This window comes from Scardinius erythrophthalmus (genome assembly GCF_964197995.2).
Source record: "Scardinius erythrophthalmus genome assembly, chromosome: 1".
In the NCBI taxonomy this organism is placed as follows: Eukaryota; Metazoa; Chordata; class Actinopteri; order Cypriniformes; family Leuciscidae; genus Scardinius; species Scardinius erythrophthalmus.
The window spans coordinates 13,534,687-13,606,775 of record NC_138221.1 but is presented as its reverse complement, the minus strand read 5'-3'; the positions used below and the strand labels follow the sequence as shown (position 1 = coordinate 13,606,775).

At 37.6% G+C, this 72,089-nt stretch overlaps 3 protein-coding genes and 1 long non-coding RNA gene across 4 annotated transcripts in view; 2 read left to right on the top strand and 2 right to left on the bottom strand.

Moving 5' to 3' along the window:
- LOC308695076 (uncharacterized protein) overlaps nt 1-8,815 on the bottom strand; it is a gene marked incomplete at its 3' end in the record, with an annotated part of 10,901 nt that extends 2,086 nt beyond the window's left edge. Inside the window, exons 1-3 of the mRNA XM_081373013.1 lie at nt 8,470-8,815; nt 5,166-6,173; nt 4,571-4,718 (exon numbers count right to left, since the gene is read on the bottom strand). Of these exons, the coding sequence (XP_081229139.1) occupies nt 4,571-4,718; nt 5,166-6,173; nt 8,470-8,527 (1,214 nt within the window). The 5' untranslated portion in view covers nt 8,528-8,815. The remainder of the gene's footprint in view (nt 1-4,570; nt 4,719-5,165; nt 6,174-8,469) is intronic.
- A 30,976-nt stretch (nt 8,816-39,791) lies between these two features.
- Nucleotides 39,792-46,355, top strand: LOC308695064 (uncharacterized protein; the record flags this gene model as incomplete). The annotated part of the gene is made up of 9 exons (XM_081373002.1): nt 39,792-39,798; nt 40,184-40,507; nt 40,605-40,949; nt 41,076-41,168; nt 42,843-42,917; nt 45,237-45,265; nt 45,357-45,431; nt 45,581-45,649; nt 45,767-46,355. 9 exons carry the CDS (start codon nt 39,792-39,794, stop codon nt 45,875-45,877), a joined length of 1,128 nt encoding a protein of 375 aa, XP_081229128.1. The 3' UTR covers nt 45,878-46,355.
- A 5,160-nt stretch (nt 46,356-51,515) lies between these two features.
- Nucleotides 51,516-53,194, bottom strand: LOC308694703. Its single transcript, XR_014030633.1, has 3 exons — nt 53,135-53,194; nt 52,435-52,957; nt 51,516-52,336 (listed from the first exon to the last, which is right to left on the bottom strand). It is a non-coding gene; the product is annotated as an uncharacterized lncRNA (long non-coding RNA).
- A 1,536-nt stretch (nt 53,195-54,730) lies between these two features.
- Nucleotides 54,731-66,117, top strand: LOC308694694 (uncharacterized protein). The gene is made up of 7 exons (XM_081372356.1): nt 54,731-55,083; nt 60,839-61,174; nt 61,264-61,614; nt 61,919-62,005; nt 65,321-65,368; nt 65,514-65,594; nt 65,706-66,117. Exons 1-7 carry the CDS (start codon nt 55,023-55,025, stop codon nt 65,759-65,761), a joined length of 1,020 nt encoding a protein of 339 aa, XP_081228482.1. The 5' UTR covers nt 54,731-55,022; the 3' UTR covers nt 65,762-66,117.
- Nucleotides 66,118-72,089: the final 5,972 nt, after the last annotated feature.

The following is a 72,089-nucleotide window of genomic DNA, read 5'->3' as shown; positions in this document are numbered from 1 at the left end:
CATTTTAGTCTCCCTGAGGAAAAATTTGATTCATTTATTGATATAGGAGAGGAAGAATTTTGCAAACTCTTTGCAAAGAGATGCTCCCAGAAGTCATAGATCCTCTTCTTAAAGCTACACTGTGTGATAATTTCCCCCATCTAGCAGTGAAATTGTATATGACTACCCAGTGAATATTAGTTTCTGTTCCTTTCAATTTCGAGGGTGTTTTAACTCCTACGGTGGCCGTATTATTCCAAGATTGACATGGCTTCCAGTTCGACTTCGTCCAATTGCGCCTTTAAAACTATTCATCACCTGTGATCCGTCGCAGCACAGATTTATGCTACAAGGTAAACAATACTTTTTCACCATTGACGTGAGGAAAAGTAACGCAAGTTATACTAGAGGTCGTTCTGGCGTTATGCACAACCATGCTATGGTTAGACAAGCAACTATAAAACTTCGAATTTACACAAATAGGCTGGATTACCTGCCGAGAAGAAAGCAGGCAACTTCGGCGTCCGTTTTAAAATCTTTGCTCCTCATGAGCTCTTTCCATCTGGGAAAAGTTACTCCAATATTGACTTTGGTCTTGCTGATTTGCCTGTCGCGTTGACGTTTTAATTCTCTCTTTCGCTTCCTTGGAGACTCTGTTACATGTCCTCGAAAATAGGCGTGATCCTCCATCAGCAATCTTTTAAATCTGCCGGCAGTCGCGAGTAATCTCCCCCTCGCATTCATCTCTGTGTCAAAAGCGTAAAGCGCGAAAGGCAAAGCTTGAATTTACAGGTATGTCCCTCTTTGGCTAATGTAGTTTCAAGATGGAGGGGCAACATGGCGACCGGCATTTGAACCCCTCACCCGTATGTACTTTCAATGGCAGATTATAAACTTACGAGAATACTTTATTACTTGAAAGAAGTAAATATACATTAATGAGCACATATATTTGTGAAAGAACTAAGTGTTTTTTGCTAAGAATCAACTAAAAAAAAAAAAAATCACACAGTGTAGATTTAATATCATTAATTCATCTTTGTCTCTAGGATACGTACCAAAAACCTTTAAGCTGGCTATGATTAAACCGCTAGTTAAAAAAACGCAACTTGATCATACAGAATAAGTCAATTACAGGCCGATCTCGAATCTGCCTTTTCTGTCAATTGAAAAAGCAGTATCCTCACAACCGTGTTCCTTTCTTGAAAGAAATGATATCTGCTGGGATTTTCAGTCAGGATTTAGACCGTACCATAGTACTGAGACAGCTCTCGTTAGAGTCACAAATGATTTACTCCTATCATCCGATCGTGGTTGTATCTCGCTATTAGTGTTACTCGATCTTACTGATGCATTTGACACTATTGACCACAACATTCTTTTAAATAGACTAGAAAATTATGTTGGCATTAGTGGAATTGCACTAGCATGGTTTAAATCATATTTATCTGACTGTTATCAGTTTGTAGCAGTAAATGAAGAGATGTCTTATCGATCATAAGTTCAGTATGGCGTACCACAAGGCTCAGTACTAGGACCGTTGCTGTTCACTCTGTACATGCTACCATTAGGATATATCATTAGGAAACATGTAATTAGCTTCCACTGTTATGCTGATGATACTCAGCTGTATATTTCTTCACACCCATACGAAACTTGCATATTCACAAAATTAACGGAATGCATAGATGATATAAAAAAAAAAACTGTATGACTAGCAATTTCCTACTTCTAAATTCTGAAAAAACAGAGATTCTAATTATTGGACAAAAAACTCCCACATATAATAACCTAGAATACTGTCTAACACTTGATGGCTGCTCTGTTAAGTCTTCGTCGTCGGTTAGGAACCTGGGTGTGCTCTTTGATACCAATCTTTCATTTGAAAGTCACGCGTCTACTATCTGTAAAACCGCATTTTTCCATCTTAAAAATATATCTAAATTACGCCATATGCTCTCACCAAAACTTTGGAACAGTCTTCCTACCATTGTCTGGGAAGCAGACACACTCTGTCAGTTCAGAGCTAGATTAAAGACACATCTCTTTGACCTAGCATACACATAATACATTATAGACTTCTATAATTCAATGTTAGGCTGCATAGATTAGGTCAGCCGGAACCGGGAACACTTCCCATAAATCCTGATGTACTCGTTACATCATAAGAAGAATGGCATCTATGCTAATTTTAGTGTCTTTGTTTTTCCCAAGGTTTTCCCGCAGCCTGCCAGATCCAGGCCATATCAAGATCTGATGAAGGACCTTCGTCTGGACCCGATGTCGAACCAGTGCTGAAGTGCCAACTAGTCTCTCCCTATGGAGGATCCCTTTACCACTCTACAGATAAAGCGTTGTCGGAAAAATTGTTTCGCGTACCTACCCCAAAGTGATAAAATAAAATAAAATTCTGAATCAAAATTTATAAGGAAAGACCAGTACTTTGTTTAGGCTTGGTTTGTAGGGAATTACAACCCTGCGCACATATATTCAAACGCACATAACTATAGAACCAATTCTTAATGCTCATGTGAACGCCATCAACGTTTATCACAGGTTCCCGTTTAAAGTCTGTGTAGAGAGAATGGTGTCGTCTTAGCGGCCCCTAAATTAATAACAAATGATCGTTGCGACAGAAGCGAATCAATCAAAATTAACTTTAGCTGGAAAATAACTTTATTAAAGAACCGTTATAAAGCCAAAACAATCTCTGTTACCTTAAATTATATGTTTATCTCTGTAAAGCTGCTTTGAAACAATCTAAATTGTTAAAAGCACTGAAGATGACTTGACAGCATGATTATTGCACAGGTGTGCCTTAGGCTGTCCACAATAAAAGGCCACTCTAAAATGTGCAGTTTTTTCACACAGCATAATGCCACAGATGTTGCAAGTTTTGAGGGAGCGTGCAATTGGCATGCTGACTGCAGGAATGTCCACCAGAGCTGTTGCCCGTGAATTGAATGTTCAGTACTCTACCATAAGCTGTCTCAGAGAATTTGGCAGTACATCCAACCGGCCTCACAACCGCAAATTATAATGAATGGCCTAATTTGCGTTTTTGTTTATAATTTAATATACAGTTTTATAGCTACTTATTTTTCATTTTTGTCCCATTTGAAATACCATTAAATTGAAAGGATTTTCTGTGGAATGAGGAGGGCAACTAAAATAGCCAGGTTTATAGTGTTAATAATGTTTGTAAATGTTTAATTTTTATTTACCGTAAAAAAAAAAACTATCATCCTTCACATTCGCAAAATTGTGTGTGGTTGAAGGACGCTGGGTGCACTGACTGGCAAAGATTGTACGGCAAAATTAAGATTGAGCAGTGTAACTTAAGTTTGGTAGCCTGTATTTTAGTTTGCTGATGAATGGCTGAAATGTCAAATTAGCAATGCTAGAATCGATGTATGTGTGTGTGTGTGCGTGTGTGTGTGTGTGTGTGTGTGTGTGTGTGAATCCTAATGTTTTGTTGATGTTGCTATTTGTGCATGCAAAGCCAAACAAAAAAATATTGTGGTATTTTAATGGGTCACGGATACTCATCTAATGTAATTTAATTTTAATTTGACAATTTAATCGTGTGGTTATTGAGTGTTTGTCGGTCAGACAGTAATCTACAGTAAATTCTCCCATAACAATTCCTCACCAGACTGCATTTACAATAACACAATCTCAGACCTGATGTGAGATTTAAACATAGCCACTGCTCACGTCCATATTGATCAATAAATGGCGATTTTTTGCATGGAAACCGTGCGCCCAATTTTCTGTAGTACGCTCGTTTTGTAAATGAGGGCCACTGTGTGAAAACATCTACCAAACGTGTCAATTTATAGCAGTAAATAAAAATTCTATGGACTAAGTGCACATGAAAAATAAAGCCTAAACCTTAAAGTAACACTATGGAACTTTTCCTCTGCGGTCACCCTACAGGTTGGAAGCGGAATTGTCTCACAAACTACAGAAACCCGACCCGATCTGGCAATCTTACATAGCGTGGTTATAGCAGATTAAGGACCGCAAAGCAGAGGCATAAGTGCCTTTCATTGTTATGACTTGATGAACCACTGAAACGATTTTGGAAACATTATTTTAAAGGTCCAGTGTGTAACTTTTTTAGTAGTTCATTATCAAAATCTGTGTTGACCATTCACAAACGTGTCCTCCTTCATGAATATTTACCACCACCATGAATTCCAAGTATTCCTATAGGCTTGAAATTTTACATTTATAAATGCATAAACGGTGGAAGATGCTCCATATTCAGGCGCCATCTTGAAATACGTTAGCCGGTAAGGGACATACAGGATATACTGCCTACTGCTCCGCCTTTCGCGTTTTCGCCTTTTGTGAAGGCTACCGTACCTGTAATACGTACTTTGAACTGCGTGGCGTGAGAGAAAGTTGATTGCGATATATTATCTCAACGCCAAATGGGAGAATTTCTTACACAGTACACCTTTAAGGTAAAAAATCTTCCATAGTGTTGCTTGAATGTTGAAGCTGCTGCAGGAAAAGCACACAAGCCAAACAGACTTCAAGATTCCAGGTTTTGTTTCTCAGCACATAAAGATGAACTACTCACCGTGATTTCAGACTGTGTTGATGTGGTTTCTCCACTGCATGGATCTTCATGTGTCGCTTCAAGTGAGTTTTAAAAGAGAAACTCTTTCCACACTGATCACACGTGTGCGGCTTCTCTCTGCTGTGGATCCTTTCATGTTTTTTCAGATCTGCTGACAGAATGAATCTCTTGTCACAGTGTGAACACTTGTAAGGTTTTTCTCCAGTGTGGACCCTCTCATGTGTTTTCAGATTTGCTGACTGACTGAATCTCTTGTCACAGTGTGAACACATGAAAGGTTTTTCTCCAGTGTGGATCATCTCATGTGTTTTCTGATTTGAAGACAGACTGAATCTCTTGTCACAGTGTGAACACTTGTAAGTTTTTTCTCCAGTGTGGATCCTCTCATGTGATTTCAGAGCTGATGCCACACTGAATCTCTTGTCACAGCGTGAACACTTGTAAGGTTTTTCTCCAGTGTGGATCCTCTCATGTATTTTCAGATATTCTGATTGACTGAATCTCTTGTCACAGTGTGAACACTTGAAATGTTTTTCTCCAGTGTGGATCCTCTCATGTGCTTTCAGAGATGAAGACTGATTGAATCTCTTGTCACAGTGTGAACACTTGTAAGGTTTTTCTCCAGTGTGGATCCTCTCATGTGTTTTCAGAGTTGCTGATAGACTGAATCTCTTGTCACAGTGTGAACACATGAAAGGTTTTTCTCCAGTGTGAATTCTCTGGTGCTGTTTTAACTTGTTTGCTGTAATAAAAGTCTTCTCACACTCAAAGCACATGTACTCTCTCACACCAGTATGTATTTTCTGATGTGCATTTAAAGATTGCCGCTGTGAAAAACTCTTTCCACACACAGAACATGAATGCGGCTTCTCCTTCGTATGAACTGCCAGGTGTGACTTCAGGTCTGATGCACTAATAAATGTTTTGCCGCATTGATCACATGAGAACGGCTTCTCTCCAGTGTGGATCTTCATGTGTTTGTTTAGGTTTGCTGATTTACTGAAACTCTTTCCACACTGATCACATGAGAATGGCTTCTCTCCTGTGTGTATTTTTGTGTGTCCTTTAAGGTATGCTGATTGGCTGAAACTCTTTCCACACTGATCACATGTGAACGGCTTTTCTCCGGTGTGGATCCTCATGTGAAGGTCAAAACTAAATTTGCGCGTGAAACTCTTTCCACACTGATCACATGTGTATGGTTTCTCTCCGGTGTGGATCCTCATGTGAACATTAAGGTGATGTGATTGACTGAAACTACTCCCACATTGATGGCATCCATGTGGCTTCTCTCCTGTATGAACTCTCTTAAGAGATTGTTTGCTTGATAAACTCTTTCCACACTGAGTGCAGGGGAAAGATTTGGTGTCTTTTCTTTTCTTTAAAAATGTCTTTTTAGTCTTTGAGCGACTCAAAGGTTTTCCTCCAGGTTTGACATGATGTTCCTCCTTCACTTCACTCAGTTCTTCACTCTCCTCCTTTACTTCACTCAGTTCTTCACTCTCCTCCTTCACTTCACTCAGTTCTTCACTCTCCTCCTCCACTTCACTCAGTTCTTCACTCTCCTCCTCCACTTCACTCTCCTCGCTCTTTTCCATCAGGTCTAAAATCAAAGAGAAAAAATTATTTCATTTTTAGTACATCAAAACAATTCCAAGAGATATGAAGTGAAAGGACATAACAGTGAACCATAATGTAGCAAAGTAAACAACTTCTATAAATATGACAATCATCTTTATGCCTTTTTATAAATTATACGTCCCTGAAAATGTACATGAATGAGGTACATTGATCTTCAATTATTCTTTTTAAAATATTATACACAAATACCAATTTCAGCAGTGAGAAATATTAAATATATTTGATTAACAACAATTATCTAATGTAATATTAATACATTAAAAATATACAAAAGTGTCATTTTGACACCAACATTTAGATTGATATTTAATTTATTCAACTAAAAACGTAATTATTATGGCCCGGTTACAATAAACTTTTCCTTCCACTGATGTCCATTCATACGCATATGAATGTGGGACACCGGAAACACAAGATCAAGTGAATTTCACTGAGAAAATAAAAGACACCGCAGAGTGTGACCTCATTTCACGACCGTTGCAGTGTTTGCAACATGCTCAAAGTGTAGACTGACCGCAGCTTTAACTGGTTTTAAACAAACAGTTTGTATTAGCATTATCTGTGTCCAACATGTTTCACTCAACTCTGTTAACTTCTGGACTGATTTTTCTCTAAACAATTTATTAATTGTGACACCCAGGAAGTGACATAATCCAGGCCAGTGTTGCCAGATTGGGCCGTTTTTGACAAAAATTTGGCTGGTTCGTGTTCAGTTCAGCAGTTTTCAAACATCTAAATGTTATAGTCTAATTGTTTAATAAACAAAACTCTAGTGTGCATGTATTCCATAAAATCAGTCAACATGACACTGTACTGGCCCTTATTGAATTCACATTCAATTATCCAGCAAGTTAAACTCTTAAACTCAAGTTAAAAAAAAGTAATGTTTTACTGTATGATTGGCGTGAAACTGAAAATACAAATACATAAATTAATAAGTTATATTCCCTTTTTGCAAGGTTAAAGGGGACCTATTATGGTGTTTGGACATAAATATGTGTTGGCAGTGTGTGTACACAACCACCCTACAGTGATACAAATCCTTTTTTATTAATCCCCATAAATCATGAGCACTGTCTCCCAACAACCTGTTTTCAGAATGCAGCTTTAGTGACGTCATGAGAGTTTACAGACACTGCAGTTTCAACATAGACCCGCCCTGATCGAGTTCACAGCGAGTTGTACACATCCACCATTGCTGCACTGACGAGAATGTCTCCCAAGCGTTGTAGGTGTTGTGTGGCTGTATGTATTAATCCACACATCTCTCTCTCTATTTACTCCCGAAATCTGAGCCAGCTGCTGATGACGAGGTGGATTAATTTTATTTTTAAAGAAAATGCTCCCTCAACTCGTTTATGTATTTACGCACTTCTTATACTGTGTTTACTCAACTCTTACCGGGATTTTCTGGAGTAAGACTTTCTTTTGTGTGATGTACAATAAACTTTATTAAATCTTCAATATATAGTGTATTTGGCCATCATTCGGACAGTACACTACTGCAGTCTTGTATTAATAGTGGATACAAGCAGATGACAAATACGTTATAACCGTAATTAATCTACACTATACCTGTTCCATCTTCATACAGCACTCTGGAATTATTGTCCAACTAGGGGTCGAAATGAACACCGTTACTGTGAGTTTCTGTTTTGATATTATCATCTTTCCGTGAGATGAGATTGTTCTGACACTAAGCGCGAGCTCACGAAGCTCCGCCATCTGTGCCGTGCAGCAGCAGCTCATTTGCATTTAAAGGGATACACACTAAAACAGTGCGTTTTTCTGAGCCCCAAAAAGTGACAATTTAAACATGCTGTAAAAAATTATCTGTTGGGTATTTTGAGCTAAAACTTCATATACACACTCTTGTGAAAAGGGGCATAATAGGAGACCTTTAAGCTACACTTACAACCCTGTCAGCCATTCTAGAAATGTAATTTTCTTGATACAGTTTACTGTTTATTGCTTAAAATATAATAAAAAAAGTGTAAACTATATTGAGAAATGTCCAACATTTATGTAACATGGTTGCAAAAACTTGTGAACCAAATATAAACCAGAGCTAAAATTATACTTGGTTTGATGTTGACAATCAATATTAAAGTTTCTCAAATCTCCCTTTACTGACCATTTGTTGAAATGTTCCCTGTACCCATTTCAAAGTTTAGGCTAACTGTTTATCTAAATGTGCTTGAATGTTTCTAACATGAATGTTCTTCAGCATCATGAATGAATGAAGAATAAACACCAACCTCTTTGTTCTTCAGGATCTTCAGTGTGTTTCATTCTGCAGGGTTCTGGATCACTCATGTTCTCACTGTCCTCTTTAATAAACTCAGTCTTTGCAGATTTCAGCTCTTCCTGATGCTCTGATGCTCGTCTTCACTTGCAGCTGATGGGAATTTACAGCATTTATTGGAGAATTGCTGTGGGAGGAGCTTCACTGATGATGTGACTGATATGGGAGGAGTTTCACTGATGATGAATTACAGTGGGAGGAGCTTCACTGATTATGTGACTGCAGGGGGAGGAGCTTCACTGATGATGTGACTGATATGGGAGGAGTTTCACTGATGAATTACAGTTGTGTGAGCTGATCTAGCAAAATCAAATATACCGTATATCAGTTACTGAGTTTCTTTTTATGCTCATGGAAAACAGAATATAAATAGTGTAAAATCGTCCATGTATAAACAATGGTAAGAAAAACAGTTATAAGCATAAACAGAAGAAAATCTACAGATTTGTCTCCAACAACTACCCTCAGTCTGCTGACACCAATGAAATGAGCTTTAAGCTTCAATTTACAGGAGATCTGAAGACATCAGCATAATAAATGAGGTGAAAACAGGAACTATTGTCATGAAATAAAGAGTGTTTTCAGCAGATCTGTTAATATTGATGAGCCTCAGACTATCAACACTCATTCAACAAGCCATTCAGGATCATCAGCAGATCATCTCACTTTATTCTGAGTGTTTGCTGTTAGAAACAAATTATTTGAGTCAGGATACATGATAAAAGCCTGTTTAACTGCTATATTGAAAAAACACAGTTGACACTCAGGTAAATACAGTGAGGAAAATAAGTATTTGAACACCCTGCTATTTTGCAAGTTTTCCCACTTAGAAATCATGGAGGGGTCTGAAATTGTCATCGTAGGTGCATGTCCACTGTGAGAGACATAATCTAAAAAAAAAAAATCCAGAAATCACAATGTATGCTTTTTTAACTATTTATTTGTATGATACAGCTGCAAATAAGTATTTGAACACCTGAGAAAATCAATGTTAATATTTGGTACAGTAGCCTTTGTTTGCAATTACAGAGGTCAAACGTTTCCTGTAGTTTTTCACCAGGTTTGCACACACTGCAGGAGGGATTTTGGCCCACTCCTCCACACAGATCTTCTCTAGATCAGTCAGGTTTCTGGGCTGTCGCTGAGAAACACGGAGTTTGAGCTCCCTCCAAATATTCTCTATTGGGTTTAGGTCTGGAGACTGGCTAGGCCACGCCAGAACCTTGATATGCTTCTTACAGAGCCACTCCTTGGTTATCCTGGCTGTGTGCTTTGGGTCATTGTCATGTTGGAAGACCCAGCCTCGACCCATCTTCAATGCTCTAACTGAGGGAAGGAGGTTGTTCCCCAAAATCTCGCAATACATGGCCCCGGTCATCCTCTCCTTAATACAGTGCAGTCGCCCTGTCCCATGTGCAGAAAAACACCCCCAAAGCATGATGCTACCACCCCCATGCTTCACAGTAGGGATGGTGTTCTTGGGATGGTACTCATCATTCTTCTTCCTCCAAACACGTTTAGTGGAATTATGACCAAAAAGTTCTATTTTGGTCTCATCTGACCACATGACTTTCTCCCATGACTCCTCTGGATCATCCAAATGGTCATTGGCAAACTTAAGACGGGCCTTGACATGTGCTGGTTTAAGCAGGGGAACCTTCCGTGCCATGCATGATTTCAAACCATGACGTCTTAGTGTATTACCAACAGTAACCTTGGAAACGGTGGTCCCAGCTCTTTTCAGGTCATTGACCAGCTCCTCCCGTGTAGTTCTGGGCTGATTTCTCACCTTTCTTAGGATCATTGAGACCCCACGAGGTGAGATCTTGCATGGAGCCCCAGTCCGAGGGAGATTGACAGTCATGTTTAGCTTCTTCCATTTTCTAATGATTGCTCCAACAGTGGACCTTTTTTCACCAAGCTGCTTGGCAATTTCCCCGTAGCCCTTTCCAGCCTTGTGGAGGTGTACAATTTTGTCTCTAGTGTCTTTGGACAGCTCTTTGGTCTTGGCCATGTTAGTAGTTGGATTCTTACTGATTGTATGGGGTGGACAGGTGTCTTTATGCAGCTAACGATCTCAAACAGGTGCATCTAATTTAGGATAATAAATGGAGTGGAGGTGGACATTTTAAAGGCAGACTAACAGGTCTTTGAGGGTCAGAATTCTAGCTGATAGACAGGTGTTCAAATACTTATTTGCAGCTGTATCATACAAATAAATAGTTAAAAAATCATATATTGTGATTTCTGGATTTTTTTTTTTAGATTATGTCTCTCACAGTGGACATGCACCTACGATGACAATTTCAGACCCCTCCATGATTTCCAAGTGGGAGAACTTGCAAAATAGCAGGGTGTTCAAATACTTATTTTCCTCACTGTAACTACCCTACTAAACCATAAAATGTCCATATGAATCAAAATATAGTTAAACATTCTAATCTACATTCATTGCAATAATGAAATTAGATAATTAACATGTTACAGTTTTCTATGTGCAGAAACTGACAATGATCAATTATCATAAAAACTTTATTAAACTAGATGTACCGCATGGCGGTACAAAATATGACCGCCGCTCAGGCCTGCACTGGCTTTCCACAAAAATAAATGACGTGGAGCAATTTGGCTGTATTGCATGTTTATGTATATACCTAAAAAAAGTAGTAGTATGTGCATGTCTGTCTGTGTGTGTGTGTATGTGTGTGTGTTTGTGTATGTGTGTGTCTCTGTGTGTGTGTGTGTGTGTGTGTCTGTGCGTGTATGTATGCGTGCGTACATGTGTGTGCGCGTGTGTGTTTGTGTGTGTGTGTCTGTGCATGTGGATTTGTATGTGTACGTATGGGTGTGTGTCTGTGCGTGTGGATGTCAGTGTGTGTGCATGCTTGCGTTTGTTTGTATTCCTGCATGTGTGTGTGTGTGTGTGTGTGTGTGTGTGTGTGTGTGTGTGTGTGTGTGTGTGTGTGTGTGTGTGTGTGTGACAGTTAGGGTTGCCAACTTCAGAAAAGGAAAATGCGGGACAATCGTGGTTATTTATAGGAAAATGAGGGACACTCAAAATATTTGTACTGTATCACACAGTGTACGTCATTTCAGTGTCTGCAGTTAAGTTTGTGTTTAAAAGGTTATCAGACATAAACACATTTGTATTGCTTAACCTATTTATGTATTTAATTCTAAAAATAATTTTAATGTCATACTTGAAACAAGTCACATTACAAACAAACCATAGTTCAAAATAACAGCATTTATCTAAAATAGAAAGCTTTTTTAACATTATACACTAGGCTTACAGTTCAAAAGTTTGGGGTTAGTAAGATTATTTTTTGGGAAAAAAAAATTAAGAAAGTAATTGCCTACTGTATATTCAGCAAGGATGCATTACATTAATCAAAAGTGACAGTTAAGATAATGTTACAAACGCTTTCTATGTACTTTCTAAAAGCTTTAAAACATTAATAATAATCAGAAATGTTTTTTGAGCATATTATTCCCTCAGGTAGATTACATGTTTTCTTGCGTGGCTGGATGCTAGACTCATGAACAATAATCACGTTGTTTGCATTCGCCAAAATTGATTAGCCAAAATCAAAACGTGGACAGTGAAAGGAAATTACCGTTAGCGCGAGACGAGTCCGGCTTGAAGCGGAAGCGACCAGAAGGCAGAGGATGTTCGCAAATCAAACAATGATTTGTCTCAAAACAGTGATTAAAAAAAGCTGTTATTGGATGATGACAGGTGTCGGTGATCATTCTCAAGTGTCGTGGTCAGCACTGCTGCTGTTGCTGTTGTATCAGTCAGTGGTTTATCAGCTTGTCAAAAAACGGGACACGGGAGGTCACGCACGGGAAAAATAAATTAGGCCCAAAATACGGGACGTCCCGCCTAATTCGGGACAGTTGGCAACCATAGTGACAGTATCATCCTAAACCAGCAACCCTTCGCTCAACACTACCATCTACAGGCCGATGAGTGTACAGTCACTAAATGTGCACATAAATGAATTTATTTTATACCCCCCCCATGGATGAAATTCTACGAAACTTAGCATACCCCCAGAGGATGTCAAGTTAATCATACACATGAAATATGGTGCAGTTATGAACATCTCAACTGAAGATAGAGGCAATTAAAGCAGAATAATATTGCATTTGGGGGGGGGGGCTCCCGGGGACCAAGCGGAATTTTTCCGTAAAAGTCTAGTGGGGCTACATGCCCACCAAATTTCATGTTCCCCGGTGTTTCGGTGTCCCTGGTATCGTTGACGAAAAATTCACGGGGGGCCCAGCGCGCGGGGGGGAGTGGCCCCCGGGGACCAAACAAAATTTTTCTGTAAAAGTCTAGTGGGGCTACATGCCAACCAAATTTCATGTTCCCCGGTGTTTCGGTGTCCCTGGTATCGTTGACGAAAAATTCACGGGGGGCCCAGCGCGCGGGGGGGAGTGGCCCCCGGGGACCAAACGAAATTTTTCTGTAAAAGTCTAGTGGGGCTACATGCCCACCAAATTTCATGTTCCCCGGTGTTTCGGTGTCCCTGGTATCGTTGGCGAAAAATTCACGGGGGGCCCAGCGCGGGGGGGGGGGGGGTGGCCCCCGGGGACCAAACGGAATTTTTCCGTAAAAGTCTAGTAGACCAACATACCATAAAAAAATTCTTCATCCTCGGTGCCATGGTTCAGGTAGTTATTTAGGAAAAACTGCATTTTTGGGGGTTTGGGGGGGCCCAGCGCGGGGGGGGGAGTGGCCCCCGGGGACCAAACGAAATTTTTTGCATAAAAGTCTAGTGGGGCTACATGCCCACCAAATATCATGTTTCCCGGTGTTTCGGTGTCCCTGGTATCGTTGACGAAAAAATTCAGTAGATGACGAAAAAAAAAAAAAAAAAAAACTTTGACAATCCCTATATGACCGCTTTCGCTAGCTACGCTAGCGGCGGTCATAAATAAAGAGCATCACAAAACAATAATGTTTACTATGTCAAACTGTATATATAAAAATAATTTTATTTTTACATGTATGGGTTTAAATTGTCTCACGTGGCTACCTATAAGCTCAATGTAAAGTATTTAGTGGTATCTTCAGCCTATTTTAACAAATGCAAAGTAAAGAAATACCAACCTGGTCCGAAACAGCAGACTTGTAGGCTATTAATAATGGATACATACAAGCAGATGACAAATACGTTATAACCGTAATTAAACTACTAAACTATACCTGTTCCATCTCTATACAGCACTCTGACTCTGTAGGCATTATTGTCTGACTCTGGGATGAAATGAACACTGTTACTGAGAGTTTCTAGCCTGGTTAAAACCAGACCATTCTCAGTAGTAACTGAGTTATAGTCTGGCAAAGCTTCTTTAATAACTCATTTCCAAAGGGGCGTCACCAACGGACGTCGCTCAAATGCCTCTGGGCGCAATTGGATAGACCTAAAACTCCTAAACCCAATCAGAGCGATCGTCATGTGTAAAGCCATATGCTGCGTTCCAATTCGTCTATGTTACACTACGCCATAAAAGTATGTACTCTTTTTGTGAAGAAAATGTATTTACTTTTGAATGTGTAGCAAAAAAGTAGGCAACTTTGGGACATACTACTTCGTCACCTTTATCGGACGGATCTGTCGTGTGCATCCTGTCACTTAAACTGCCCTGTCAATCATCTAGTCACAGTTAAAATCCTCTATTAAATCTAATTTAATTTCCTACCGTTTCGGAGAGAAATGTAGTAGCACGTTCATCTGCCAGTGGGTCTTTCATGGAGACTGTCCTCATGTGTTTGCAATTTGAATATAATAATGCATTTAAAAGTTGGTGCGCTTCACCAACGGACGTGGACGTCGCTCAAATGCCTCTGGGCGCAATTGGATAGGCTAGACCTAAAACCAATCAGAGCGATCGTCATGTGTAAAGCCCGACTCAACGTTTCTGATTGGTGCCGCGATTTCTCGGCATGGGGAAATGGACTTGAATGAGCTCTTTGCCAGACTACTTGCAGAGCAAATCTAAATTTGCCGGAAGTTGTCTGGGTTTTCCCAGGCTAGAGAGTTTCTGATATTATCATCATTCCGTGAGATGAAATTGTCCTGAGAGACTGAGCGTGAGCTCATGAAGCTCCGCCCCCTGTGTCGTGCAGCAGCAGCTTATTTGCATTTAAAGGGCACACACTGAAACAGCTCGTTTTTCTGAGCCCCCAAAAAATGACCATTTAAACATGCTGTTAAAAAATGATCTGTTGGGTATTTTGAGCTAAAACTTCACATACACACTCTGGGGACATCAGAGACTTATTTTACATCTTTTGAAAATGGCATAATAGGTCCCCTTTAATGCACTGGAAGGGGTGATGTTATTTTGGGCTCCTGATAATCTTTTTTAATCTTAATTTTAATTGTTGCTTCTATGTCTATTTTTTTCACTCTAATTTATGTATATAATATTATTTTACCTATCTGTGTGGTTATTTTTGTCATTTCATCCCGTTTAAGTTATATTTTTGCATCTGGGCCTAAATGTGGAAATGAGAGCACATGTGATGAAATGTACTGTGAGGAAAGCAAGTATTTGAACACCCTGCCTATTTTGCAAGTTCTCCCACTTGGAAATCATGGAGGGGTCTGAAATTGTCATCGTAGGTGCATGTCCACTGTGAGAGACATAATCTAAAAATAAAATACAGAAATCACAATATATGATTTTTTAACTATTTATTTGTATGATACAGCTGCAAATAAGTATTTGAACACCTGTCTATCAGCTAGAATTCTGACCCTCAAAGACCTGTTAGTCTGCCTTTAAAATGTCCACCTCCACTCCATTTATTATCCTAAATTAGATGCACCTGTTTGAGGTCGTTAGCTGCATAAAGACACCTGTCCACCCCATACAATCAGTAAGAATCCAACTACTAACATGGCCAAGACCAAAGAGCTGTCCAAAGACACTGGAGACAAAATTGTACACCTCCACAAGGCTGGAAAGGGCTACGGGGAAATTGCCAAGCAGCTTGGTGAAAAAAGGTCCACTGTTGGAGCAATCATTAGAAAATGGAAGAAGCTAAACATGACTGTCAATCTCCCTCGGACTGGGGCTACATGCAAGATCTCACCTCGTGGGGTCTCAATGATCCTAAGAAAGCCCAGAACTACACAGGAGGAGCTGGTCAATGACCTGAAAAGAGCTGGGACCACCGTTTCCAAGGTTACTGTTGGTAATACACTAAGACGTCATGGTTTGAAATCATGCATGGCACGGAAGGTTCCCCTGCTTAAACCAGCACATGTCAAGGCCCGTCTTAAAGGAGAACTCCGGTCAATTTTAACATTGAGCTCATTTTTTTGTAAATTTGGAGTGCTGTCAATACAGAGAACAACGACAAAAATCGGTGTTGCCTATACCGTGTTATCCTCTTTTTAAAATTTGCACCCTGTTGACTTCAATGGGGCAAGTTTTAAACCTGCTTTTAGCCTCTCAACATCCTTGATGTGTCATTACAAGTGCCCAGCTAATGTGAGTGATTCCTTCGGAGTGATCATAGGTGAATCTGACTGCAGTAGATGTGAAAGATATTAATAAAAATGATGTTATTTCAGCCAGCGCACATACCTGTATTTACATCCTGTTTTCAGTCCAAGTCCATAGTAATCTATTGTCGAGTTCACACGCATAGGTTTAGTTACCTATGACCACGCGCGTGAACTCGACAATCGATTACTATGGACTTGGACCGAAAACAGGAAGAAAATACAGGTATGTGCGCTGGCTGAATTAACATCATTTTTATTAATATCTTTCACATCTACTGCAGTCAGATTCACCCATGATCACTCTGAAGGAATCACTCACATTAGCTGGGCACTTGTAATGACACATCAAGGATGTTAAGAGGCTAAAAGCAGGTTTAAAACTTGCCCCATTGAAGTCAACAGGGTGCAAATTTTAAAAAGAGGATAACACGGTGTAGGCAACACCGATTTTTGTCGTTGTTCTCTGTATTGACAGCACTCCAAATGTACAAAAAAATGAGCTCAATGTTAAAATTGACCGGAGTTCTCCTTTAAGTTTGCCAATGACCATTTGGATGATCCAGAGGAGTCATGGGAGAAAGTCATGTGGTCAGATGAGACCAAAATAGAACTTTTTGGTCATAATTCCACTAAACGTGTTTGGAGGAAGAAGAATGATGAGTACCATCCCAAGAACACCATCCCTACTGTGAAGCATGGGGGTGGTAACATCATGCTTTGGGGGTGTTTTTCTGCACATGGGACAGGGCAATTGCACTGTATTAAGGAGAGGATGACCGGGGCCATGTATTGCGAGATTTTGGGGAACAACCTCCTTCCCTCAGTTAGAGCATTGAAGATTGGTCGAGGCTGGGTCTTCCAACATGACAATGACCCGAAGCACACAGCCAGGATAACCAAGGAGTGGCTCTGTAAGAAGCATATCAAGGTTCTGCGTGGCCTAGCCAGTCTCCAGACCTAAACCCAATAGAGAATCTTTGGAGGGAGCTCAAACTCTGTGTTTCTCAGCGACAGCCCAGCAATCTGACTGATCTAGAGAAGATCTGTGTGGAGGAGTGGGCCAAAATCCCTCCTGCAGAGTGTGCAAACCTGGTGAAAAACTACAGGAAATGTTTGACCTCTGTAATTGCAAACAAAGGCTACTGTACCAAATATTAACATTGATTTTCTCAGGTGTTCAAATACTTATTTGCAGCTGTATCATAATAATAAATAGTTAAAAAAATCATACATTGTGATTTCTAGATTTTTTTTTTTTTTAGATTATGTCTCTCACAGTGGACATGCACCTACGATGACAATTTCAGACCCCTCCATGATTTCCAAGTGGGAGAACTTGCAAAATAGCAGGGTGTTCAAATACTTATTTTCCTCACTGTATATATATATATATATATATATATATATATATATATATATATATATATATATATATATATATATATATATATATATATATGGGTGGTTGACATATTTGGCTAAAAAAAAGTTTTTACAAAAAATCTCATGTATGTCATGGAAATCATTGTGTTATATTCTACCAACTCTTATATTTCCAAATATATAAATGTGGTCTTGTAGATTTTGTCCTGAAATTTACATTTATTCACTAGTTTACTGTCTAAAGCCCTATTCGGACGGGACTAGTTTTCCAAACGACGTTTGAGTTACAATTCTTATCAACCTACGTCTGTGATTTCATATGTACGGATTCGGACGGGACTAACATCTCCGTGTTTATTACTGAGGTAGGAGTGTCTGTTTTACATGTGGGCATTGCAGAAGATCACGTGTTCAGAATGCGTGGATTGCGTATGGTCATTTGAAATTAAGTACTTTTAAAATTAAGCACTTTGAAATATAAAGTAAAACGTCCTAACGTATTTAGTGTTTTGTAAACCTTTTATAAAAATTGTAGTATAAAAAAAAAAACTAAACATAGATTTATCATCATGATTTTATAGAACTGGGTTCTTATAATAAACCCACCGGAATAAAAAGTTTTAACTTATATAATTTACACGTTATGTAATTAAGTGCAGAAATGAAAGTAATCTTACCTTACCTTAACTGATATTACAGTAGCCAGTCTTAACAGTTTACATGATTTGGCTCTTCTTGTTGATTTCATTTTTTATTTTATTTTTTCTTCGCAGTGTAGGCTACCAAACACATTTACATCCATTATCGGTGCGCAAAAAGCAGAAACTTGAATACCGGCGCGATAGCGAGAGATTGTATGGCAGTTCACGTTGACCAAAACACATAAGAAAAAGCGTTTTGGAAAAAAAATGTCCGGTAATCACAGACATTCGCATTCGGACGGGATTAGATTTCTCTGAGGACCGCCGAGTTTGACGAAAAACAGTAGGTAATTTGCTCTGGAATTTTTACAGAGGTCGTGTGAGAAAAAGACAGACATGGCAGATTCGGACAGGATTAAAATCTCAAAGTACGTCTGTGAAACAGATATTTCTCTAACGTCCCCCTGTGAAACTAGTCCCGTCCGAATAGGGCTTTAGTGACTAAAAATGTAATTTGGTGTGACATGAATGTTATGGTGTATTAAATTAAAAAGGGGTATAATGTGATAATGTAAGTCAATTTATCCTGATTCTTTATCATTACTATATAAAAGTATAGCATTTCTTATGTGCAAATATGTTACATTTTGCATTATTTTACTTTATCATCACTCATAGAAAGACGTTTACTTGTAATCTTTCAATATACTTCAAATTAATTTGGGAATACCTTGTTATAAAAGTACCAAAATGCTTGTAACCTTTGCTGGCACTATTCCCCATCTGTCACATTGATGATTTTATAAATAATAACCAAAAAGTCTTAATTTCTTTCAAAATTCTGAATGTCACACCTAATGACATGGTGTCACGCCATATGATTTCACACCACACAACAATCTGTATGCAAAAATCTGTATTAGCTGCATTTAACAAACAACCAAACTTAGTTTGACAAGTGAATCATTGTTTCAGTTACAGCAAAAATCCACAAAATTGTTCAAAACACTGCAGTTCTGAGATCTACTCAAAGTAGCAAAGAATCATATAACACATTCATTAATCCACTTACTGTATTCATTTGATGTTGCACTTTTTATTTTAATCTGCTGAATATTAACTACATGTATATATATAGACATCATCATATTATAATAATATGTTGTATATTTATAAATATAACAACTGTCTGAGATGCCTTAAGAGATTCCGGCCTGGGGAAGTTAGCTTCAGTGCCACTCACCATACACACATACACATACGCTGAGATCTTAACCTTTCAGTTGTTACTGATTCGGCTATTTTAACATATAGCATGACTGAGAAATATGACAGAGAGTGAAAAGTGTGCCATCCAGCCCCGCTCTCCCCTAACTGATGATGATGTTAGTCAAACAAATATTATCTTAGACTGTTATTCAATCACATTGAAACTTAAAACTAAAACAAATTATATAACCTTTAAGAGTACAAACATACCTTTAAAGAAGAGTAGTAACAGGCGAAATGAGCAAAACACACCGTAAGTCCTGCTCTCTCACTCCTGCATGGACAAACACACGCGCGAATGAAGATAGGCGTAAAAAAAAAAAAAAAGATAAGCGTATCACGATTAAAAGCGGCAGTTTCAACGAGAGATCGCTAATTACACGGATACATGTTATGAAGTATTTACCAACAAAGTTTTAACACGATTTACATTGTGATAATGTTACCAAGACACAGTAAATAGCACATGTGTATGAGTGAGTGAAAGATGCTGTGCTTCCCGTCTGCTTTCACAGAGACTATAAGCGCGAATGCTTAAAGGGGAAGAGAAGCACTTCCTAACGGCAGTTTCACACCGCAAGCTTGAGCTCCGCGTCAGCTTCGCGAGAGTAGGGGAGACCGGGGACAGTTGCAACACTTTTTGCATTTCTCTCAGTTACTCAGAGACTATTTGGACTAGACCAACCAAATTTATATATATTAAACTTGCATATGTCTGCTAATTACCCATAGCCTACCATTTAAAGATGATTATGACATATTGTCACCAGGTGACCACATGTTGTGGGGTGGAACTAAAATTACAGAGTTTTGTTTCCCATAAGGAGGAGGCATTAAAAGACGGACCAAAACAAAGCCGGCATTTTACACGTGATGTCCTTATCGCTGACGATGGACAGGTGTGCAAGAGGGAAGTGTGGGGTTTAGTGATTGGCTAACAAGACTCGTCAATGTGTTTTTAAGCTTGTGACTTACAGTCTTTGAGTTGAGAGAGTGTGGGGTGAGACGGATTTGCGGCGAGTTCTGGATTTCCGACCGGGTGCTGGCTGGGGACGCAACGGTGGAGTTTGTAATAAAGAGAGGATAACGAGCACGAGTGACGTAGAAGCAGGACTGCCTGGGATTGTGGATTACCGAATCTGACGAGGCAAGAGAGAGATCGGCTGAGCTACGAAGCTAAGTGAACATTCCTACACAAACATATTGCTGTCTTGCTAGTGCTGTAGCCAAGGATTCACTTGCCCCATTTCACTGCTCTATTGACTTCCATACTGGATGTGCATACTGCTGTTTTGCTAGTGCTGTAGCCAACGATTTACCTGCCTCATTGCACTGTCCTATCGACTTTCATACTGGATGTGCATATTGCTGTCTTGCTAGTGCTGTAGCCAACGATTCACCTGCCCCATTTCACTGCTCTATTGACTTCCATACTGGATGTGCATACTGCTGTCTTGCTAGTGCTGTAGCCAACGATTCACCTGCCCCATTTCACTGCTCTATTGAATTCCATACTGGATGTGCATACTGCTGTCTTGCTAGTGCTGTAGCCAACGATTTACCTGCCTCATTGCACTGTCCTATCGACTTTCATACTGGATGTGCATATTGCTGTCTTGCTAGTGCTGTAGCCAACGATTCACCTGCCCCATTTCACTGCTCTATTGACTTCCATACTGGATGTGCATACTGCTGTCTTGCTAGTGCTGTAGCCAACGATTCACCTGCCCCATTTCACTGCTCTATTGACTTCCATACTGGATGTGCATACTGCTGTCTTGCTAGTGCTGTAGCCAACGATTTATCTGCCCCATTGCACTGTTCTATTGACTTCCATACTGGATGTGCATACTGCTGTCTTGCTAGTGCTGTAGCCAACGATTTACCTGCCCCATCGCACTGTTCTATCGACTTCCATACTGGATGTGCATACTGCTGTCTTGCTAGTGCTGTAGCCAACGACTCACCTGCCCCATTGCACTGTTATATCGACTTCCATACTGGATGTGTATACTGCTGTCTTGCTAGTGTTGTAGCCAACGACTTACCTGCCTCATTGCACTGTTCTATCGACTTCCATACTGGATGTGTATACTGCTGTCTTGCTGGTGCTGTAGCCAACGATCCACCTGCCCCATTGCACTGTTCTATTGACTTCCATACTGGATGTGCATCTTGCTGTCTTGCTGGTGCCGTCGCCAACGACTTAACAGCCTCACTGTACTACTCTATCGACCCCCATACTGGATGTGCATACTGTCGTCGTGCTAGTGTCGTAGTCAACGACTTAATTGCCTTACTGTGCTATTCTACTGACTTCCAGATTGGGCGTGCATTGCTGTTGTGACCCACCAGCCTTAATGTAATATTCTACCCTGTGTCTCGCTATCATCAGTCTGCATTGCCGCTTAAGGATCCCAGCTCTTTGCTCCAGCCAGGCAACTGTAAATCTATCATCCAGTTTGTCTCCTCCCTGACATGTAAATAATGGAATAGTCCATCTCAGTGTCGCCGGCGCCGCCTGCCTGTCATTGTTCCGAGTCGACAGCCTGCTGATTATTGGTGTGAAGATTGTGGTGAGACCTCACTTGAACCTTGGGGTGTTGTGGTATTTTCTTTTGTTTCAAAGAGTATTCTACGTTTGCTGTGGATTTCCCCCAGGCTTCGTTGACGGGGCCGTGGCAGACTAAGCGGTCAGCTGAGGGTCAGAGAGCAAGCCGGTGACACCACACTGCTGGTTACCTGCTGTGGGAGGAACCAATTCAGCTGAGTGGCAGCACCCTCCAAGTGGGGGAGCGTGGAGGAACTTCGGACTTAAGCCGGGCTTGGAGACACAACGTGGAGAAAAGCAGTTGTTCTGCTTCCAGAGATATATCGTAGTAGAAGACAGTTGCCTTGCTTCCAGAGACATTTTAACTATTGAGACTTCAATAAATTCTTTGTTTTAAACTCACTTGACAAGCCTCTGAACTTTATTGGTGGGTGTGGTTTGCTCCTCGGGGTGGTAGGTTAAAAGAAGGGAATAACGCCCTCATCTCCTGGTCACAATATCGTTCACAGTATTTATTTCAATGGAAGAAGTCAGATGTTGCAACTGACCCCGACCCAGGGACGGTTGCAACACAACCCAGGGACGGTTGCAACATGTTAAAAATGCCTTAAATTTCATTAATTAACTTATGCTTTTTGTCTCAATGAGCATAGAATTCTGAAAATATTAACTGTTTTAGGCCTACTATAATATTATAGTATTTATTTCAATAATATTATTGTAGCCAATAATTTATTTATTTAGTCATATTTATCAAATAGTTATTGAGTTTTGTTTGTTTATGTGTAGAACATAGGCCCACATAGATTCAGTGTGCAGGTGTTACATGCTATTCAATCCCTCCATATTTCAGTGTCAGACAGAAAGAATTGAGCAATTTGCAATGTAACAAACTTTTATTAAACATGCAATTTATAACTTGTTGCAGCAGCCGTCCCCAACCCTATCAGCCATGACAGATCATCATATTCCTGCTAGACACACTGACTCTGACACATGCTAACCATGGCACTTAGAAGTCAACAAACCAATAATTCAAACTAAGTAAGTTTTGATTACTTCATACAACATATCTGGACAGTATGACAAAAATATATCTCATGAAAAGATTTACTTTCATACCTCCAAAACAAGTTTTTTTGTTCAGTAAATGCAGCAGCAGATGTTGAATATGTCTACTGTCTTCTTGGTGGGGGGAGGGTCTAAATGTGCATGTTCAGTGTGAGTGTCATTATAGCTTGTTTCTGATTAGAGAAAAATGACATGTTGCAACCATCCCCTGTTGCAACTGTCCCCGGTCTCCCTATTCACAGTGGAAGCGTTTACAGCCTCACAGCAGTGATAAGCGAGCATGTCTTTACAAAGGCACCTATAGCAATTTGTTTTTGAAGTTGGTCATTTATAAACTTTATAGTCTTGAAAGTGTGTTGAGATGGGGAGGTGTACAACATTCAACAAAAAAGCTCCGATCTTGTCATTTCACCCTTATGGAACAAAAATATATGGGAATATATTGCAATTACATAATATATTTCCATATATGGGAAACGAGTGCTTATTTTTCAATTTCGCCTACTGCAATATGATCATTTTACTGACTACGTTTCCTGCGGCGTCACTATGACGACCAGGTACTATTGTGGAGCTGAGTTGAGCTGGTACTGGGTTGAGCCGAGTCGAGTTGAGCTGGTCCTGGTAATGGAAAAGCGCCATACCATCACTGAGCAGCTCCTTTAGTGGCAGACTGATACACCCACGCTGTGTAAAGGAGAGATTTAGAAGATCTTTTCTTCCTGCGGCCGTGAGACTTTATAATCAGCACTGTTAAGCATTAAACATAAACCACAACTCAGAGACTGAGTGGAAATCAATGCACAATGTCACTTTGCGTCGTTAATAGTGGAATTTGTTTTAAGTCTTAAGGAAAAGCACGCCATCTATGCATATATTCACTTGCACTGTTTTTATATTTGGTCACTTGTTTTATAGGTGTAAAAACATAGTCATTTTACATTTTTTTAATTTTAGCATTGTATAATTTTTTGAATTTTGATATTGTTAGTATTATGTTAATGTCACTTATTATTTTACTGTATTCCATGCTATCTACTTTCTGCTGTAAATGCTGAAATTTCTCACCTGTGATCTAATCTAATCTAATAACATTAACAGAGTACAAGCATGTAAAAATATATTTAAAAAAATGTATAAATCTTGAAAACACCTTAAATGTAAAGTGTCTATTTTTCAATTTTTCACAATTGCTAAGACAATAGACTCCATTCCCTGAGCAAAATTCTCAATAGCCTAAACCAATATGTTGAATAAATCACTCTTTCTGCAAGACCTTAAACAAGTTCAGGCAGTTTGACGCTTTTTGCAAATATCCTGCACTCTTTTTGCAAACCTCTAAACACATTCTCACTCGCTAAAACACATTTGACACTGTGGTGCATTTGTGTCGTAAACTGTAATGTTTCAAATAGCTTTTGTGAAAACAAAATGACAACATATGGGAGAAATAATGTCCCATCGTCATTCAACGTAGAGATATATTTATGTAAAAATGAAACAACATAGTTATTCTGACCTGCACTTTTATATAATTTATTAAAAACTTTTTGCTGACAAATGTGTAAAACCTAGTGGTTTGAAGGATAGTGGCAAAGAATAAAGATTTAAATTTACAATGAATGAGTATTTTGGGTCTGCACTATGATCCTTAAATACAGTCTTTGAATATGTCATCAAATGATTTTTCTTCTAAATATGCCTGAAAAGGTTTTGAGCAAATATTGTCTTTGATATACTAATTGAGGCATTTAAGCATTTATATCAATCTGTCTGTCTATTGTAAATCGACTGATGCTAATTCATAATTATAACATTATTTTGTTTCTTCATTAAAATAACGGCAGATATCCAGAAAAGTAGAAAAGAACTGCAAGAAAAACATATGAAAACATAAAGACAGAAATAAACGTATATAGTAGGCAACAAATCCCCTCAGTCTGCTGACACCAATGAAATGAGCTTTAAGTGTCAATTTACAGGAGATCTGAAGACATCAGCATAATAAATGAAGTGAAAACAGGAACTATTGTCATGAAATAAAGAGTGTTTTCAGCAGATCTGTTAATATTGATGAGCCTCAGACTATCAACACTCATTCAACAAGCCATTCAGAATCATCAGCAGATCATCTCACTGTTAGAAACACATTATTTGAGTCAGGATACATGATAAAAGCCTGTTAAACTGCTCTATTGAAAGACAAAACTGTCATTTCTCACAATATAACCGGATAAAACCTCAATAATACAAAATTAAAACTTTTGTTTTAAGTTAAAAGTTTAAGTTAAAAGTTAATTAAGTACTGAATTGATACATGGTTTGGTTTTATGATAACTCATTGTCATAAAGTAATCAGATCTTTAACATGTAACAGTTTTTATGTGCAGAAACTGACAATGATCAGTGGCAATTATGTTTCCAGTGGCAAACTGCACTCATATGTATCTGTGTTAACATTTATGTATAGATTCATGTATCAACATGGGCAATATGTATAATTAATTAAATATATTTAAATCAGCTTTTAGTATTTAGTCTGATTATCCAAAGTAAAGTAAAGTAAAAACAGTGTGATGCAATTTATGTGAATGTAAAACGATCTTGAACAAAGATTATTAGGGATGACTATGATTATTATCTTGAGTGAACTAGACATGAACACTCTTCACATTACAGCCCTTAAATCCGTGTTTGTAGACAAATGTGGGCACAGAAGTCTCAGGTGTGATCCAAACATTAAAAAAAAAAAAAAAAAGTTATATCACTATCTTCGATAAAATAAAAACAATATCAATTTATGGTGTTTTTAATTTATTTTGGGGGTATTTTTTAATTTATTAACCTCTAAACGTACCATATTTTCTATGTAAATTATGCTTATTTTTATGTTATATTTAATATTTCTTTAACTTCAGTAAAAAAAAAAAAAAATCATTCCAGTAAATTCAGATAACTAAAACCTAAAAATGTGGTGACTTTGGTGAAATCTGGTGACTTATGTTGGTATAAAATTAACAAAAAAAAGCAATAATATCAATAGCCACTAGATGGCTGTAGCACTCAATGGCAGCATATAGGCTGAACTCTATAAACCACTGTTATAACTAATTTAACCTCGTAAATGTTTGACTTTATCAGAAGTTAAAACTGTAATTTAAAAAATAAATAAATCTGTGTTAGGTGAGACTATACAAATATGCCAAAATATGCTTAGACAAATTAAGGAAAAGACAAAGTAGTAGACCATTTATTTATTTCAAACAAAAAACATCAAATTTCAATAACTCAAAAAACGAATTGGTACCAAATAAGAATAAACAGGTAAGAACAAACAATAATCATAGTTATTATGTGTATGCACTTATGCGCATGTGTGTGTTTGTGTGTGCGCGTGCACTGGTGGTTGATTGGAACATTAAAAAAAAAAAAGGTCAGTCATTGGCTGCGTCCGAAACCGCATACTTCCCTACTATTTAGTATGGGAAAAAGAGTAGGCGAGCGAAAAAGTATGTACGAATCCAAAAGAGTAGGTGAGAATTACCTGGATGACGTACTAATTATCGCGAGATTCGGACTTAAGTGCGTCCGAATATGCCTACTTTCCTACTATATAGTAGGCGAAAACAGTACGTGAAGGAAGCAGTAGGCTACGTCCGAAACATCAGTATTCATAAAAGAGTAGGCGAGAAGTTCCCGGATGGCTTACTGCTTCAGGCCAGATTTTTGAGTGCTCAGCCGATGGATACTCTTCTATCCCAGGAGGCCACGCGAGAGGATACGTCATTATAAAACATCGCAGAGATCGGCGACGCGGGTGCTTTCAAATGTGAGTAAACACGGTTTCTTGTGTTAAAATTGCAAGTGTTGAACTACTGTAGAGTAAACTGTTGAATTGTTGAAGGTGTAAAGACGTTACACAGTATAGTATAGTTGTGATTTTGCTGTAAAAACACGTTTTATTATGTATAACGTTAGCTAACAGGGGAGCTCCAGTAAGGACACATAAGCTACGTCTCTAAAGTGGATTTACATAAACCATATAGGGGAGAGCGGGGCACAAAGTAACGCTTTTTGACTTTCTCAGTTTGTGTAAATCTACTTATGGTTCAGAGTATTTATTTTTTCCCACATTAATTTCCCACATGTCTAGTACAATTATGTGTTTTTGTTTTATTAATACAGTATATACTTTTTTCTTGATATACCCCGAAAGAATGGAAGTGCAATGTGACAACATGCCCAATAGGTGGGGTACATTGTAACATGTCGTGGGGCACATTGTAACATGACATATGATATGGCAGCTTAAAATGTTATCTGATCTAATAAAAAAAATATACAAAACAAACTCAAATATTTTCTAAATAAAATACAATTAAAAAACTTTTTCATATAAAATAATGGCAATTTTTAATAATTAAATATAAACTCATTTTTGAGTTTTGACTACGAACACATGAAAACACAGCTATACAACATAGTTCAAAATAAATAAATAATTAGTAATTTCTGAACATTGACTCTCAGTCTTTATTCACCTTTTTCTCACGTTTTCTCAATAAAATTAATAAAAGTATAGAATATAATAGCATATTTCTAATAGGGGCACATTGTAACGCATTGTGACAACATGCCCCCGCCTGCACAACTGGGATTTAAACCCGGCTAGTGTCTTCTGCTAGTTAGCGAAGCATTAAATAACTATCTCAACTGTTAAATAACATCTTGGAGATTAAAATAATATCAGATTTGTCTTATTTTAAATAAACACAAAAAATAGAGATGAAAAATGAACTTAAGTAAGAAATTTACTTTTGCTATGGTTTAATAAATGTCTATGGATATCTTCCAAAAAAAAAAAAAAATTTTGGCGGATTTTTTTTTTCTATATAGTGTTGATATGGCAACTAGTAAATAAACAAAGTTCCGTCATCCAAGCATGTGCGGAAGTATTTAAAACAAGCGTGTTACAACTAACCCCGCGTTAGGTTGTGCCCCGCGCTCCCCTACATCTTAAAGATGCTTATTTTAAATATCTATTTACATCTGACAGGAAAATCTTCAGTAAGTATTGCAGAAGAGCACATCACAACATGAAATAGACATCTGAGCGATGGATGTGTGCTATTATGTAGAATAAATCTATAAAGTAATAAACATAAGTTATCTATTTTATTTGTCCATTACTGTTGATAAATTGAGGAACATTTATGTTGGATAAAAAGTTAAAACAACCTCAACATGAAAATGTTGTTGAGTACATAAATGGTAATGTGAATCTTGTCTGGATGTTACAGGGTCAGATGAACAGATGTGTGTTTATCCGGTGGAGAGTGGATCGTGAAGGCTTTGAGTGACACTACAGAAATGAATAACAACAACTATTTCAATATTAAGTTGTAGTTTATTTTAAGTAGTGTAATTTCAAACAGAGCTATTACAGCACTTTTCTGATTCTTGATTTCTGTGCATTTGCTGCTGAGCTTTTGTGGTGAAGCAGGACCTGCAAGGAAAAAAAGCATTTTTGTCTTCTAATTAATACTGAAATCAAATGACATTGGCCCTCATTTATCAATCTTGCGTAGAAACGGGCGTATATATTGGCGTAAGATTATGCTTACACTCCTCTCATCGCCTGATTTATGAAGCTGTGCGTACCTTTGAAATCCAGGTGTACGCAATACCTGCCCTTGATAAATGCCGCGGCTGAAATCGATCGTCATTAGAATAACACGCCCCTATATATTCAAGTTTCCGCTCCCCCCACGCCCACATTTTACGCCATGGACACACGGAAGACGGCAAATTAAAGAGAAACTTCTTTGAGAAAGAGAAAGCGAAACCAGGGAAGTGGAAAGAAACAAAATTGATTTCTAGATTTTTATTATTAATGACGCTTTTTGTTATTTAGAAGAAGAATGTCGTTATTATTATTTGTATTATTATTATTATTATTATTATTATTTAAAAGAAGAAGAATGGCATTTTTATTATTTTGTCAGTCTGAATTATTTTTTTGGTCATTGGAAGCCTTTCATTACTAAACCCAGTCCGTGCACACCTGCCGGGCCTAACCCTGGCCTAACCATCGTTTCAAAGAATAGTACAACGGCGAGCGCGTCGAGTATAAACGCCTCGTCCGTTTGGGGAGGTGCGCGCGCAGTCTGCGGAGACTCGCGCTGCGGAGCCAGGCGAAAGTATAAACAAGGCTTGAAACGTCAGGTAAAGCGCACAGGCTCGCAACTTAAGGAATACATATGCCTACAATTCAAATGCTTTGGTAAAGTCACACAAATTAAACATTGAAGTCCATGTTGCACAAAAATAAACACAAAGTTTATAATTACTATGTTGTTGTTTTTTTTACAGTGGGTCATATTATATTATATCTTTTAGTTTGTCAGTGCCTTTTGTGGTGTTAGGAATTGTTTTTTTGCGCATTCCCGCACTAACTCAAAACGTGCGTACACCACCTCCCGAGCTGGCGTAGGATTTGAGCGTGCCGTACGCCAACGTCCATATTGATAAATCTCAAAGTCAACGTGGTTTTGGGTGTACGCCAGGTGTACGCTGGAAATTTGGTGTACGCACTTTTGATAAATGAGGGCCATTGTGCGGTTAAAATGACTGCTTTTGTGTTATGTTTGTGCATTTTTGTAGGATCTGAAATGTCAGCAGGCTGGTGTGAACACTGAGGATGAAGAGCCCAGAGCTGAATCCTGGAGATGGTGCCATGGACGAGACCCTCCATCACTCCATCTGCCCTTATGAGACCCTCCACCTGTCCTTACGAGACCCTCCATCACTCCACCTGCCCTTATTGCCTCAGATTGTGAAGCACAACACATCACGCAGCAACCTCCGGCATGAAGGCACGGCTCACCTCTGGCGGTCAGCTGATTCATCAGAATAAAGCCGCAGAATGGGAACCATTGTGTTGAGATGGCAGAAGGATGTGGGGTTCAGCACCTGTAGCCTACATACATGATTGTAGTTTGAATAAAGCTTTGTTTCATGTGTTGACTTGCATTTGTTTATTGTGTGATGGTGACTTTCATTCATTCTTTTACTAATTTATAAATATTTCTCATTGTTGTCAGTAAATAAAATATAATTATTTAATTAATGCTTTATTTAATTGTTTGAATGAAAATGTTGATATGTTCACTATATACACATCTAGAGTGTATTCAATCATGCATAGCTATGTCATATGACATACATTACATTTTGTTTTATTGAATTATATCATTTTCAGTGAAAAGTAATATAATTAAGTATTGGTCAGCAATTATCGTTGTTATTATTGTATGTTTTGGGGTGGGATAGCAATGCAATTGACCCTTCGCTAAGCCCCGCCCTCATTAGTTACTGTTGCTACGCCTGTCAAGCTTTTGCCCCTGGCACGTCTATTACAGTATGTATGCACTGGTTTCAGACATTCCTAAGGAGATAATTAGTCATTTTTGGCGAACAGGTGAAAATATGAGAGAGCAAGACTGCAGTATGCATTCGAGGGCTATATCCACGACATAATATGCAAACGATTAGAGAATAAGTTCATCAAAATTGAAGCTAAAGTCTATAACGTCCCAGCACAAGCAGCAGCACCTCATACGCTGACCATTCAAATGTGAAACACACACATTGAGGAACAGCTCTGTGCATGCACAGCAGGGTAAGTGAAATGTGAAAATATTCTAATATTTATAAATCAAACAGCTTATCCATATGTATTGTGGAATAAACACAAGACATTAGCCTGACCACTTTGCAATGATAACATTCTCCCGCTTATATTTGTAGTGCGCCAGGCTACCGTTACTGCTCACACGTCGTGGGTCACATAGTGATTACTGTTATGAACTGATTAAGTTTGCATACCAACCTTTTCCTTGGAGATCTCCGGCAAGCCCCCTGATGTTCCCTCCTTTTACTAACTAACGTTACCTTTTACTTTTACTAACTAACGTTACCTTTTACTTTTACTAGAACTAACAACGGGAGAGTCGCGATCGGATTGGGGTAATGTTACTAGTTTGGCCGTCGATTAACAAAATGCTGAAATATATTTTTAAGTAACATTAAGTTATGTCAGTGAGCCTCCGTCTTGCCTTTAATCACAGCTGCTTGATCCACGAGCTGGACAATAACTTTATTCTAGAGCTGCTATAAAGCCAAAACACTTTACTTTTAATTAAGTTGGCTTGAGAAAGCCAACTTACTGAAATCCTATTTAAACTTATTATTATTATTCTTTTTATGAGCGGAAAAATTTACAACTCTAACTCCTCCTAGAGCTTTAACTCTACATACTCCAAACTCGGCACAGACACTCAGAATGTTCTGACTCGGTGTGCTATATCTTTTCAGACTGATTTGAATTTTAGTTTTCTTAAAAATTAATATTAAAAATCATAAAAATCCCATAGACTTACATTGCAGAGTGCTCAAATTGAGCCAAGACTACGGTGGCCCATTAGTGCACAACCCAAAAACTCAAATCTAAACTCCCTGAAGCCCTAGACTCAATTAAACAACCATTCTAAATCTATCTATCTATCTATCTATCTATCTATCTATCTATCTATCTATCTATCTATCTATCTATCTATCTATCTATCTATCTATCTATCTATCTATCTATCTATCTATCTATCTATCTATCTATCTATCTATCTATCTATCTATCTATCTATCTATCTATCTTCAAACCTTTTCTATCTATCTATCTCTTTCTTTATTTCTTACTAATCTATCTATCTTTCTAACTAACTTATCTATCTTTCTTTCTTTTTAACTAATCTATCCATCTTTCTAACTAATGTATCTATCTTTCTTTCTTTCTTTCTTTTTATCTAATCTATCTATCTTTCTAACTTATCTTTCTTTCTAACTAATCTATCTATCTTTCTAACTTACCTTTTTTCTTTTTCTTTCTTTTTAACTAATCTATCTGTCTTTCTAACTAATTTATCTATCTTTCTTTTTAATTAATCTATCTATCTTTCTAACTAACTTATCTATATTTTTTCTTTTTAACTAATCTATCTTTCTAACTTATCTTTCTTTCTTTCTTTTTAACTAATCTATCTATCTTTCTAACTTATCTTTCTTTCTTTCTAAGTAATCTATCTATCTTTCTAACTTATCTTTCTTTCTTTCTTTTTAACTAATCTAACTCTTTCTAACTTATCTATCTTTCTTTCTTTCTGACTAATCTATCTATCTATCTATCTATCTATCTATCTATCTATCTATCTATCTATCTATCTATCTATCTATCTATCTATCTATCTATCTATCTATCTATCTATCTAATTTTCTAACTAACTAACTAATCTATCTTTCTAACTAACTTTATCTATCTTTCTTTCTTTCTTTCTAACTAATCTATCTTTCTAACTAACTTATATTTCTTTCTTTCTTACTAATCTATCTTTCTAACTAAATAACTAATCTATCTTTCTAACTAACTTTATCTATCTATCTTTCTTTCTTACTAATCTATCTATCTTTCTAACTAACTTATCTATCTTTCTTTCTTTTTAACTAATCTATCTTTCTAACTAACTTATCTATCTTTCTTTCTTTTTAACTAATCTATCTTTCTAACTAACTTATCTATCTTTCTTTCTTTTTAACTAATCTATCTATCTTTTTAACTTATCTTTCTTTCTTTATTTTTAACTAATCTGTCTAACTAACTTATCTATCTTTCTTTATTTCTTACTAATCTATCTTTCTTACTAATCTATCTATCTTTCTATCTAACTTATCTATCTATCTATCTATCTATCTATCTATCTATCTATCTATCTATCTATCTATCTATCTATCTATCTATCTATCTATCTATCTATCTATCTATCTATCTATCTATCTATCTATCTATCTTCAAACTATTTCTATCAATCTATCTATCTTCACACTGTTTCTATCTATCTATCTATCTATCTATCTATCTATCTATCTATCTATCTATCTATCTATCTATCTATCTATCTATCTATCTATCTATCTATCTATCTATCTATCTATCTATCTATCTATCTTCAAACCTCTTCTTTCTATCAATCTATCTATCTATCTATCTATCTATCTTCAAACCTTTTCTATCTATCTAATCGTTCTTTCTTTTCTTTCATTCTTTCTTTCTACATTTTCTTTCTTTCATTCTTTCTTTCTACATTTTCTTTCTTTCTTTCTACCTAATCTTTTTCTTTCTTTCTTTCTTTCTTTCTTTCTTTCTTTCTTTCTTTTTAACTAATCTTTTTCTTTCTTTCTTTCTTTCTTTCTTTCTTTCTTTTTAACTAATCCTTCTTTCTTTATTTCTTTCTTTCTTTCTAATCTTTTTCTTTCTTTCTTTCTTTCTTTCTAATCTTTTTCTTTCTTTCTTTCTTTCTTTCTTTCTTTCTTTCTTTCTTTCTTTCTTTCTTTCTTTCTTTCTTTCTTTCTTTCTTTCTACCTAATCTCTTTCTTTCTTTCTTTCTTTCTTTCTTTCTTACTAATCTTTTTCTTTCTTTCTTTCTTTCTTTCTTTCTTTCTTTCTTTCTTTCTTTCTTTCTTTCTTTCTTTCTTTTTAACTAATCCTTCTTTCTTTCTTTCTTTCTCTTCTTTCTTTCTTTCTTTCTTTCTTTCTTTCTTTCTTTCTTTCTTTCTTTCTTTCTTTCTTTCTTTCTTTCTACCTAATCTTTCTTTCTTTCTTTCTTTCTTTCTTTCTTTCTTTCTTTCTTTCTTTCTTTCTTTCTTTCTTTCTTTCTTTCTAACTAATCCATCTTTCTTTATTTCTTTCTTTCTTTTTAACTAATCCATCTTTCTTTCTTTCTTTTTAACCAATCCTTTCTTTCTTTCTTTTTTTCTTTTGAACTAATCCATCTTTCTTTCTTTCTTTCTTTTTAACTAATCTTTCTTTCTTTCTAACTAATCAGTCTTTCTTTCATTCTAACTAATCAGTCTCTTTCTTTCTTTCTTTCTTTCATTCTTTTTAACTAATCCATCTTTCTTTCTTTCTTTCTTTCTTTTTAACTAATCCATCTTTCTTTCTTTTTAACTAATCCTAATCCATCTTTTTATTTCTTTCTTTTTAACTAATCCATCTTTCTTTCTTTTTAACTAATCCATCTTTCTTTCTTTCTTTCTTTCTTTCTTTCTTTCTTTCTTTCTTTCTTTCTTTCTTTCTTTCTTTCTTTCTTTCTTTTTAACTAATCCATCTTTCTTTCTTGCTTTCTTTCTAACTAATCTGTCTAATCTATCTTTCTAACTAATCTATCTTTCTTTTTCTAACTAATCCATCTTTCTTTCTTTCTTTTTAACTAATCTTTCTTTCTTTCTTTCTTTCTTTCTTTCTTTCTTTCTTTCTTTTTAACTAATCCATCTTTCTTTCTTTTTAACTAATCCATCTTTCTTTCTTTCTTTTTAACTAATCCTTCTTTCTTTCTTTCTTTCTAACTAATCCATCTTTCTTGCTTTCTTTCTTTCTTTTTAACTAATCCATCTTTCTTTCTTTCTTTCTTTCTTTCTTTCTTTCTTTTTAACTAATCCATCTTTCTTTCTTTTTAACTAATCCATCTTTCTTTCTTTCTTTTTAACTAATCCTAATCCATCTTTTTCTTTCTTTCTTTTTAACTAATCCATCTTTCTTTCTTTTTAACTAATCCATCTTTCTTTCTTTCTTTCTTTCTTTCTTTCTTTCTTTCTTTCTTTCTTTCTAACTAATCTGTCTAATCTATCTTTCTTTCTAACTAATCTATCTTTCTTTCTTTTTAACTAATCCTTCTTTCTTTCTTTCTTTCTTTTTAACTAATCCATCTTTCTTTCTTTCTTTCTTTCTTTCTTTCTTTCTTTTTAACTAATCCATCTTTCTTTCTTTTTCTTTTTAACTAATCCATCTTTCTTTCTCTTTCTTTTTAACTAATCCATATTTCTTTCTTTCTTTCTTTCTAACTAATCTGTCTAATCTATCTTTCTTTCTAACTAATCTATCTTTCTTTTTCTAACTAATCCATCTTTTTTTCTTTCTTTTTCTTTTTTTCTTTTTAACTAATCTTTCTTTCTTTCAATCTATCAATCTTTTTCATTTCTCTCTTACTAATCTATCTTTCTTTCTAACTAATCAGTCTTTCTTTCTTTCATTCTAACTAATCAGTCTTTCTTTCTTTCATTCTAACTAATCAGTCTCTTTCTTTCTTTTTAACTAATCCTTCTTTCTTTCTTTCTTTCTTTCTTTCTTTCTTTCTTTCTTTCTTTCTTTCTTTCTTTCTAACTAATCCATCTTTCTTTCTTTTTAACTAATCCATCTTTCTTTCTTTTTAACTAATCCATCTTTTTTTTCTTTCTTTCTTTTTAACTAATCCATCTTTTTCTTTCTTTCTTTCTTTTTAACTAATCCATCTTTCTTTCTTTTTAACTAATCCATCTTTCTTTCTTTCTTTCTTTCTTTTTAACTAATCCATCTTTCTTTCTTTCTTTTTAACTAATCTTTCTTTCTTTCTTTCTTTCTTTCTTTCTAACTAATCAGTCTTTCTTTCTTTCTAACTAATCTTTATTTCTTTCTAACTAATCTTTCTTTTTCTTTCTAACTAATCTTTTTTTCTTTCTTTCTAACTATTCTTTCTTTCAAACTAATATATAAATCAAAATTTAAACTACTTTAAACTACTTAAAACTTCTAACTACTTTAAACTTCTTCAAACTCTCTGGTCCGGCTTTCTTAAGCCAACTTAAAGTTTGTCTCAACAAACTTTTTTTTCTAGTTTCCTATTATCAGTGTAAAGCTGCTTTGGAACAATCTACATTGTTAAAAACGCTATATAAATGAAGATGATGTCCGGCTTTTCTCCCCTTGGGTTTTAGGTTTCGGGAAGGGAACAAAATCCACCCCCCCGTCCAAACTTTTAGGATACTGGGTATCAGATTTGCAAAATCCATACGCACAACACGGCATATTTCCCTCTCGCTCGAAAGCTTGCCAGACCTCCCGCGCCTAGTTACGGTTGCTAAGCCACGATTGGCCTGTGGCCGTTTTCGGGCGTGGCTTAGCGAAGGGTCAATTCATTCTGGGGTAATATTAATTTTTAATATTAATGATACTTAAATTTTTTGAGTATAAAATCAACAGTTTTCTCCAAAGGCAAATCTTCGCACAGCTGCCCTTTGTGCAGACATTACAAACGCTGAGGAAACCCGTTCTAGGTAGGGCTGTTGAGTTACTGATGTTATGAGGTGTATATATATATATATATATATATCATGGGTTTGCATACATAATATGAGATTTTATACACAAGAAAAAAGAACCTAGTAAAAGGTTGAATATCTTAATATATTTTTTCTTAAATAATTAATTATAATACATTTAAAAATGCATAAAAAAAAAAAAAAAAAAAAAATATATATATATATATATATATATATATATATATATATATATATATATATATATATATATATATTTATAGGCCTAGGCCTGAAACGAGAGTTAAATTCAACAAGAAAAAGAGGAAAACATAAAGCAGTTAGCCACTTTTGCTTGTGGATAAAAATGTTTGGATATAAAATAAAGAAATTAACAACATTCAAGAGATGACCATTTTGGGATTTCGTAATAAAAATAAATAATATCGTAAGGATAAAACGGTGGGTCACATTAGTAGGGTTAAATATAAGAACTTTAATCAAATGTATATAAATGTATTCACAAAATAAATGGGCAGCAGTTTCTTCAAAATGAGCAAGTTTAATCAATATCAAGATATTTACAGATAGATGAATTAAACGTGTCGTTCAAATCTTTTAAGTTGTTGCGCGTGTGATAACGCGTCGTAGGTCACATGATAACGTCAACATGGCAGATGTCCGGTTCTCATTCATACTCAACGAGATTTGGCTATAAAGTACCTACTCTTTTAGCGCTCGTTAAGTAAGTACTCATTGAAATTAAGTACCTACTCATTGAGTATGCGGTTTCGGACGCAGCCATTGGCTCATCAAATTCTTTGTTTTTGCATCTGTGAGTTAGCCTGGCAAGCCAGACTTACATCAAGATGTTAGGTCTGGCAACACACCATAGACACGGCTCAATCCGAGGGGCGGGATAAACGGCTGTCTTTCAAATTCACTCTGCACGCAATACGACATCGCTTCAACCAACCAGAGCGTTTTCCCAACAGCGGAGCTAACGTTAGTTGATAGATTCAACTTTTGCCATATCTGGCCGGCAAAACGACGAACACATCTTCCTTTTTTTAAGAATGACTTAAGTGCCGTTCTTTGCTCTTTTCTCAAAGAAAAACTTAACTCCAAGTCCTCCAGAGTCGCGGACAAAGCCGATTCGAAAGATGTTCTCCAGCAGCCGTCATTCTTTGTTTTCAAGTGGCAGGAGCAGAATCCGTCGCAACTCTGTCGTCATTATGTTAAGCCCGCCCCCACCTACTCTATACGCGATGTGATTGGCCTGACCCAATTTAGGTTTTTGCAGCTCGAAAGTCAATGGAGAGTTGCTAGACTGCCCTGGCTGCAAAATACATTTTGCTGCTGCTAGGGTGCGTTTAGATTTCTAGGCTATCTGTGAGTGACTTTTTATTTGAAAAAAAAAAAAAAAAAAAAACGGCTCATTGAATGCTTTGTTTGTGTGTTGAGTGTTTGCCACATTAAGAATGTTGTACAGGACCACCCCTTCATTCGTGTGTATGTATGATATGCTTTGTTTTGGATCTATTGATTTTTATTTGACAAAAAAAAAAGCTCTGAATTACAATTTTTCCCATTCATTCCTGTGGGTGCCCATTTATGTCCATAAAGGCGAGATTAAGGAGGGTTTTTTTTTCACCCACTTAACATTGTAGAATCAAGTACATTTTTTTTGTGTTTGATATTTGTATATTGAAATTTATGTTCTTCTTATTGCAACTTTTGCAATTTATTTGCCCGGGTGAAACTGTCTCTAGTTTAAAGAGTCAAATGTTAGTAGTTAACTTTGAAAATCAAACATGGAGATGAAAAAACAAGGATTGTTGCTGCTTGCATCGCTACACATACTTTGGTTGTCTTTACAAGAATTTTTAAGTTAAAACTAACACAACTAAAGAGGCATATCTGAGCTAATGTGACATAGGGACATTATTCCACACAGAGGACACTATATAGAGTCTGGGACAGTGTGACTGTCGGTTAATGGAGCCAGTGTCCTCTCCTGTGTCCCTGAAAGAGTCTGAAGCTGGAGAAGAGATCACAGCCACTGTTGTGTGTGTGTGTGTGTGTGTGTGTGTGTGTGTGTGTGTGTGTGTGTGTGTGTGTGTGTGTGTGTGTGTGTGTGTGTAGAGACAGCAGAGGAGACAACGGTCTGATAGCCAATGCCATCTGTAGACTTGTAGACACCAGACCTGTGATTTACAGTGAAAGATGGGAGGGGGGAAGCTCACTGTGTCCTTGACAACACATCCAAATACTCCAACCTCATTACTGTCCGTCTTTTATACAGAAACACCAATAATGACTCAAGCCCCAGCGGCCCATAATTCTGTTTAATATGTAATATATTCATAAGCATTTCATAAAATATGTCTGATGGGTTTGATAAGACGAGTGTCATAATTCATAATAATCTGTGTTTGGTTCACTCTTGATCATTATATGACGATCAGAATAAAAGCATCTGTTGGTTGTGTATCATCAGCTCCTGTGATTCTGGATTTTAGCATCGGCACACTGCTCATATGTGTAACGCTGAAATTCACTGAAGATGAAGATAATTTAATAAAGGTTTATTAAACAACTAACAAAAAGAGGCAACAGCACGAAACAGTGTGCTATGCACAAACAATACCCAACACTGAACAGAAGACAAGCAGGAACTAAATACACAGATGATAACGAGACAATGACAGACAGCTGCGATGATAATAGTGTCCACGGTGATTGATGACGTGAGGGTGATAGGGGATGGCTGATAGTGTGTAGGTGGGAAACATGAGGGATGCTGGGAAGTGTAGTGCCGTTGAGGTGTGTGACAATATGTGTTTGACCATTATTTTATTTGTGATATATATATTTAGCTGCTTTCTCAGATCAGCTTAGGCTGGATCTTCTTGCTGACACTCATTTTAAGCATAGCGTCGCTGTCCGATGAAAACCGCGTATATCCATTTTGGCGATTTTGAGATTTTTCGACGGATAGAATGTCCAGGTTCATTTCCGTATACAGTATGCTTCACATATCTAAACGACCAATGAAAAGTTGTGAAATCATGTCATCTGATTTTCACGTATATCCATTTGGTGTCAAAGCTGTCAATCACCTATTAGGCTATATACTACAGTATAGGCAACTTCAGCACATTGAAATTAGCAAGCCACATTATTTGAATGTGAAATGTGTCAAGAAGCTCAGTCTAAGTAATGAACTGGTGTTTGTGTGTTAATAAAGGAGTCTGGATCTGATATATTTTCTCATGACTGGAGAAAGTAAAGCAGAACATTATAATCCATGTGTAGAAACTCTTCCAGAAGACATGATATCTGCTTTAGAGACGCTCATGTGCAAATACTCTCTGTTACACCAAACTGGAGTGGACGCTTATAATTACTTTAAAATACTGGAAAGCCCACCTCTTCCTTTCGTGGCTGCGTACTATTTTATGTAGGGGTGGCGTAATCGCTAAGAATAGAGCCGCTTGCTACATAAGCAATAATGAAATAACACTTCTCAGGGTTTCATCACTCAGTCTGTCAGATCAGAGGAAGTTACCAACCAGAGGAGGAGCTGATGATGTTTAAAGGAAGAGCTGTAACTATATATAATGAAAAGAAAGACTGACAGAAACACAAAATGGCTGGTAAGTGTGATCTGTGTCTGCTGGGACTGATCATTCTCTCTTCACTTCTCATAGGTAAAGAAATCTGTATTTTCTCTAAAGACATTTAGTGGAATTAGTCTGGAAAGAGTTCATTTGAACATGCTCAGTTTATTCTTGCACACATTCACGTTGTGATCTCAGAGTTGTGTATTGATACACACAGATCATACTGTATTATTCCTGATACTGGACATAGTGTCACTCAAACATCTGATGATGAAGAATTATCTTCATATTAAGAGTGTGTCAGTGATTTGAACAGCTCTCTGATGAAGACTAATAGTTTATTCTGGAGAGTGTGTTGTTTGCTTTAAGTGAGGAAAAAGACTGTATTTGAATCTTCTGCTTTTTACTTGTGTTTCAGGTTTCAGTGGAGAGAGCAAGATTCATGAGTTCATCAGTTCTGGTGAAAATGTGCGTCTGCCCTGTAATAATGCTCTTTCTGACTGCAAATCAACTACATGGACCTACGATAACAGATTCAGACATTCAGCAGCAGTTGAACTGATTACTTTAGGGAAAATGAATAAAGACACAGAGAGACATGAGAGACTGAGTCTGGAGTCTGACTGCTCTCTGAACATCAAGAACGTCACAGAAGAAGATTATGGATTATACACCTGCAGACAATATGTGAATGACAGACAACAAGGACCTGATTTGTCTGTATTTCTGCATGTACTTCATGGTAAGTTTAAGATTATGTGTTAAATTTAAAAAGGGCAGATTCTCCCTTTAAACTCAGATGATGATTAAAGAGTCTGTGATTTGTGTCTTGTGTTCAGTTTCAGTGTCTCCATCATCATCATCATCATCATCTTCATCCTCACAGACTGAGATCAGTCCAGGCTGCTCTGTGACTCTCTCCTGTCAGTTGTATTCATATATTGGATTCTCCTGTGATAATTGGGTTCGTTCTGAGGGAGTTGAGCTGTTGTGGGTGAATCAGACTGGTGTTGATCTGAAGACAGACTCCAGATATCAGATATTATCATCATCAGATCAATATCGCTGTATCATCACTCTGACTACAACACTCCTGAATGAAGATAACAACAGAGAGTGGAGATGTCTTCTTACTCAGAGAAATCAAGTCAAGACCTCATTCACATTCACTGTGAAGTATTCAGGTGAGAAAACTGTCTCATGAAGCAGTCAGAAGTTATCCTTCTGTATCCACAGTTAGTCCTGTGTGTTAACTAGTTAAAATATAATGGTAATATTGTACAGTATGAATAAACATTAATCGTTCACAGCTGAAGCTGATTCAACGACAGCAGTGATTCCAGTTCACAGCACAAACTCTCAGGATCCCTCAACTATAAACTCATCAGAAACTTCTACAAAAGGTACATGATGATGCTGATGCTTTTAAGCCATTGATGATGTTATTCACAGAACAGCTTTGTCTAACATAATTATATAGAAAATATGAATGTTACCATATAGACACTCTACCACAATATATATAATGAAATATCTAAGAATTTATGAAATATGTCAGTCTTTTTCCTTTTGTTTCTTGAAAGTAGAGCACTCCTAGCTCTCCTAGCTTTCTTGTAGCTCAAATTGTAGAGTGCTGGTGCTTGCAACGCCAAGGTCATGGGTTTGATTCCCAGGGAAAGCAAGAAGTAATAGGAATGTAAAAATGTGTACTATGAAATGTAATTTAGATCGCTTTAGATACAAGCGCCTGCCAAATGCATACATGTAAATGTAGAGCAATAAACAAATCAATCATAGCGCACAAATCTACAGTCAGAACAGGGCCAGCCCGAGGCATAAGCGAACTAAGCGGCTGCTTCGGGCCCCCTCGCCACTAGGGGGCCCCCAAGCGATTTTTTTTTTTTTTTCATATTAATTAAATTAAACAAGTGACATATGAATGAATGGATTAATAATTCAAGACAAGAAAATTATGATTTCATGATCAATATACCTGCCTACAACTGCTGCTGTGTCTGCCAGTGTTTGAGTCATGCGCATAACCTCGCGTGCATAGACAATTCGTGTGCAAAGTCACGGTAATGTTAAGCCATGTCACAAAAATTTGATTTGATCAATGATTTATCCATTAAATTTAATGATATTCAGAACAGAACAAGAATAAAAAATAACCATAAACAAGTCAAAACGAAATAATTTAAAGCGAAAGTGAAAGCGGCGTTGGGCTCACGTATCTCTCTCATTACAATCAAAATATTTCAACATTCGCGATGGATTTGGATGTAAACTATTCTTTACTATAGGCTTCATTGTACTTCACCCACGTTCCAATATCGAGGGGAAAAAATCATTCTCTTCACATGCGCAAAAACGTGCTTGGAAACATCACAGTGAAGCGGTGCTTAGGCTATGCAGCGCTGAATGGTACGAATTGTAGGCTACTACTGACTATTTAAACAGAGCAGTGTAGGCTACTTTTTATGTTACGTTGACTTTTTTATTATTATATTTTATTACGGCTATAACGAACAGGCTGCGATGTCAAGATTGCAATGCTGGAATATGTTGTGTGTGTGTGTGAGGCGCGGGCGTGAACGAACAGTGGAAACATAAAATCATACTCCGTCATGTTCATACAAGACATCATTCAAACTGCAAAGTGTTGCAAAACGTTGGAGGACATTTTGCAAATATTTTTTTTAATATGTTTTGTGACAATTTGTTTTCAGAAGTTTCAAAGAGTTAGTAAAAGAGTAAAGAAAAACATTTTTAAGTATCTATTTTTATTAAGTATTTATTTTGTATTAATACATAATCTCATTGTATTAATTTATAATGTAACATTATAGAGTGACATTGTGTCAATAATCGTCAAGCACAGGTGACTCCACGTGGTGGGAGGGGGCCCCCAAATCAAATTCTGCTTAGGGCCCCCAAAAGGCTCGGGCCGGCATGGAGTCAGAATCATTTGAAATCACATTCCTGTCGTCATCGGTGCCGATGTCTTTTGTCTTTGTCTATAATTGTCCCCAATCTGCCCTGTCCGTCTCTGACTCTGTGCTCGATCTCTTCTTCAGTCATAGTGATTTCTGTCGCTGCAGTCGCTGTTCTCCTTCTTGCTCTTCTCTGGCTGATCTGCAGAAAAAGAGCTGGTGAGTTTCAGATTTACTCCTTTACAACAATTAAAAACAGTTCAGATGAGCAAACAAACATCATGTTCAGATTGTAAGTATCATAGAAACGTGGATTATATGAAATTCTCAAACAAAAGTTTATTCCTGCTGAGAATTCCTGTAATGTCAATCTCAAGTGAAACAACAATCGTTCCCTTTCGAAACCTTTGCTAGACGCTAGCCTGGCTAACGTCAGACCTCTTTCTCTTTGAGACGTGGTCTGGGAACCACATGTTCATTTTCTCGTATATGAGGCGTGGTTTACGAATGCCCAGAGCCGTTTATTGGGTGCTACAAATGTCTATCAAATGTGCCTGTACGTAGCTCATAGCCAATCGTTTCAATTATACCAGATGACGTATGTAGAGCGACAGATATTCAACGAAGAAGACGACGATGGGTCAGAGATTTATGTGTACACCAGAGTCCTGCACGGGTCCGATTTTGTAAATCCGCACCCGCACTGCTTAAAACCGCACCCAACCCGTTTTCCAACAGCAGCACTAATTAAAATTTGCACCCGACCTGCTTAAAATAGAACCGACACCCGACCCGCACCCAAAATAAAATCAGTTTAGACTATCACATTATAGACACACTTACAAAAATGTTTATTGCCAGGTCATACAGAATTTATTACACGACAATTAACACAAGGACATCTTCAGCCAAAGCTGTAAAAAGGCCGGTACATGAAGAACATGGCTAACTTTACCACAAAACTGAGTAACCTTAACATTTTACCAATCGAACAGACGCGGCTACAACACTATATCTGCCACGCAATTTCGTCTAGCCTACATCTGACAATTTTGGGTTCAAACACACCCTGCACACTACACATACTTAACAGTATTAAATTAGAAAAATACCGTTCAACAGAACGGCATTGTTACCACAGTTATCTGCGTGCTACCTCGGCGATGAAGTTCCACATCTGCGGCTATCCAACAGGAAAATGCATGCAGCAAAGCCTTTCACAATATTTTCTTCAGATAACTCCAAATTTCTCCCACACACTGGACTTGATTTTTGATGACGTGTTGTTGACAACTTTACCATCTCCACTAGCTATTCTTTTCTCCAACTCCTCAGCATCCATCTCGACGACTGCAAGCAGATCGCGCGCGCGGTTATGATGAATTTTTTCAAGTGAAAGTAGCCTGGGTAACGTTATAGGTCCTGGGAGGGCGTGGCGCGTCGGGCACAAATAAACTGATGTGGATTTTAAATTATTTTATCAACTTGAAATACAGGCATATTTTTGTAGATGTGTTCCTAAAAATATGCATGTATTTGTACGTCTGTCATGTTGGATCCATAGATAAACAAACTGCTTCGGGGTGTCGCATAGACGTCGTCATCGTTTTGCTGCTCCCTCCCCGTTCTGTGATTGGTTCCCTATTTGAGGCGAAAATCTGGTCCATGGTATCCAGGCTGCCTAGCAGCGTGAATAAAATCGTGCTGCGCTCAAGGCAGCATGGGGAAACCCAGGCTAGCTAGACGCTATGGAGGAAACTCCTTTTCTCCGAATTTTTAAGTCTTTAATTCAAAAACGCAGTGCCACTGCACAGCCATAACATATAACAAAATATATATTTTTAGGAATATTTAGGAAGATGGTATAGTCTGAAAATGTAGAGTCTATTGGCTGGTCAGTGGGAACTGCATGAATCTATGGTGAAGCAGTGTGTCATTTTAATGCGAGAGCACAGAGCCTGCCAAAAGGGGTGGGGCATCTGCCTATAAAAGCAGCTCATATTCGCCAAAGGAATCAGATTTATACTCCTTCAGCGACCTTAACCGTCTCCCCTGCGGCTATCCGGCGAGCATATTAAAAGAACAAATTTAGAAATTTCCTGCGACGTTGTTGCAAATGTCGCGTGGTGGTTGTGGCACATGCAGAGCCCTTCTGCACCCCACTGATGAACACAGTGAGTGCGTTGCCAGTCTGGGGAAATCCCACGCTCACCGAGATGACGTGTCTCTAGAGAGTGGCTCCGACCCTCGCGCTCTCCTGTTTCCAGGAAACTCAGAGAAAAAAAAAGGCAGGGTCAGAGGACTGGACGATCGGACAGAAGCGAGCTCACACCGGCCCAGAGGCCCCTTCAGCCGGAGAAAAGGAGTATCCCCCTTAGCTTCTAGCAAAGATGCAATAGTCGTTCCTGTTATCTCAGCGAACTGAGGTTACGTAAAGAACTGAGACGTTTTTATCACTCATTATCACTTATTGTTAAGATTCTGTGTTTTGCACTTGTGTTTTATCATACTCATATATCATGAGGCACTTGTTTTCAGATAATAAAAGAGGGACTGGCGACTCTGCGGTGAGTTCAGTAATGCAGTGATTTAGATTTGATTACTGTCTTTAAAGCTCAATAAAGTGTCATTCATGCAGTTTAACTGTTTGTTCTGAAGGTCAAAGATGAGAATGATCATAAAGGGACGAATGAGACGATCAACATGTCCATTCCTCCCGCTGCAAGAGCCAATGTGAGTCCACTAAATCATCAAACATTACGTTCACTGTCTGTTCAATAATGTGATTTAAAAGCTTTTGTGTTATTCTACATATTATAGTGAGAGATATGTCTGTTCTGTGTGTTAAACTTGACTCTCTGCACGTTTGCATTGATGTTTAGGAGCAGACAGATGATGTGACTTATTCTGAGGTCACTTCTTCCAATACAAAGCCAGTAAAATCATTGAATGTGAGTAGATACCAGCACATGAGTTTGACTCTCAGATAAATGAAGCTCATGCTCTAATAATAATAATAATCGCTGGGGTTCAAACATTGATGGACAGAATCTGTGCTGTTCTTTCAGGATCATGATGATACAGTGACTTATGCTGCCATCAGAGGAAGAGAAGATCAACCGCAGGATCAACTTTACGCCTCTGTGAACAAGAACAAGACCTTCACACATAAACATTAATGATACAGATCATGAGCTCATCATATCAGGAGCAGACGGGAAGATTTCATCTCTCTGGTGTTTGGAGGAATTATATATTTGTGTGTGAACGAGCAGATATTTGTTGAATGTCCTGTGAATATGAATGAGATTTATTGTTAATATTTAAAAAAAACAATATTTATCTGTATATTTTAAACTGTCGATAAACACTGAGGGCTACATTTGCACTTCAGTTTATCTGTACAACCACAGGTAGACACTGAAAGCCTCTCACATCTCACAGGACATGATTTTTATCTCATTACACATTTTATCAACAGCTAATTGATATTGTTCATTTTTATTTTCTGATGGCTTGGATTGTCTTTAATTGATTAAATATTTCAGTTTTAATTAAAGTCAGTAAAGAGAGAGATCTGTCTCATTCACTTTTACTTAATGTTTGTAGGCCATTTGTTTCATGTAATGATTGATTAAACTCATTTCTCATTTTATCAATCTCATTGTTATTGCCCATTTTTATTTTCTGCTGATTTTGCTTGAATCAGGAATAATTTTACTTCTGAAAGCCATGAAGCATTATGTTTGCTTTTTGAGCTTTCCATGCCTAAGTTGTGTTAGCTGTTTTTTGTCTAACATAAAGGAAATGAAACTAGTTGTCTGGTTTCTTGTGGAACATATTTGGGGCTCAGCTTGAACGATCTATCTGCAGCTTTTCTTTGTGTGTAAGTTCACACAGCTGCAGATATCTGAGTGCATGTAAGGAGTAGTGTTATCTGATCAACAGTTAGTCCTCCTCACACATCCACTGAAGGAAATGTGTGACCATTAACTGTCTGAGAGTGACTTCCTTTCTGTCTTCTCTGACTGCAAAACACTCTCTGTGTGTCAGAATGGCATTCTTGCAAGAATAAAAACGTATAAAGTAGGGATGTTAACCAATGACCGTTTGACCGATGGTTGACCGTATCAACGTTAACCGATCAAAGTTGTCGGTAGTCGGTAAAAAAAGAAAAAAAAGAAAGTGATCTCTAAATTAGGCTATTATAGACAGTGGACTAAACGCTACTACAGTTAGCCATCTCATTACAAGATCTTTTTGTGTGAAGTGAACAAATCCCTCACACTCAACTTTTCATAACTCGCCTGTTTGTACTTAATAAACCAATAAAAACATTTGGCGCGAGGTCACAGCGTTTGGGTTCACGCACTCACAAGGTTTGCGAAAAGTAAAGGCTACAGGCTAAAACACTCGAGGTTAGAGCCAGGGCAGACGACAGGATGAAGCGTGCAAAGAAAAGTAGTGTGTGGGACCATTTCACCAAAAAGAATGACACAGATGTAAGTTGCAACTTGTGTGATACAGTGCTTAAATACAGTTGTAGCACATCATCTATGATGTAAGGTGATGATGATCATCATCTTTCTTTATTATTGTTAGCACTACCTCAAACTAAAGCGGCTTCTCTTCGGAGCATTCATTTTCTTAAAAGAGCCGCGGCAATGTTTCAAATGAGCTTCTAATGCTAGACAAATGCCTTTATTTTCAACGCGATCACACAAACCATTTCAAAACTAAGGAGCCATTTATCCTCCGTTTACATACAAGCTCCTCGGTGCCGCGTTTGCTTTGCGCTGTTAGGGGATTTAAAAAAAGTGACGTGAGTGGAAGGGCAGCGGTGTGTGTGTGACTGTGCGTTCACACCGTCAAATTTTGCCGCTCTCGCCGACGGCGGTGTGAACGTACAGTGAGACATACAGGCAGAGCGGCAGAGAGATGCGACAGAGTTGCGGAATTGCAGGCGCGGCTCGAAATGGCTGTTATTTCAAATAGCGTAGCATATTTTAAACTAATCAGTTAACCGGTTTCAACCGGCTAATGAGGCTCGGTGGTCGGTCAAGAAAATTTGTAGTTTTCGCCATCCCTAGTATAAAGACACTGGTTGTTTCTCCATTTCAGCCTCACCATTATTAAAGGCGTATTTTTTTTTTAGTTTATACAAAACTTAATGTGTAATATGAATAATTAGTGCTCATAAATGCCTGTTGAGATAGTTTTCTGAAGTGAAACTAGTGAAGGCTTTTTACCCGGAAACAGTGTACCCTCATAGTTCTGATGTGAAAGTCTGAATGTTTCGATTCACACAGACAATAAACTAGTCAGATTTTACCAGCTAAGTCCAAACGTCGAGCGAAGGGTTCATTATGATGACCATTACACTGACCTCGTACCTTATGCACACCAATGATGTTGAAACGATCTGGTCATCTACAACTTTAAGATGGTATGAGCTTCTGGAGTCGGGATTTCATCCCAGTTATAGGAATTTCGATCTCTGTTCTGGTGACTGAGAAGAAGGCCTTAGGTTTCCATGATTTGGTTGGATGTTGCTTCTCAGCTCTGAAAGGTACAGTGCTGGAAGTAGAGAGGGAAAAAGCTGGGATCGTTCCTCATCTCTGACCCCATGCCTAAGTCGGATATAAGCTACAGCAATCAGCTTCACTAAACCACTGAAAGTGCTCTTTTAACACGGACATTTAAAAGGACAGAAGGATGGATTTTCTGCTTTAAGTGATAGGACTAGCTGAGTGAACTTATATTTATATTGTCTTGATGTCTGTGTCGTTTAATATGAATATTCAGATATAAGTGACCAAAAAAGCCATTTTAAAGTAGGGTAACACTTTAGAATACTGTTCCTTCATTAATGATTAATCACACAGGAACAAACGATTAACATTATTAACATTCTAGAACTACTATTAACTAACAAGAAACTCTGATTAACAAATTAGTAAGTAATAGCGCTCAGATGAATGTGGTAGTTCATTATTAGCTAATCAATAACTACTATTTTTTTTCATACCTCCCAGAGAACTACTACCTACAGGTCCATAATTAACATGAATAATGCATAATTTATAATAAAAGGTAATGGTAACCCACTAGTAATGACTCAAGTATTACTACATCTTTCTAAAGGAACTACTAATTATTTGGATCAGTTTTCTAAAGTGAAAAACATGATAACTACCTAATATTGACTGAAGTCAGTGTAAGCTTTTGAGATTTTTGTAAGATTTTGAATAGTAATTCCTTCCAATGGATTTGGTAACACTTCAGTCATTACTAGTGTGTTCCCATGATCTTCACTTTAGAATACTGATCCAAATAATTAATAGTTCCTTTAGAAAGATGTAGTAACACTTGAGTCATTACTATCCAAAACCTTACAAAAGCCTTAAAACTTTCAATGACTTCAGTCAATATTAGGTATTTATCATGCTATAAAAATTATGAACAGAATCGGCAACAAAGGGCAGCCCTGCCAGAGTCCAACATGCACCGGGAACAAGTGACTTACTGCCGGCAATGCGAACCAAGCTCCTGCTCCAGTCGTTCAGGGACCGAACAGTCCTTGGCAAAGGGCCCCGGACCCCATTCTCCCAGAGCACCCTCCACAGGACGCTGCGAGGGACACAGTCGAATGCCTTCTCCAAATATATTACAACTGGAAAACAGTGCTGGTTATTCTCTCGATACTCGACCACGACGGAGTCCAAAGGCGTGGGTGAAGTAATGGGTGTATTAAATTGTATGAAATAATCCCGAAAAAAGCACAAACATGACAGAGATGCTGAGTTCAGCGGCTGGAATTAGCTGAGGTGACGTGACGCTAACAGACAGCAGACTAAGCATGGGCGTATCGATATATGAAGTATCAATATATCGATACTGACATTGAGTATCAAAAGTATCGATACTCAAATATATATATATATTGATACTACAATGTTTTTTTTGTCTATTTTTTGCCAGTGATTTTGTTTATTTGACAATAAAGCTAACGCGTACAATATGCATTGAACTGGATGAATAACCTATGTTAGTGAATAATTGTGTAGTAGAACCACTTCCCTGTTCATCTGAACTGAACACACACAAATGCTGCAAGTCAGAACCAATCAATCACAGAGAGCGTTCACACACTGTCGATAATGCATTCAAACAGGGCTGTGTTTCCCAGAACAATGCTTAACAGAAGACTGAAAAAACTATGTTTGAGCTATTTCACAATAAACGAATTGTAGCCTACACAGTTTGTGCAATTACATTTTTTTTTTATTAAATGTTAAAAGTTCATACTGATGTTCTATTCTGTAACTAATTTTAATATAAACATACACTGTCAGAATAAAAAGGTTGCATTTTATGGGTGCAACAGCCTGTCACTGGCAGTCCCTTATGAAAATGAACATTACAGTGACCATAGTTCAAATAGGCCTATAATATTTTGTAGATTTCCATGGTTACCACTACAAGTAAACATTTAACCGTGTGTAAATCAAAATAAAATCTAATAAATTCCAATTAAGGCGTATTGAATGTTAAAATGCCTTTCAAATATAATTTTAAGTGGGTATCATTACCCATTTTAATCTCAGTTATACAATAATGTAGAATTTTTAAATTTAAAAGTTCAGTTTAGAGGTATCGTATTGGTATCGGTATCAGTGATACTGGCCTTGAACGTATCGGTATCGTATCGAAAACAAAATAAGTGGTATCGTCCATCCGTACAGCAGACAAACTGCTGATAGGCTGACATCAGCGGCAATCCACCTGTCACTCAAGTGGCCACGCCCTTAATTATGCAGAACTTTAAGGCTTAATGTCAATTAAACGGATGAGTTTTAAATATTTTTTTTTCTGCTGTGAAGTTGGGCATGTTAACATGGGGGATATATGGAATTGACTCTCTTTTGCAGCCTGTCTCTAGTGGCCAGTCGATGAATTGCAGTTTAACTTACTTCTGTATCGGCTTCACAAGAGAGACCGGAAGGTTGCCGCTTGATAGGCACCTTAAAGGTACATATTAGTATCTGTGTACAAAGGTACCTTTTGAAAAGGTTCTGGCCCAGTGACAGCTTTAGTACCGTTTTTACTAAGAGTGATTTCTATCAGGATGACTCTGAACCAGACAATGTGGAAACAGACGATTCAGAACAGGACTATGTCTTGGTCAATATTACAGAAAACAGAAGTACGTTTGGCAGTAACTGCTATTTTAAGGGAAAAAAATTGTTTTTAATGATTTTTAAATAAAGAAAAATAAAAAAAAGAGGGGACCTAGGATGATAACAGCACTAAATACTAGACAAGAGAGTCCATTACCACACCCTGAGCTACAAGGAAATGCTGAACATTTCGACACCATGTTTCACTTCCTCAAATCTGGTTTAACCTATTCTGAGAACAGAGCTTGTTATTGACGCAGAGCAGAGAAGAGGTAAGCTAGCAGCGATGGGGTTAGTCTATGCTATGTTGAGGTTAAAAAAAAATATCTTCCAAGCCATGGTAAAATAATATAAGTGATTACATTGTAACTTAATAACATGAGGTTTAAAACATCAGTCATATATGTCTGTTTGGGTTTGATTAGACAGGGGAAAATATTAAAACATGCTGTAATGTTAAACTATTAACAGTTTATGAACATTAAAATAAGAGGATATTTGTATATATCATACTGCATATACATCTACTAATGATGCTTAAAGTTAGCATTAAATGAAAATTCATGTTTCTAAATGAATGATATTCATCTTATTGTGAATGTTTCATACATCCATAAAGAATAGAGCAGAATAAAGTGAGATATAAAAGAGTAGAATAGTCTTTATTGTCATTATACGCAGGTGCAATAAAACTCTACACAGCAAATTTACCAGTGTTAGATGAACACTGCTCAGTGTTTCTATGAGTCCAGAAATAAAGTAAATCTGGTCAGTAATAAGTGTGTCACGGAGTCACCAGATCCGCTCGCTCCGCCCACTCGTTCCCTCTCCCCGGAAGTCTGATTCACCGCTCCTGCACATCATCACCGACTCACACTATAAAGAGACACTTCCCTAGTGATGGCAAAATGAGGCTTCCTGAACCACTGAGACCTCGCAGCCCATTGCTTCACTCAAAGGGTCATTCCTCGAAGCTTCATTCAGCATTGCTCACTAGTGACACCTAGCGACTGTGCAAAGAAACAGTAGACAAATAAATCAATACTGAACCAATGACCTGAGCAGACATTTGCCTGGGTATAAAATGGGACTGGGACTGCAACACTGCAGGTTGGGGTCGGTGAAGGAAGGATTACAAATTATTTTTATTGAGGAACAGAATTGTTTCAAGTGTGTTGGGGTTTAGACGATTCCTCTTCTCGGACAAAACCTCTCCAGCCTTGGAAAAGATCCTTTCGCATGGAACAGAGGATGCAGGGGAACATGAAAACGCCAGTGCCAGCTGATATAAATGAGGATACTGATGCTTATGTTGAGCCCAATATACTAGTGGATCCTCAGATCTTGTGAGATTCACTTCTGATAAATATCGGTCCACTTCTACAGTAGCGTCTGCTGTTGCACTTGAGCTCCTTCTACTGTGATCAACCGTGCTATCCAGCAGAGGCCAAAGGTCACCTAATAATAAACGTACAAAGTTAAAAAAAAATCCATTAACAATGGTTCACAGTACTAATCACTAATGTGAACATTCACACAACAAAGGCATACACTACTTGCTGTTGTGTGAAGGTTGAGCTGCTTCTGAAGAGGCTGGCAGCTGAGCTGGGGGTGTGTTGGTGGAAGCAGAATGGAGACCAGAACTTCTGATTACAGAAGCGCATTCAGATTTTAATCTTGATACCGCTTCTTGCAGTTTCCCTTGACTTAAGAATCCCAGTGTTTTTAATCTGGGGTCCAGTAATGTGGGAATGGTCATCACACTTATTGATTCTAAATGTGCTGCATGTTCCCTGACCCTCCGCACAAGGCTGTCACCCAGCTGATGTTAAATCTGAATTGAGGCCTTCTAGCTTGCTCGTTACAGCGTGATTAAGCATCTTCATCAGAGGTATCACTTTGGAGGCAGACACCCTTTTCTCTCCCGAAAGCTCTACTGTATCCTGGTGGAAAGGGGCAAGAGCATCTAGAGCATCCTGGACTGCCTCATACTCCAGGGCTGTAGGAGGGGTGACGTCCGTCTTTAGAGAGGTCAGGGCTGCCCCCACTGGCTCTCTCAGCTGACAGAGACGTTTCCACCTTTTGACCACAAGATGTCGTTAGTGTGCAATGTGTTGAAAAGCTTCGAGTAATGAAACATTTTATGATACATTCAAGGGGGAAAGCCCCAGTGCTTCACAAAGATTCATTTCACCATCACTACTAAGGGGCAACAATAAATACAGAATGTGGAGTGAAAGTAGCAACAACGATTACCTTCTTTGAAGTCTCAAACGGAAAACAAAGCCAGTAGCCCACACAAACCACTGCTCTTCCGGTCTTAAACAGCGCACGGAAATCTAATCGCATGCACAACTCCGCCCACAGAGGAACGCTCTTAAAGGGGCCATGTCACTTTTACCTTGCTACAGATAGATAGATAGATAGATAGATAGATAGATAGATAGACAGACAGACAGACAGACAGACAGATAGATAGATAGATAGATAGATAGATAGATAGATAGATAGATAGATAGATAGATAGATAGATAGATAGATAGATAGATAGATAGATAGATAGATAGATAGATAGATAGATAGATAGATAGATAGATAGATAGATAGATAGATAGATAGTGGTGGATCTGATCTATTTCTCAGGGCTGGAGAGAGTAAAGCAGAACATTATAATCCATGTGTAGAAACTCTTCCTGAAGACATTTAATCTCTGCTTTACAGACGCTCATGAAGTGTGTGCTAATACTTTCTGTTTCACCAAACTGGAGCTGACGTTAATCATTTCAAAATACCTTAAAAACTTAATTTTCTACAAGTTAGTCAGACTTGTCTCGGACTCGCTGGTATTCGGATTCGGACTCGGACTTGTCTCGGTCTCGGCCACTGGTCTTGTCAAATATGGCTTTTGGTCTCGACTGAGTCCAGGTGTCTTTATTATGTTCCCAGTAAGCACACATACGTCGCCGCGATATTAAAACAAAATATTATTGGAGGGAAAGTGAAACACTGGCCACCGACCTAATATCTAGCGATGGGCATTTCGGCTCTTTTTCGTGAGTCGGCTCGTTTGCCTCAGCTCACTGAAAAGAGACGGCTCTTTTGACTCACAAACGGCTCTTTAAAAAATAAATGTTTAAATAAACTCGCTGAAAGCCCACCGCTAGTGCAACGTGAATATTCACATTCATTTTTTGTGTGTGTGTGTGTGTGTGTGTGTGTGTGTGTTGATGTTATTGAGCTTGTAGAAGTTTAGCTCTTGCGTTCTTCTGAACATCTCGCTGAATGACATCTGAACATTGCCTGATGTAATTTCTGAGTCATATCACTCCATAATCTATTTTAAATGCCTATTCCACGGATGGTAGACTCCAATGACTGGCTCTTTTAAAAATATAGCTAATATCAAAACAAAATAACCCAGGCAGCCTCATCTACGAGACGTTTAGGCCTCCTTCAATAGTACTGACAGCTGGGCTCATAGCTTGCAGGTTTGCTTAGTGGCAAACTTTTTTCATTTGATTGGTTCAACCGCCACCCGCCCGAATTTAATTAAAATATTATTTTTCGTCATCCGCCTGATCCGCGGTTTATTCACATCTCTAGTGTGTGTGTGTGTGTGTGTGTGTGTGTGAGTTGGCTCGGCCCTCCCTCATGAAGTTTGATTGGTTGACATCGCGTGTATGATTGACAGGAACAGAATGTGAGGCTGATCAGAAAGTCGAAACTAATGTGTGTGTGCTCCTTTAGGCCTATATAATTCTTTTTTTGTAGTTCTTTGAATTAGTCAATTATTTTAAATAAAATTAAAATCATTCATTATTTCATTATTACATAATGATGTAATTTCTATAGGCTATATTTTTTAGCAGACTTTTTTTTCCTGTCCTGGACTCGGTCTTGTCTTGGTCTCGAACTTCTTTGGTCTTGGACTCGTCTTGGACTCGACAAAGGTGGTCTTGACTACAGCCCTAACTTAAAGCAACACTTCACTGTGGCATCGTGTCACTAAACAGCAACTCTAGCAGAATTTAAACACTCATTTGATGAGATCATAGGAAGTGAATAACCACAGGAGGAGCTGATGATGTTTAAAGGAAGAGCTGTAACTATATATAATGAAGAGAAAGACTGACAGAAACACAAAATGGCTGATAAGTGTGATCTGTGTCTGCTGGGACTGATCATTCTCTCTTCACTTCTCACAGGTAAAGAAATCTGTGTTTTCTCTAAAGACGTTTGCTTTACTGTTTTCCACCCAGTCTTTCTACCACAATGACCATTTGTACCATTTGTAGATAGTGATCACTGTAGGCCAAGATGTGTGTACTTCAGGGGTCGATGAATTGTCACACATTTAGTACCGTGGGGGAAGTTGTAATTATCTGATTGGTCAGTTTGAACATCTCACATTTGGGTTTTAGTCACATGGTCAGGGAAAGGATAAAAGAAGATTGAAACTGTTTCTCTGTCTCTTTTATTATCTGGGTCCCTTTCTTGGAGCTCTCTCTCTTTACTTCCTCTTTTCTTTGTATTTCTCTCTCTCTCTCTCGTGCTTTTATGTTAATCTGAGGTAAAATGAGAACTGCGCGTAGAGAGTCAGTAATAGATTTGACAGGTGAGGAGAAGAGATAACCGCTCTACCGACCTTTGTACTCTTTCTTTTATTTCCTTTTATATTTGTGACCAGAGTTGGATGTTTGTTTGATACTTTATCTCACTCGATCCCCATGTATGCGGACGAGTGTGACGTTTGAGTGATTTTATTAAACACGGGGTAAAATATGCCGTCTCTCGTCTCTCCGTCTCTCGTGCATCTTTTCCTCCGACTCCTACTGTTTTTTTCTTTCTGGTCAACATCTCAACTCTGCGTTACAGTGGCAGTGGGTGGAATAGACAAGAAATGTACAGTTTTCTACAGTCTTGCTGACAATGTTTCTTTAGTCATTCGGCAGTCTTGCAGGAAATCCTCCCTTACAACATTTAGTGGAATTAGTCTGGAAAATAGTTCATTTGAACATGCTCAGTTTATTCTTGCACACATTCACGTTGTGATCTCAGAGTTGTGTATTGATACACACAGATCATACTGTATTATTCCTGATACTGGACATAGTGTCACTCAAACATCTGATGATGAAGAATGATCTTCATATTAAGCGTGTGTCAGTGATTTGAACAGCTCTCTGATAGAGACTATTCTGCCCTTGTAAAAGAGTTCCCCTTCTTCAACTAGGCAGACAGATAACTCCTTCCACAAGAAAGTTGAACTGAAGCATGGATTTATTAGGGTATAACTGGACATAATATACACAAATAATAATCCAGATGCATGAAACATCGTACTGAAAAGTCTCTCTTAATATCAATTTTATCCTAAAATTACTGGTACTAAATTCAGACAAAAGATGAAAAACAAGCTTCTAGCAAACACATTAATACTTACAGACAAAGCTTCTATAAATGACTGCAAAGATGATGAAGAGATTGAGCTGCTTTAACCGTGTGACAGCATCAACTGAGTAAAACAAGATGGCTGCAATTAAGGTCAGAGGTTACTCTCTCTGACAACATCAAAACATACATGGACTAGCACCACCTAGTGGCTCTAAAAATAAACTACACTAAGAACAGTACAAAGACTAATAGTTTATTCTGGAGAGTGTGTTGTTTGCTTTAAAGGTCCCGTTCTTCGTGATCCCATGTTTCAAACTTTAGTTAGTGTGTAATGTTGTTGTTAGAGTATAAATAATATCTGTAAAATTAGAACGCTCAAAGTTCAATGCCAAGCAAGATATTTTATTTAACAGAAGTTGACTACAAAAAACGGCTGGATTGGACTACACCCCTCTACTACCTGCATTAGTGACATCACCAGAACCGTGTTTAGACTAAGCTCCGCCCACAGGAACACAGGCGTATTGATGGCGAAATGTCAACAGACGGTCTACAATCGGATATCGCAAAAGTTTAATTCGAAGTAGTTAGTTTGCTCTGTCCATTTCACCACGGACTGTTTCTCTAACCTGGGATAATATCGAGCAGGCTTCTCTTAGCGTTTCATACTGACGAAGGGGGCAATTTCAACTATATTCCAGCAAGCGGTAAGTACAACTAGTGATTTAATATGGAAGTAGCGATCACTCTTCACATCGTTTCTCTTAGTAGGATGAAAATAATCTTACTTAAACTGTGATTAATATACAGAAAGCGATCAAAGAACAATCCCTTTCCAATCGCCCAAGCTGTCAATCAATCACACAGCGCAAGTTTATCTGGACACTTGCCAAAACTCGTTATGAAATCAATGACGCTGTTACACTGCACAACGAAGCTCTTACTGTATTTATATGGCTCATGTTTGCATTGGTGAAATCATTAGTGAGTGCAGAAACTGCGTTGCAATGATAAGATCTTTTTTCACGCGATCAACAGGCTGTCATCTGCTCAACGCTCACTGCAATTTTTTATGTGATTGAAATAGATCTAAATACTTAAACTTCTCACGATTCGTTAATCCCGATAGCTGTAATAGTAAAAACGTATAATAGCTGTAAAAGTAAAAGTTTTCCAGATAGTTCCACATGTAATGCCAGATATTTCATATGCAAGCATGTCAGCCAATCACAGCAGAGGGTGTTTACACTGAAGTCTCACAGCAGACACACCCCTTCAAACTGAGTGTTCAAACCAGGGAATGAAATCAGGCTAGGAAATATGACTTTTATTTCTAAATTATAACAATTTTTGATCTAAAAAACATACTAACAGTATAAGGGCACCCCTGGAAACATGATAAAATAATAAAAATAATCCATGGAATGGGACCTTTAAGTGAGGGTAATGCTGTTTGTGGAGTTGTTTAATCCTCCTCTGCTGAGATCCTCAGAGATTTAATGTCTTTTATCTTCAGTTGATTTAATCTAATGCTGAGTTCACACTGCATGATTTTAGCCCTGATTTTGTTACTGTCAAAATTTGGCATTTTCTTTACAGCAAATTTTTACAGTGTGCACAGTAACAAATGGCCTCATTTTGACAGTAACATGCTGTTTTCCATTAAAACAGCAATATAACGTAGAAACAAATGCATTCTGGGAGATATTTGTCTTTTTCTAGAAAGTAGTCTACAGTAATATACTGAGAATTAACAGCGCTCAAAGTCGACACTCAGAGGCTGTGTTCAAACACACACCCTACTCCCTCACTCACTATTCCCTACATTAGTTCACTAATATAGTCCACTTGACAGAGTGGATAAAAACAAGTGAGTTAATTCAGACACTGATAAACATATACTACTAACGCTGCTGTCAATCACCTAATCCTGTTACATAGGCATAGCTTATCACTCAGCATGAGAAAACGTTTATTTTTTTGTTTGTTCCATTATTTTCTCTAAATATTTACATAGCCTAAATAAAAACACAAGGGCACATATTTTGATAGATAACAGTTAGGTCTTTAATCTATTTTATTAATGTTATTAATTTAGTTGCTAAAATGCTGCCGAACAAGAGATACTTGTTTTATTGTTGTTTATTTAAATTGATCTGAACATCTCCGTTTATACGACAATTCACCATGACGTCACAACAGTAACAGACGTTCTTCCGGGTGGCAAAAGCAAAAGCGTTCCTATGACAACGCTAGTAAATTGCTTGGAAAGGAGGCCCACCGTTGACAGTAAAAGTGTAATAAAAATAAAACATTTAATTAAATATAATGCATTTTTTCATCATAATAACAACTGTGTTTAATGATATAAGTAAAAAATATAATAAATATGTAATATAGTAGGCCTACACATAACTAGCAAAATACTCTCTAGCTCTTTTTTTCCAGCCAAAATAACGTGCTATATAGCCTATCATGGTCATTAAATGGCTTTCCTGAGGTAACTGTTATGTTACAATGGTTCTCCAGCTGTTATATCGACCTTTGCGCTGTTGAAAAACACTGATTGGTCGATATATCATCTTTGAGGAATATTTAGGTAAGTTGCACGAGAAAATGGATGTGTAGTGAGAGCGTGTGAAAAGTGACAATTGTATGAGGCGCCACGTAGGATTTAAATCAAACTTCGCTGATCAATACATACATAACACACGTGCATACAATTATAAATTACTCGCATATACATTTTTTGGATGTTCAAAATACATATATATGGAATACTCGTGCACACTATAATAATGAATGCTTGTGAATAACTTGCATATAGGCTACATATAAACTTGACGCACGCATACACCTATAAATACTTATAAACTTCCATGCATATACACCTACACTCGTCTCGCACATACACTCGCAGCACGCAGACACACCTATAAACACTCGCACATAGGCCTACATATAAACTCAATGCGCGCATACACATCCATAAAACACTCGCGCATAAATAAAACGCGGATGCATGCTTTAGTTGTGTAGGCTATATGTATGCGAGTATAGGTGTATGCGTGCGTCAAGTTTATATGCAATATTCATATGCATTCATTACTAACATAATATGTATGAATTTCATATTAGTGTGCACATGTATTTCATATATGTATTTTGAACATCCAATAGTATACATGTACATGCGAGTAATTTATAGGTGTATGCACGTGCGTTATGTATGTATTGATAAGCGAAGTTTGATTTAAATCCTACGTGGCGCCTCATACAATTGCGTGAGTCTCACGGTCAATGCAGTCTCTTCATCAAAAGAGACAATTTACTAATATTAGTCTTGAATTTCCCCGGCGGAAGATAAATGCTCTGCTGTGATTTTGTAGATGGACCGTTTTGAGAATACACGAAGCAGAGTTGAAGGGCAAGCAGGGTTGGCAGCAGATATGTAAACGTTGGATGAATCATAATTTAGCGGGATCGTTAAGATTTCCTACTTTTGACGACACGACGTCGCTATAACCACCCACAGGAAATCGATAAAACCCCTAACACTACACCTTTTGCTGTATATCTGGCAGCGCAACCCCAAACACAACACGTTTTCATCATCGTTTCAACTTTGATCAACAACGTTTTTAACTATGTGACTGTTGCAGTCGCCGGCTGGATCTCTTCAGTTAGTCAGTGGAAGCCGCTCGCGTTCTGCCACCCGGAAGTTACTCGGCGCCTATTGTTTACAAACATTCTGAAAAGGCCTATTGTGCACGCATTAAATATTTGTCTTATTTCAGTCGGCTCCACTGTGGTGATATTTACCGCGGCTCTCTTTAGTTGGGGCTCAGCACTGTCAGCAGTGTTTTCTGTTGCAGAGAGAATGCTGTCGCTCCAGTGCTTTCTTTGTTTTAAGTTTGGCCTCCAGTAGCTCTGTAGTGAACTTTCACACTTATGTCCACTCACAGACATAATTTCCCCTCGATTCGAGACCAGCATCGGACAGTCTCTGCACCATGGTGCTGCAAAGGCAGTGATTTGTGTAAACCTTGGAGGTGCTGCTGCTTTACAAATAGTACAATTCATTTTACCAAGTAGACTATTTTTTTCTAGCGGAAGGAATGCTTTTATTGATTTAACTTCATGAAAGTTGCACTAATACTTTTTTTTTTTACTGTAATATTGTGTGGTAACCATTTTATAAAAGCAATAAGGTACTCGAGGCAAGTGCTGTATCGTGAAAGTAGAAAGCTTCGCGTCGTGCCTAACAATGCCCTTCAGCCATTACTTATTCACGATACAGCACAGCCTCTCCTGCCTTATTGCTTTTATAAAACAGTTACCACACAATATTAAAGAAAAAAAAAATTACTTATATGTTTATGTTGATACGTGTGGTTGCTAAGGGCGCAGTGATAAATACAGTAGAACCGTTGGGTGAAGCGGTCATAGCCGTGTTTTATCGTGAATAAAGCACAGCTATTGACCAATCAGAATCAAGGATTGGAACTAACCGTTTTAATTTATTAACATATATCATAATGATCACTGAGATATACTGTGTTTCAGGTATCAGTGGAGAGGATCATGTGTTCATCAGTTCTGGTGAAAATGCTCGTCTGCCCTGTAATAATGCTCTTTCTGACTGCAAATCTAAAACTGCATGGATCTACTATAACAGATTCAGTCATTCAGTAGCAGTTGAACTGATTGGTTTAGGGATAAAGAGGAAAGACACAGAGAGACATGAGAGACTGAGTCTGGAGTCTGACTGCTCTCTGAACATCAAGAACGTCACAGAAGAAGATTATGGATCTTACACCTGCCAACAATGGATATATGATGTGAATGGAAAAGACCAACAACAAGGAACTAATGCACGTGTTTATCTGCATGTTCTTCATGGTAAGTTTATGATTATGTGGTCAATTTAAAATTCTCCCTTTAAACTCAGATGATGATTGAAGAGTCTGTGATTTGTGTCTTGTGTTCAGTTTCAGTGTCTCTATCATCATCATCATCATCTTCATCATCTTCATCCTCACAGACTGAGATCAGTCCAGGCCGCTCTGTGACTCTCTCCTGTCAGTTGTATTCAGAGACTGGATCTCCCTGTGATTATTGGGTTCATTCTGAGGGAGTTGAGCTGTTGTGGGTGAATCAGACTGGTGTTGATCTGAAGACAGACTCCAGATATCAGATATTATCATCATCAGATCAATATCGCTGTATCATCACTCTGACTACAACACTCCTGAATGAAGATGACAACAGAGAGTGGAGATGTCGGCTTACTCTCAGAAATCAAGTCAAGACCTCAGTCAGATACACTGTCAAGTATTCAGGTGAGAAAACAGTGTTAGAAGAGCCTCATAATGTCAGTAACACTAAGGTCTATCAGTATCACTGAACCAGAACAAACTGAGGGAACAAAAGCTTCTTTGACTCTCACAGAAGAGTAACTCAAAGCATTGCTTCAAACTAATGAACTGCAGTGAAGGAACAGTCCAAAACGTGATGCTGGAAATAATAAAGGAATTGAAACTTGACAGCAAAAATATTAACTTTTTATGTAATGTGATGATCAAAGTTATTATGATGGTCATATTGTACAGTATTAATGATCTGAACTAACATTCATCTTCACAGCTCAAGCTGATTCAACGACAGCAGTGAATCCAGTCCACATCACACACTCTCAGGATCCCTCAACTATAAACACACACGTTTCTAAAGGTACATCATCACTGTCTTTCTCACATCAGTGCTTTTCAGAGCATAATGCTAGAGTTATCTTCAGTGTTAACTCATCAAAATATGACTGTCATATTCTACAGTATGATTGTCACATTGAGTTGTTGTTTTAGTTTCATTTCATGGACTTTTATGGTGTGTCCCAATTAGCGTACTTATGCATATTCTAGGACATGTTTAGTATAAACAGTGAGAGTAGTGTGTTCATATAACACTCCGGTTCTTTCACTCGATTCTCCCAGAAAGCGTCACATGAAGACGATATGTTGAGCTCATCCATGCAGCGCATTCACTGTAGATCCATGAAAAACTCCAAACAGACATAAAATACTGCTCACCCACTCACAAAACTATCAAAAAACATACATGTAAAAGTGAACAAAACAAATATACAAAAACAGAGAGAAACACAAAATAAGCCGTATACTCGTAATGCTCGGCAACAAGTTTAACATATAAAACTTCAGTTATTCATCAAGTCTGGGTGTCTTATGACCCCAATATGAAATAAACTGATTAAAAAAAACATTTTTTAAAGTGTTTAGTGTGTACACACTACACACTTTTGAGTGTGTAGCAGAAGAGTAGACAAGCTTTGGGACAAACTATCACGTCAGATCCCAGATAGCAACATTGTTTCGGCCCAGATCCGGCCCACATGTGGAAAGATGATCTGGCCCTCATGCAGCGTGGAATGACGGCCCTTGGGTGGACCGCTCCTGTTTGCCAGATCCACTCCTGTTTGCAAAATAGTAACAAGTGAAGCTGGTAATGCTGTTTGTGGAGTTGTTTAATCCTCCTCTGCTGAGATCTTCACAGATTTAATGTCTTCTTTTCTCTTCAGCTGATTTAATCTAAGGCTGTGTCTGAAGTCAGTTGTAGTTCTTGTGTTTCTGCTCGTCTCTTTTTCTGTTCTCTTCTTTCCTTCAGTGATTCTGCTTGTTAACAGGCTTATTAAGGCTGAGATGACTCCATATTTAATATACACAGGTTTTGTGGCTCAGATAAGGTCCAGTTCTGGTTTATTTCTTTGCTCTTGGCTGACATGTGGCATTGCTATGGCCTGCTTGTGGCCCAGATCTGGCATACAGGAGCGGTCCGCCATTCCACACTGCATTTGGGCCAGATCACGCAGAAGTGTCAGGAACAGTTGTGTGTATTATTTGTGTAACTTTAGGGAATAGACTTGCCTGAAAGCTGTGAAAACAACAGTGAGACAGTTTTTGCAGCTTGTCAGTTGAGTTCCCGCCCCGTTTCCATGGTAACTCCCTCCGCTCCTGTTTAAATGCTACTCGCCCATTAAAACACGTCAAAGTTATGTCAAATTTACATGAATATACATCTAGAATCTAGAATTAAAACATTAAAAATACTGATGAAGTGAATTATAAGAAGAAAAAAAGATAAAATGTCCTGAAACTTATTTTTTTAAGTGGATCTTAGGCTTAATATGAATGGAATGAGAATATGAAAGCAGTATAGGCCATAATACAATAGACTAAACATGGTGTAGAAACTAAATGTGGCCAAGTAGTGTATAAATATACATTGTTTCTATTTTGTATTAACCCTTTCACACGTAAGTTTACAATATTCTGGCTGACCCCCCAGCGTGAGTTTCTCAAGGCGACCGTTATTTAGAATGTGTCACTTTATGGTTTCCATGGTGACGCGTCATTGCTTGTCACGTGACACACCGCAGCAACAACAGAGCTGAATGAATGATGATCTGCTTTTATGTCATTTTTCCTTTTTTATTCAAAATATTCACAAATTTGTTAGATAAATATCTGATATTCCGATTGTCAAATACATGCAAGTGGAAGTGTTTTATTGTTTAAACACCTTTATAACGATCGCGTTAGTTCAGCTGTATTCGCGATGGGCGCCGCCATCTTAGTTTGTGCCGCAGAAGCAGTTCAGACTCAGAGAATCGGATCTGTTGGATTTACAACACGTGAATTCATCCACTTCTCCCGACATACATAAAAGTAAGTGGCAGGTGAACTGGGAGAAGAATAGAGTAAACTTTAAAGTTACTTGCATGTGTATCTGATATGAATAAAACTAATTATAATGGAAAGGATTATTATTGCCTCTTCCTTTGACATCAGTGTGTATTTTACAAACTCTAAATGTATTGTTTTTTTAGTATTTATATGTCTGAAACCTAAAATAAACATTATGTGGTTGAAAACACTGAAAAGTTGTGATTTATGACAGCTCTGAGCTCGCCTGTCTCTGGCTCAGCGCCAGCTAACGCACGAAAGCACATTTGAATTTAGCAGTTGATCACGTGATGCACTGACCGTTCTAATCACACCGGTGTGATCGTACGTGCGAAAGGGTTAAAAATGTCTGTGGCTCCTTTAAGAAATCGCTCTCTTCTCGTGATACTATTCACTGGTTTTGGATGCGTTTTGTATTTCAGTGTGATTTACACATTTCATTCTGTATGACTTGTATTTTTGTGGATTTGGCATTTATCCACGGTCTAAACTTTTTGTTACATTTTATTCAACTGCATCTCCAAATTTACTGTAAATTGTTTTCCACAATTGCTAAGTATTTTATTTTATTTTTTTAACTAGTGAAATCCCCAAAAAAATTGTTGTGAAATTTGTTGTGAAATCTCTTCAAACAAGTCAAGTTTTTTTTATTAGACTTTTATGTCTAATTGTGCTCCCATCGACCGCTGTTGGCCTACTTACCGTATTTAAAACAGCAGTCAGGATAAAACCCCAATTAGTTTGCGTCAGGTGTGTATTTCCTCCATTACACCCGGTTACAAAAAGTAGAAACAAATATTGCAAAACACACTGATTAAAAACTTGACATGATATAAGGCACAAACATATTTTCACATATGTACACATATGTACACGAAGAACAATTTAAGCTTATGTTATAAGCATTTTCAAAATATATTTCAATATATTTAACTGTGTACCACATAAATGTGAATATATTACATTTCTGTATGGGTAAACTTCTGCCTAGCCCCCTAAAATATGTGACTAACTGTACACTAATTCGTGATCGCTTCAGTCTAGAGCCAAAAACTCAAGCCCTACCCGGCCCCAGCCCGACAACGGCTGCAATTTTTCAGACCGAACCCGACCCGAGACCAACATCAGCGGCGCCGTTTCTATTATGAGCGCGCATGCTACATACACTCATTGGGAGCTGAGCCCCGCTAAAATGAAAATCCTGTGTGAAGCTCGAGTATTATGTGATGATGATGTTGTGTATATGTGGCATTATGTGTTGAACTGAACTAACAGACGTGATCCACAGATCCAGGAGAAACTGAAGTCAGTGTGAATGCTGGATCATTATACAGAGGTATGACACGTTCATTTATACTGACAGCTTTATAACATTAAACTATCAGTCAGTCTGTAAAAGCTTCATCATTAACTGTTGATAGTTGAATCCCCTTGACTTCAGTCATGTACAGTTTCTCTTCTTCCTCTCATGTTTCCTGCAGTGATTGTGATTATTGTTGAGATCGCAGTGTTTGCTGCTCCTACTGTGATTCTTCTTCAGATCATCTGTGCAAGAAGAGCTGGTGAGTTTTGAGCCGCACACAATCTGATGATTCACACTCATCTGATCTGGAACAATCTGCAATCATGATAAAAACACATACGAGAGGTCAGTCAATGCTTTTATTTTGCAGGGAGGAAGGACTCGAAGCACCCAGAGGAAATAGAGATGCCGACAATATTAGAATAAAATACTGATGAGTTTAGAGCCAATCTGCAGCAATATTTACAATAGCAAAAACTTACAGAGGATTGTTCATTGTTTTATTTTCTTCTCTGAAAACAGAGAAAAAACTCTGATCACAATGAAGGAATAGTGACACCAAGTTTAGATTAAATTTTCTTGTGCTTCATATATAAACTGCTTTAAATATAATATTAATACAGTAATGGACAGACTCAGACTGTATAATCTCTCTCTGTTCTGTGTGATGGAGCTGATTTGGTGATTCTTGTATCTTGTCTGTTCATTCCTGTTTTTAGCATCTTTTTAAATTTTGAATAATTAATGCTAATTTTCTTAATAAAACCTCTGCAATTGTGTTTAATATGTCTCCTTTCCTGAGATGTTTGTTACAAATATGGTGATTTCCCCCTCATGAGCTCGTAATGTATTGTAATATAGAATAGTAAGTGTGAGTATTAATGGGTCGAGTGTTGATGTAAAATAAGCGTTGGTTTGTTACTGAAATGCTACTCCTGAAATGCATATATCTTCAACAGTCGGACACTAGAAGACTGAAACCAGTGTCATCTTGACCTGCTAGATACACTGTTCACAGCCGAGTTCACATCCCGAGTCCTCCAGTCGGGAATATGGAAAATAGGCATTCTTCATGTTTAACAGCTGTTTCCAAAAACACAGTCTGTGTCCAATCAGAATCATTTTTCATTTTCAAGCAGCTTTTAAGGCCTTTCTCTTTGCAATCGTGCTCTTTCTCCATGAAATGCGAAAAACTTATTTTGCGGACACCACTTCGACAGCCAGCCATTGAGTGAGGACAATCTATTAAGTATCTCATCACTCCGGTGAACAGGAAGGGGGCCAGAGAAATTACAGTGCCTGACATCATACTTGCGAGTTCACACACCTCTTTAACATTAATTCAAATTTTGTGACTGGCGTCTCTATTTTCACATTCCCTTTCAGTCGAGAACGTCAGACGTGGTCGACTGAATGGGGATCACGCTTAGGGAGCCTGTCTTCTTCGTACTACTATTTAATCAAGCCAATTCAACATTGGCATGCATGATTACACGCTCCGCCCCGCAGCGCGGAAATAAACACAAAAGTGGACGCACGCACCAGTTGCCTTTCGCTTCGGAGCCTAGCGGATGTCTCTGAAGAGTACTATTGTACAACAAGCGAATGTGTCGGTGTTCTTGTGGGAAGACCTCCCAGTGTTGGTGTTTCTACAGCGTGAGTGCAGCGGTGATCGCAAGCTTCTTGAGCTCTCAACTGCTGTTTTAACAGCATCAAATTTCTATTTGTTTGTGTGTTTAACGGTTGGTTAGAGGGCGAGAAGTGAGTGCTTCACTGTTTCAGTTCACTGATTCAGTGTTGTTGTAGCATTCCCGGCTGAACAGATGCAGTTTACTCTCAGGGACTGATGTTTATAAAGAATTTTATTCCCAAAAACACCGTGAGAGCTAAATGAAAGTAAACAAACAAACAAACATTAGACATCTCACTGCAAATGATAAATGTCCATAAACACATGAGAATACACATTTACAATCTAATTGGCTTTGGTAGACTAAATAGTGTGAAAACTCAAGTTTTTAGTGAGCAGGGGCTAATGTAATAACCTTGCCTTAAAGGGGTCATGAACTGGATTTTTTTATTATTTTATAATGTTGCCTGGGGTGCCCTTATAATGTTAGTATGATTTTTACATCAAAAATTTTTATAATTTATAAATAAAAGCCATTTTTCCAAGCCTGATTTCAGCCTAAGATTTGAATGCTCCGTTTTAAGGGGCGTGTCTGCTGTGAGACTGCAGTGCAAACGCCCACTGCTGTGATTGGCTGACATGCTTGCATATGAAATAGCTAGTATTACATGAACTCTCTCGAAAACTTTTACTACGTTTTTACTATTACAGCTATCGAGATTAACAAAACGTGAAAAGTATCGTTTAAAGCATTATATTTAAATCTATTCCATCACATGAAAGGTTGCAGCATGACGAGCTTTGACTGAGCAGATGACAGTCTGTTGATCGCGTGAATAAAGATCTTATCATTGCAACGCAATTTTTGCACTCTCACAAATGCTTACACCAAATCACAATGCAAACACGATGTGAATATACAGTAAGAGCTTCGTTGTGTAGTGTAACAGTGTCATTATTTCATCACGAGTTTGGTAAGTGTCCAGATAAGCTCTCGCGGCTCGCGCTGTGCTGTTTGATTGACAGCTTGGGGCGAATGGAAAGGGATCGTTCTTTGATCGCTTTCTGTAATATAATTTAATAACAGTTTAAAAAAGATTATTTTCATAATACTACGAGAAATTATGTGAAGTTGATCGTTTAGTCACTGATGCATAAACAGTATTGGACGATTTTAAGAGAAAGATATCTGAACTTGAATAATTACACATCAGAAATCACTGATCGCAGATCAGGCATTAGAATACACATGGTTACTTCCCAGCAAACACAGAACGTTCCCCTAACGTTCCCGTTTGGTTCCCATTTGGTTATTTTTTTGGGAACCAAACAAGAACGTTCTGGGAACGTTCCCTGTAGGTTATTTTTAGGATCTTTGTTTATAACATTAAGGGAACGTTCCCAGAACGTTCCCTGTAGGTTATTTTTAGGTTTAAATTTATAACCTAAAGAGAACGTTCTGGGAACATTCCCTGTAGGTTATTTTTAGGATATATTTTTATAACTTTAAGGGAACGTTCCCAGAACGTTCCCTGTAGGTTATTTTTAGGTTTAAATTTATAACCTAAAGAGAACGTTCTGGGAACATTCCCTGTAGGTTATTTTTAGGATCTATTTTTATAACTTTAAGGGAACGTTCCCAGAACGTTCCCTGTAGGTTATTTTTAGGTTTAAATTTATAACCTAAAGAGAACGTTCTGGGAACGTTCCCTGCAGGTTGTTATTTAATAACCTAAAGAGAACCTTCCCAGAACGTTCCCTGCAGGTTATTTTTAGGTTTAATTTTTATAACCTAAAGAGAACCTTCCCAGAACGTTTCCTTGCAGGTTTTAGGTTTTATTTTTATAACCTAAAGAGAACGTTCTGGGAACGTTCTCTGCAGGTTATTATTTTAATATCACTTAGCCTACTATTAACAGGCAGATTACCAACTGACAACGTCGTCAGTACGGTCCCCTAAGGTTATAAGATAACCAACAACGTTCAGATCTATTCGCAATAACTTTTTATTAATGATATTTTAAATTATGTTATATTTTAATTCTATATGTTTATTTAAATGCTGCATGACTTTGAAGTGTTTTAATGCGCATGCGCGTGATCAAACACTGGAGCACGTGCGCTGCGCGAGAGCAGATGGAAACGTCATCGACAACTGACAAACAACAAAACTCCCGTCTCTCGCTGTTGGTTTCACTGCTTTCAGGTAAGTTTAGACAACAAAATCTCACAAATAATACACACAAACGCCCCTGACACATTTCTTACGTGTAATTGACACGCTTCTGTTAAATATTTATTTTAAAGAAATGGTTTTATGTCTTTGAAAAAGTCCGTTAGCATCTACGCTAGCTAACCGTTTTCAAAAGACAACGTTAGGCCTAAGTTACGTTAAGTTGAGGTCTTATTTATGAAAGTTTGGGTTTTTAAACACATATTTAGTGTAGATAACAGTTTTTGATAGTTTTGCTGGTAATTTGTCAATGGGAAGTAAGCTAATTTATTTAGGCTAACCAAAAAGAATGCACTGTATTGTTAACTTAATCAGTGACGTTACTTACCAATATTGCTAAAATGTGATTTCAGAATAGCGAGAGAAAAAATAAAACTCTACAACAAGGGGTGAGTTATTGTTTAATCATGATGATAATTCCATATGCATTTATTTCACAATATATTATCTTAAGATTTGTATATATTTATCTTTTCTGCATTTCACCTCTGTTCTAGCTTGGTTCCTTGTAATAAACCTATCACATGTAATATTTTTGGCTCTGTGACAAACAGCATGTTATGTTCCTAGATCATCATGCTGTGATGGCCTGCTGCACCCCCTGTCCAAGAAAATCTCTATGAACCATATGACTAGTAAGCAAAACCACCTCAAACATGCAGTGCACTGCTGTTCAAAGGTTTGGGGTCTGTAAGATTTATGCTTTTGAAATAAGTCTCACATTTTAAAATCATTAACCCCAAGTTTTTTCAGTGAGATTGTCCATGAGAAGCCTGTAAGCTAAATAATCAGCTAAATAATAGGCGACTAATACAATATTATAATGGTCATAGTTCTAATAATTCATTTAACTATTATGATAACATGATATCCTGATGATTACTATATTTTATTTTATTTCTTTAGGTCTGTTTTGAATTATGTTGGCCAATGAGACTGACAACATACTGTCCAACTCAAAGGTATTTATGTATTTTTTTTATTTTTTTTATTGATCAATACTGAAATTCTTTGTACTTTTAAATGCGGTTCAGGGGGTCGACAACTTTAGGCAGTTATTTTTCACAGATTTATTTATTTAATGTTTATTTGACAGGGACAAATGCATAGAACATTGCTTTATAAAAAATACAAAGTATATGCCATGCATACAGGTTTATAGCCATGACTAATTTGCAACCCCTAGATATCTTGGGCAGCTGTGGCTCATACTCTTAGCCTTTAAAAATGTTTGAATTGATATCCCCAATGCAATATCAGGGGGTAAATATATCATTAGAGTTCTTAAAGTTATGGCTTTGCTCTTGTTACCAGATGAGATATAATCCCTATTGTTTGGCCCTGTATTCTTCAGGACAAGACCTTGATGCCATCCACAGTCAGTAGATGAAGAAGGTGAGTTTAGCCGAATTCAGTTCTCTTTCACTTTTTTTTTTTTAGCTTAAACAGACACGTGCACGCAAAATGAAGTCAAAATGGCGAGTTTCCTCTTGTCTTGTGTTTTAAACAGAAAGAAAACGGATGCGTGTCATTTATATTAGTTCTGCGCATTCGTCTTAAAGGGACAGCAGCCTAACGTACCCGCAGCTGTTTGTGTCGCCAATGGTGATCAAACATCAAAAGAGAAAATGACTTGTAGCTTTAGCAAAGATACATTAATTTTATAGTTATTTTATTTTTACACTGAAGACTTATTTTACATTTTGATAAATCAATTTCTGTACCTGATAAGTTAGATTTAACTGAAAAACATAATGCACTGCTTATTTCAACTGTGTTTTTCTTCTATTGTAGTGGTTCTCAACGGGGGCGGTACCGCCCCCCAGGGGGCGTTCAGAGAACAACGGGGGGCGTTGGAAGCAAGATTTTTGAAAGGGGGGCGTTCAGGTGTTAATGGGGGGCGTTCACGAGTTTAAATATGTAACGCAAATTTTTGTTCATTTACTTTTATTCATTTTAAGCATTTAGTAGTTGTAATAAACACTGTAAGTGGGCTATTTAAAAAGTGTTAGGACTATGTTTTTGTTAAATTATGTTGTAAAACATATGCGCAGAATGTGATGTGATATATTGTGTGTGCACGCGCATCTATGGTGCGCCTGAAAGAATACCTCAGCAGCGCTAAAAACAAAACAAAACAAAAAACATTCGTCCGCACCCGCGTGTTGTAGGTAGGCACTAGGCATGTTTTTTGTGTTCATTTCTATTGCATTACGATTGAAAGCAGTATCAATAATGTAAAAAATATGATGTGGAGTCAAGTTCGGGTATGCGTATATGCTGTGAGTGTTCTCACCGCGCGCGCTTGTTGTGATTCGAGGAGTTTTGACGAGTTGTATTTTGACGACTTGATATTATTTCTTATTCAAAAGTTTAGAAAAAAAAAATTATAATTATAAAATAATTAAATACTTATTCATAATTTTTCAAAAAGTTTAGAGCCTAACATTCTAAAATCTTCCAGTTTTATGCGACATGTAGCCTATCGTTACTTTTGCAACGACTAGAGCTATTATTTTTCCAGTCATAGACCAGCGCTCAAGCACTGACTAGAATCCAGCGCTGATAAGAATCAGCATTCACGCTTTAAAAATGTGTTTGGCGCTGACAACAATCCGGTGGTGCCGAGAATCCAGCGCTTACTAGAATCATGCAGCGGAGGAATGGAAAGTTGACAAGCCATTAAAAAGTATTGACTTAAGAAACACTTATATTTTTTCAAATATTTTCAATAAATCATGTTTCCATTCACTCTGGCGACGAATTTTAAAATTAATTAAACTATATTCTATTTATAAGGTCAAACTTTTACATTTTTAGGCATTAACTAATTCAAATCCCAAATGCCAAAATGTTTTCTTTGTTCACCAAGTAATTTACTGGTCAGGCAT

Bases quoted from the DNA above. Each gene is read 5' to 3' on its own strand.
- LOC308694694 (XM_081372356.1), top strand. From the start codon at position 55,023: ATGGCTGATAAGTGTGATCTGTGTCTGCTGGGACTGATCATTCTCTCT. The intron at 61,175-61,263 runs GTAAGTTTATGA...TCTTGTGTTCAG, and splicing joins TTATCTGCATGTTCTTCATG to TTTCAGTGTCTCTATCATCA. The intron at 65,369-65,513 runs GTATGACACGTT...TGTTTCCTGCAG, and splicing joins TGCTGGATCATTATACAGAG to TGATTGTGATTATTGTTGAG.